The 69,197-nt window shown below is 51.4% G+C and overlaps 2 protein-coding genes across 7 annotated transcripts in view; one reads left to right on the top strand and one right to left on the bottom strand.

Moving 5' to 3' along the window:
- Positions 1-9,249: 9,249 nt before the first annotated feature.
- LOC119112643 (protein glass) lies at positions 9,250-29,108 on the bottom strand. 3 transcript variants are annotated; one of them, XM_037236879.1, is made up of 9 exons: positions 28,959-29,108; positions 27,742-27,830; positions 16,950-17,038; positions 16,408-16,560; positions 16,063-16,151; positions 13,172-13,402; positions 12,001-12,109; positions 10,988-11,124; positions 9,250-10,408 (listed from the first exon to the last, which is right to left on the bottom strand). In XM_037236879.1, the coding sequence occupies exons 1-9, from the start codon at positions 29,030-29,032 to the stop codon at positions 10,243-10,245; spliced, it is 1,137 nt and encodes a 378-aa protein (XP_037092774.1). In that variant the 5' UTR covers positions 29,033-29,108; the 3' UTR covers positions 9,250-10,242. The 3 variants fall into 3 exon arrangements, with proteins under 3 accessions (XP_037092774.1, XP_037092775.1, XP_037092776.1); XM_037236880.1 differs by having other exon boundaries at positions 16,408-16,557; XM_037236881.1 differs by lacking the exons at positions 27,742-27,830; positions 28,959-29,108 and adding an exon at positions 18,935-19,010.
- Positions 29,109-58,297: 29,189 nt separating this feature from the next.
- LOC119112299 (uncharacterized) overlaps positions 58,298-69,197 on the top strand; it is a 16,066-nt gene continuing 5,166 nt past the window's right edge. The window contains exons 1-7 of one of the 4 annotated variants that reach the window (XM_037236412.1): positions 58,298-58,339; positions 58,663-58,812; positions 64,988-65,067; positions 65,530-65,646; positions 66,224-66,355; positions 67,854-67,968; positions 68,991-69,086. In XM_037236412.1, coding sequence (XP_037092307.1) covers positions 58,674-58,812; positions 64,988-65,067; positions 65,530-65,646; positions 66,224-66,355; positions 67,854-67,968; positions 68,991-69,086 — 679 coding nt within the window. In that variant the 5' untranslated portion in view covers positions 58,298-58,339; positions 58,663-58,673. Of the gene's footprint in view, positions 58,340-58,425; positions 58,813-64,987; positions 65,068-65,529; positions 65,647-66,223; positions 66,356-67,853; positions 67,969-68,990; positions 69,087-69,197 lie in introns of those variants that run through there. The other 3 variants (XM_037236414.1, XM_037236411.1, XM_037236413.1) reach the window with 3 other exon arrangements.

Raw genomic sequence — 69,197 nt, 5'->3', positions numbered from 1 at the left:
TGGTATAGCTTTTATCTAGCTGTACCCCAAAAAGGGCGCTGAGCAACATGTTTAGTGCGATGAATGTTGGAAAGTTAACGACGCACTGGGCTGGTGAGCAATGGTTTTTGCAAAGAAATCAAGCAGTGAGCTCAACCCATTGGCCCAGAAGCAGAAAATACCATTAATCCTTTGTTTTACACCGAGTTCCCGAAAGGTACTAGGTTGTTGTTGAATATGTGGGTTCGTAGTTCGCGGTGTTAACTGAGCTGTTACCAAAAACACACATCCTATCCAGGTTTTTCTCGCATTCCTTGCATCATAGACCCGTAACTGGGCCTGTGCCTTCTTTTATGGGAAAGTTGCCGTGTGTATTTTTGCAGCCTTGGTGAGAGCGGTGCTACCTGGGGAAACTTAGCCGGAAACATATCCTCCTCTCTCTTGAGATGCGACTCTGCGTTAAGCAGATGGGCAAGGCTTAGGGACAACAAATACACTTGAATTTTCCTACTAGCTGTAGAATGATATGTATCCTTTTTCCTACAGGATATAAAGGATAAGAGGCAACGAAAACCGTGCTATTTTGCCTTGCGATATGAATGCTCAAAAAGGGAGGCGAGCATGTATTACGAAAGCCACAGCAAATAGGGCCATTGCATTGCACGTTCCAATGATACAGGTACAGTTACATAGAAAAAGGGTCTAAAACGGATAGAAATGTCTTTCCTCCAAGAAATAAACGGCACTTATCACTAACATGTGACTGACATGAACTTCGGAAATATTTCATTGATCACGAGTCGTCACGGTCAGAATCTTTATGTTTTCACACCATATGACCTATTATGTAAGCAAAGTTGTCCAAAATTTCAGCACTGTGTTCAAAGACATTCTGTTGGATTCCGCAAGGGCCTTAGGGGGATCGTCTGGGGCGCTCTCCCTCAAGAGTTTTGAGAAACCATTCATAAGGCACTACGCTGTCAAAAGGGCTCTCACCTTTAGCTGTTTAGTTAACACGTGGGGAACGAAACATGGACAAGTTTTAGGTTGAAAACATCGAAGCTCAACGCTCACCTTTTTTACATTTGGACTCAGTAAGCCTTCAAGCGCAGCGGCGACTACAATGAGACAGCGCTATGGCGACATCAGTATGGTAGACAGGTGGCGCTTGTCGTTGTATCGCTTTGCCTGTATCTGTGACGTCGAGTCGCACCCGCAGGCGGACAGCCCGCAGTCGGTGCAGCCGCCGGCCTCCGTCATCATCTGCTCCTCGAACGATACTATCCACATCTGGAACCTCGGCCCCAGCATGCCCACAACGCTGTCTACAAGCGCAACAGTTACAGCAATATGATCCTCTGCGTGCCCTGTGCATCAGTCCGTCACTGCAGTGCAGCAAGCACGTAGACCAGGGCTCACGTGATAGCAGCGAAAATACGCACCCCCAGCATCACTGCACGAACGGCGTGCGTTGCATCAAAATATCACCCGACGGCAAACAGCTGGCCTCGGGACACCAGCTAGCAAACATCATGCCGGTATTTACCACCCCTTTCGATGCTTCAAAATTAGACGTTTCGCTCATGGGTCATCGGAAGAATGAACAGTCACGTGATGCCGACCCCTTTCAGTTATACGTAAGTCGCACCGTCGGCTCCGGCCTGGAACGAACAGTTCAGGCGCGGCGGCGTCTAGCGGGCGCCTGGCGGCCGCAGCTGGAACTATTCCTGTGATGATCGCATTTTGAGGCGGGTCGACTGCACTGGTCGTAAGGCGCCCAGAACGGTTGTTTTGAGGTGGCCCAAGATGCCGGCCGAGCGGGCCGGTACTGCTGTAGGTGGTGGATGGGGACAATAGGAAGAGGAGTCAAAATATGGCTTTGATAGGCTTCCACCAATCCTCGTCTTGTTTAGTGTTGCTCTGCAGATGATGAATATGACATCATCTTGGAGCGTTAAGATCTCCATCCCAATCATGTCAGCGTGGTGGCTTATCCTTAGTAGAACACCATGATGGTAAGAGCTGTCCGGAACACTACTCGCAAATGCCAGTACGCAGACAGTCACGTCGAATGATTGGCTTTCGAGCAGGCAATCCGCAAGCTTGCTCTTACCACCAACCTCACTCCTTGGGCATTCTACGACAAATCGACAAGTGCCTTACACCCCCATCCTTCGGATTTTGATTCCATCATGTCAAAGGGTTGTCAGCGCTGAAGTCGCAGGTGACATTTGTAAGTCTCTCGGTTGCACTGTTTCGGAATTATAGCCTTCGGAAATTTCGAGTTGCGTAGCTGCAGAGCTATATTCTGTGGCACTTTTTTTCCTTTTTTGAAAGATAAGCTGGCAAGCCTACGTGTTGAAATGATAAAAAGTCCCGAATATTTGTATGTCTGTTTCGAAATCGTCATTGCAAAATAAATAATAATCAGGGCATTGGGAATTTTTGCAAGGCGCGAAGAACAATTTTCCTATTTGATACTGATATTTTTGTCATCAGTATGTGAAAGCGCGTGGCATATTCCTCAAAATCAAAACTAAAAAGGTGGTTATGTGCATGGAAATATATGGTCCATGCACCGACGAATCATGTGCAGCGCACGGAGACTGGGCGCGGCGCACCGCTGCAGCCGGCTGCCCCCCCCCCCCCCCCTCCCCTTCGAGCGTACTGTCGGGGGCCCGGGTAATTGGAACAGGGGGAGGGGAAGGGGAGGTGAGTGCGTACTGTGAAGGTGGTTTGGTCTCTTGTTCATGTGGGGCGGCGACTTTTCGGACAAAGGCCCAATGATAGAGCCTGGGGCAGTGCCTGTTGTGCGGGTGAAGCGCGGTTGTGATGCTAGTTGCTTGCAACAGTGAAACGCTGAGACAACCCAGCTGTGCCGATGTATTTGGGAAGCACGAAACGATTGCTCACTGAGATTTAAAAGGAGTTTGCCGCATTCCTTTGTGCTCACTTATTCAGATCAGACACGCCCTTTGTGATCGATGATGCCAGTTCTCTCGAACTCATGAATAGCTTAGAATTTCGATCGGAAGTTGCCTATCCTGCCGGACAAATCTCATTGTACTCCCTGCCCACTCACCACCAGGAAAGTGATGTATTTCATTTGCCTTGCTTTGTCCAACGGGTGTGTTCCATAATGTTTGCAGCACACTTATTTGTCAAAATGCTGGCGCAATGAATGCCACAAAAGCTTGAAGCACTCCGTTCAGGGAAAAATAGTTGCAAACATGAGGCTATTGTCCCGCGCACGCTACGTCCCGATTGGTAGCAGCGGCACTTACGCGGTTTGCGCGCGCTGTCATCACCGGAAAGCGAAGCTAATAATTGGATCTTTGGCCTGCGAGATGTCGCTTACAAGGGCCTACTAAGACACGCCGTTTGGGATGTCCATAAGAAGTCCTACATGATACAGGACTGTGATAATTTTCCGCGCTGAAGAGGGTGTGCGATCGTTTTTGATTAACGCTATCAAAGCGCAAGTAGAGGAAATTTTCGATCCGGTCAATAGAATCAGATTTAGCAGATTTGGCAGGCTCCTTATTCCTCGGAGAAAATAGGATAATGGAAGGATAGATGTGTTGATATTTCGGCAACGTGCCATTATCAAAACAATAGCAAAAGTAAAAGAGAAGTGCAGAAGTGAAGAAATCAACGTGCAATGCAAGTGCAGAAGTGACTTCTGTTATTGTTTGAATGAAGGCATGTTGACGAAATATCTACACATCTATGTCTCCATTCTCCTGGTTGTTCTCCGAGGATTAAGGCTTTTACTACTGTCTTGTCTATGTGAATGATGTTCCTCGCACATGCACTTGATAACGTACGTAACAGGTTCAGTTATTCGAACATTTACTTTCATGAGGTCGTGAAGTGCTATTGACATTGCGTTGCCACATCCCATGGGAAGAACTCTTGTGACGGAGCTGGAGGACCATGAAAAGGGCTGCTGCCAGTGCCAGCCTGTGGGGCCGTCTTTCCGAGAATACGCGCTCTGCTGAGAAGCTATGCCAGCTCTTGCAGGGCAAGGCTAATTTGCAGACGGTCCGTTTCTTCGTACTAAAAGGAGAAGCGCTTAGGCAGAGGATCAGCTTAGCATCAGCCTGGCTTCGGCCAAAACTGTCAAAGGGACACTGAAGATCCACAGAGTAACCCCAGTCAGTGCTCAGACTGTCATTGTCCATGTGTTACATACATGCGTTGGAAGGGGGAAACAGCGGTCGCCTGATTCGAAGAGCTTTGATAAGTTAGCGTGAGTTAGGCTGAGTCACAGGCGCACAAGTCGACTTCTGCGTGCATGCGAGCCATCGCATTGTTAAGCCGACAGCCGACGGCGAATGACGCGCATGAGGCAGTCACTTATTGCGATATTGTTTCTAAACCTTTCTAGGCTGATTGCCACCTTTTTACTTTTGGCAACTTGCGTTCAAAGTACGCTCTTTCACATGCAAATGAGAAAAGGCTCCTCATCGTGTAAGAAAATGATTCTGCATGTACTGCAAAGGTTAATAACGCCAAATGCGTTGCAAATGTTAATACTGACTATTTATTGTGGAACGATGAATCCAACCACGACACACACATAGTCTGGAAGCTTTTGCATCTTTTTGGCATGCAGGTTCATACGCTTTCCTTTCATCGTAGTGAAAAAATCACCGCCTGACGTAGTTCTTCAACCACAAAACACGAAAATGCCGGAGGCTGTAACTCCGAAACCGCTCAACTGAGGGAGCTGAAAATGTCAGGCGTCTTCACTGGCGTTGGCAACCCTTGCAACCCTTATTTATAAAAATCCGAGAGATGAGGGTGCAAAATTGAAACTTTGATTTGTCGTTTTGTCGTTTGTTGCAGAACCCGATGATCAAGCAGTTTGTACGCAATCATATACAAGTGTGTACAATTATGCAGCAATTATATGTTGCCTAACAATTTATGTAGCACACCTTGTAGAGTCTACACTTGTTTGCTGAAAATCACGTGGGCCTGCAGTTAGTAAGTGCAATGATATTAAGTTGTCAGTAATATGCCTTCTACGGTGTGGGACGGGGAAGGTGTTAACAGACGTGACTGCCATCACTCACTGCGTTGGAATGTACCCCTTTCAGGTGGTAACAGACGTGACCGCTATCACTCACTGCGTTGGAATGTACCCCTTTCAGAGGTGGTAACAGACGTGACTGCTATCACTCACTGCGTTGGAATGTACCCCTTTCAGAGGTGGTAACAGACGTGACTGCTATCACTCACTGCGTTGGAATGTACCCCCTTTCAGAGGTGGTAACAGACGTGACTGCTATCACTCACTGCGTTGGAATGTACCCCTTTCAGGTGGTAACAGACGTGACCGCTATCACTCACTGCGTTGGAATGTACCCCTTTCAGAGGTGGTAACAGACGTGACTGCTATCACTCACTGCGTTGGAATGTACCCCTTTCAGAGGTGGTAACAGACGTGACTGCTATCACTCACTGCGTTGGAATGTACCCCTTTCAGGTGGTAACAGACGTGACCGCTATCACTCACTGCGTTGGAATGTACCCCTTTCAGAGGTGGTAACAGACGTGACTGCTATCACTCACTGCGTTGGAATGTACCCCTTTCAGAGGTGGTAACAGACGTGACTGCTATCACTCACTGCGTTGGAATGTACCCCTTTCAGAGGTGGTAACAGACGTGACCGCTATCACTCACTGCGTTGGAATGTACCCCTTTCAGAGGTGGTAACAGACGTGACTGCTATCACTCACTACCTTGGAATGTATCCCTTTCATGGGTTTAGCAGGAGTTTAGAGCTGCATGAGTTTAGAGATGTACTCATGTTTAGTGTTAACGCACAAATTCAGAAATTGCAGCACTAGAATGTCGCCTGACTTCGGCACTGCCAAGGCCAGGCAGCTTTAATCGTCCAAGTGGAAAGTGGATTAGCTTCGGTTTTTAGTGACTTAACAAACGCATTGGGAAAAACGCAAATATGTTAGGTGAATATTGGTCACAACAAACTGAGCTCCTCGGCTTTCCAGTTATTACCACGCGATTTGTCTCAGTTGAGGCATGTCACATGTCATATTTGGGGCCGTTTCAGAAAATGTTGCCTTTGGCTATTTTAGGTGTCTTACTGACGCATGTACGGGTCGGCCAATATTCGCATCGCTTAATGAGTGGTATGGCGGATCCGTGGACTGCGCGCCACTGTGTGATAGCGCGCACTGCACTATTCAACTTACCCTTTTGCCGGTATGATGGTCTGTTTTGTCTTCTATTAGCATCACGTAGTCTCATCAAGCATATCAGTGTGGAGAGCAGGGCAGAAAAGACCTTTCAAAGCCATGTCAAATGTGCTGTTGAAATTCAAAGCATGTGACCTTCAAACGGTCCAGTCCGGTCCCAAATCTTTAAGTTTGATCTAGCTTGATCTTGAACGACCTGATCTTTCAAAAGCCAGCCGAACAATATCAATGCGCTTAAGGGTGATGCAGGTATTTAAAAAGCAGTTTAGAAATCGCCTTGGGAGTGCATGTCCTGCGAGAAATGAGCGTTCTTTGGCGCCCTTCAGTAAAATGTCACTGACATGGCCCCGAGATAGAGGCAACAAACCGTGATTCCGAGATCGGAAACTTCTAACTGCACACATTGTAACCAAAAGATGTTAAATCAGGGATTCGAAGTCTTGGCCTAATGCTCGAAACCGCTTAAACGTTGCTCCTATGGCAACACATGGAAACAATGTGGCCAGAACGAGTTTTGGCACCTCTACTTTTCGCGTTCGTTTGCCCACCGCTGACAATATCGTCAATTTGGAGCTTCACCGGACTTCGCTTGAGTGTGCAGAACTTTTCGTTCCTCTTCCCTTGTACTTGGTTCCATTTCCTTGATAAAAGGGTTTACATGGTACAAGTGATCATCAGACGAAGCTATCCACGACGGGTGCGTTTTTTTTTTTTGCTTCCTATCGTTTCCGATACCGGCGCCGTCGAGGTGCAGCCTTCTGTCCCAGCAGAGCAATATATTTTCAGTGGGCTACACTGGCGCGGAGTTATTGATTTAATTAGGACTGGGCTGTTGACAGGAAGCCCGCAGAGTGCTGGCGAAGCCCTAGTTCTGGGGCCGTGGCTACCTGTGATACGATTAACTGGCGCGCGAGCGCCGGCGGGCAAGATGGCCGTCGCGACGAAAACGACGGGCAAACCAGACTGGGGAGTCGGCCAGACGCCCAGTTCCGTTTGGAAAATGTGCTGAAATTTGGCTTTGCGCCGAACATATTCTGGGCGTGGACTACGTCTGATGTGGCTTCCAGACAGAAGCGAATGCTTGTTGATACGGAAGGGTTGACAATGAGCTTTACGTAATGACATTTTAAAGAAAATTGTGACTTGCCTACCTCTGCGTAAAATGACTTAACGGGCATGCCAAGTGGTCATAGATGTTCTCACGGTCCTTCGGTGTCCAATGACCCATGTGGGATGGCGCCCCGGCGATCTTATTTGGTGGATGAGGGTCCCAGTGTTGATGTGACGGCCGTTATCTTGAGCCGCTCGGACCCGCCAAAACCACAGCACCATCTTATGGTCGCTGCTCATCATGCCAGCCGCTCGATCTGAGGGTCCCAGTGTTGATGTGACGGCGGTTATCTCTAGATACTCGGACCCGCCAAAACCACGGCACCGTCTCGTGGTCCCTGCTCGTCATGCCAGCCGCTCGACCTGAGAAGTATGACCGTTCATGGAGCTAGACGGGCAAGTCACCAACGCAGCGGTAAAAGGTCGACTGAAACTCTTATAAAGCCAGTGGACACCTTCATGGTCCGAAGAATGACACTGCATTAAATACGCTAAATTGCCAGGAGGCTTGGCAAATTGTAGTCTAGGATCACCTATGAAACATGTCGCCGTGCTCCTGACGCCTAAAGCCACGGAAATGACGCCGACAAAGCTAGGTCCTGAACCTCTCTGAGCGTAGGGCTCCAAAAAGCTCATGAAATGACCGGAGACTCCGGAGACGGGACGTCGGCCTGCGAACTTTCAAACGTCCGGAGAAGTGTCTTGGGTGCCTCAAATCAAGTTGTGTCTCCCTTGCCACGGAGAGGATGGCGAGTTAAAGTATTGTAAGCCATCACAAATTTTCCCCCAGACGGTGCGGATTTTTTTCAACACGGAAAACACCACGCCTAGTCCTTGTCATTGAGGCTTAACGACACACTCAGCTGTATAAGCTATATGGCGTCGCCTGTCTCTCATCCAGGCAAAAAGGACGAGCTCAACGGGAATCGAACGCCGTACAAATGCTTTCTCAGATGCGCAGCTTCACCACTATTTTACCCGCTCCCTTAACCCAAGACGATGTTTGAGCATGAACGCGCGAGACAATTAACGACACGGCGGAATGACGTTAAACGCGGTAATGAGTAGAGGGTCTGCCAAATCATCTGTGGCATCCATGCTTGTCATTTCTTTCTCATCCCGGCTGGCGGGTTCCCATACGCTGAACTTCGTCGAAAACATTACATCAAAGCTACCTAAAATGCAGGATGCATCCGAGTCACAAGGTAGAATGACATGGCACACACTCCGTCACCCACTCCATCACCTGAGAAAGCTCTAATTGACAAATTTTATGTCCAGAACAAAGTGTGATGATTTGCATAAGATGTGGCCTTTACACCCGCGACACCTATGTTGTTTGACGCTGGTATCTGGGGTTTGTTTACATTGGGTCGCGGCTGATTCTTGGCATCTTCGGAATGGAGGACCAAACATCAGCAGACCCAGACCTGTCTTAATCCACGCTGCCGACGCCATCCCGCCCCAGCTCGGTTCGCAGCGGCTCCCCCTAATTGCGCAACTAAATATTTCTGCAGCTGCCTCGACTCCCATAAAGAAAGTCAAATGCGAGATATGCTCGTGTGACATATTTCTGTCTATCGGTTTGCCTCCACTCTTCCCTTTCAGGTGAGCTGTCCTTGAAGACAGCACTGGAGCGCCGTCAGCGCCCAGTCCACACATGGTTTCAATGCCATGGGTCGACTTTCTGCTTCGAGTCACGCATGCTGATGGTGAACAAGCTTTTCACTATTTTATTCGCCGTTGTCAAAGGAAATGTTCCACAGTTGACGACATTTCAGTAAGCATCATATATGATTCTCACTTGGCATGATGCTCACTTATAACTATTGCTCTACTTTTGGTGGAAAAGGCAACACAGTTTCTCTGTTTAGTAAAGACGCATCTGAATACGTCACTGTTTGATTACGTCACCGTGCTTTGCACATCAGTAATTGAGAGCCAGTTGACGGCCGTTGACGTCACGAAGATACAAATGGCTTAGCCTCTGGTCTAATCATCGGGTCACCACATCAGGTCACGCTCGACATGTGACGACGTATATTACACTAATCAAGGACACGCACATACACACACATGCACACACGCACACTAGCTGGACGTCAATACATCCGAGACGCGCGGTTTCTCGCGGCGCAGTGGTTTGGTAAAGGTAAAGCGGCCCGCTTTCGAGCGACTAGACGTGGTAATGTTGAGCGTTTCACCGGATCGGATCGGATCGGATCGGATCGGATCGGGCGGCCGGGATCGGATCCGCCGGGCCGAGTCAGACGACGTGGCGTCTCTGGCCCGCACCGGTCGGCGCGGGACCGGCGGCCACGCCCAGTATCACAGCACGGCCGGACCTGCGGGAGTGCCTTCGACTAGACGAGCACTCCGGACAGCGGCCCAGTGCTCGCGCCTGAGAGCACTCCGGACAGCGGCCCAGTGGCCGCGCTTCAGAGCCGGACTGCAGGGGTAGCCCCCGCAAAGCTCCGGCGGCACCATGCACGGTCCACCCATGAGCCCTCCTGCCGGCGCGCGCTTGCTCGGGACCAGCGGCGGCTCCTGAGCGGCCATGTGCGGCACACGGGCCCTCCTGCCGAGGAGCTCTCACTCCGGAGCAGCGACTGTTCCTGAGCGACCACGAGCGGCCCACGAGCCCTCCTGCCGAGGCGCGCTCGCTCAGGAGCAACGGCTGCTCCCCAGCGAGCACGCGACCACGACAGACAGTCGTTGACGGCCGCGCGGCGGTAAATCGAGCCGCCGGGTGACGCCTGTCAGAAGATGGCCGCCCGTCGCCGTTCGCTACTGTCGGAGCGCGCCGACCCTCCCCCGATGCGGTTACACCGCCGCTGAGCTGCCAGGTCGGCCGGCAGTCAGTCCGTGCGGGGCGTGGGAGGGCGCGACCCGCGAGCCGACGCGTGACAGGGCCCGTCCTCGCCGTCAACAGACGCTGGACGCGTGCACGCGCATGTGCCGGTTCAGGTTGCCCGACTGCGAGAAGCGCAGCATGCAGATGCGGCACTGGTACGGCTTCTCGCCGCTATGTATCCGCATGTGCTTGGTGAGCGTTGACGAGTCGCTAAACGACTTCTTGCAGAGGCGACATCTGGAACGGGGTGTGACGGTCACCAACGAGAACTTGCCTACGAGTCATCTCCACGCGGGAGGAACCAGACTGTGCTGAAGTGTGGCACGCTGGTCTGTTCTCGCTGGCTGGTTCGATCCAGCCTGCGGATCGCTTTGCGGCCGGAATAATGATTTTTATACACATGATGTGTAGTGTGTTTTGTTTTTGTTCCAGGCGCAACAAAGCGTCATGTGGTTGTAATTCCACCGCAATGTTTGATGACTGCTCGACCGACATTCATCAGAGCAGGATCCAGGAGCGGAGTTGTTAACTTTGCAAGGCTTTGGTCCCGGCATGGGTGCTGTGGGTGACGTGTGCGTTCGGCCGGGCAGTCGTAATTTCCTTATGGCCACGTTTTATCTGTCAGCTGAAGTCAAAACGTAAGCATAGCGACATCTCAACTTCTCGGCGTTGGTTGGGCTGAGAAGTTGCTTCGACAATGGCAATTTGCTGTTTTTATAGGAAGAACAAAAGTTGAAAATTTTTGTGCGCCACAATTCCTTAAAAACGCGCCTCCTGCTGGAAGCCAGCTTGTTAGCGCTGCAGTGACCGACGCACCTGTACGGCCTGTCCCCAGAGTGAGTCCTCATGTGGGTGGTGACGGACGAGGACTGGCTGAAGCGTCTGTCGCAGATCGGACAGCAGAACGGTTTCTCGCCAGAGTGGGTCCGCACGTGCGCCGTCAGGTTCGCCGCCTGGGAGCACAGCAGCTAACATCAACACAAGGCAGCAGTCAGCAGCGGTAGTAGAAAGGTCCGACGCATTAGATATCAAACACAAATGAATAAATAAATAAATGTGTACCATATATAATAAAGTCATACTATTCGCATGCTCATGATATTAAATTGCATACGGATATAATACTAATAGGCTTTATGGGTACATAACATTGATAAAATCAAATACGGCTGCATAACATTTCAAAATTGGCCTAAAATATTCCTAAGATAAACAAATACAACATTACAGACGTGAACTGCGTAATAACAACGAATACAAGTGCGCTTGTGCGCTGCAATGCGTGATATGTGTGCATTAGTTAGTTGAATTTCAGCGGCAAAAACACAATTAAGTTATTATTGCTTGCATAATGTTACACTGATGGGAATGAAACATTCGCAGCATTTTGTTGTGCTGGGACATTAGAGAGCAGCATAAGCCTGATACTATACAGCACAAAAATTACGAAATTTCCTTAAACATTGAAAGCGGCGCACTACAGTTTGCCACTGGTAGAAGACGAGCGCAAGAGTACCACCTTAGCCTTACAAGCTTGAAATATCGTGACTTACCAGCCCCAAAAATGCATTCAAATTGCGGCAGGAGACACAAAAAAACTATGCCTGATGAAGAGTACGAATACGAAATGCAAACGCATACCAAGATGAATACAAAGTACGAAGAGTATACGAAGAGTGTCCCGGTGCGTCGAAACCTCCCCTCCCGACCCTCCGCAAGCTACGCGCATCAATCATCCAAAACTTCAAAAGCTTCCCGACAACAGGAAGCCATCAACAGGTGCGTGAGCATGCCATAAGTGTCCTCGACACCGGTGAGGGCTCTCCTACCTGTGAGAATGACTTGTTGCACTCATGGCATTTGTAGGGCCTCTCGCCGCTGTGGGTGCGCATGTGGGTCTTGAGCGTGCTGGGTCGAGCGTAGGCCTTACCGCATACCCTGCGGAGCGACGCGGGGCTTTGACATGGGTTCAGAGTGACACAGAGGACAGCAAATGTGGTGGGTAGCGGCGCAAGCACATGGCCTCCATGGCCACGTACCTCCCCCGTTCAAATTTATTTCATGCATTAATAGGTGTGCGAATGAATGCTAATATTGCGGGGCGCCAAACTGGATTTTAAGTGCAGAGCTTTGAGTTGACCCCCTTCCAATCGCGAAATTCTGCATGCGACACGGTTACGCCTTGGTGATAGGACATGGTTCAGACTAGAAATAAAGATGAACCAACGACCAGTGGTGAAGTCAAGGACGCCTCTGGGACAATACCCACCCCCCCCCCTCCCCTTCCGGGGGTGGCGGGGACACCTGGGCCAAATGCACAAACACTTTTTGGCAATACGCATGTTGGGGAGCTGCTGACACACAAGAACGGGCTCTCGGGGCATTAGACTGGGATCCTGAGTCTAAAAGAGTCCCCAATGCGAATTGGGTCCCTATAGCGGCTAAGTGGCCCCATTAGCTGAAATGCTCTCTGATGACCCGACCTGGCCCGCTCCTGAGTAGACTCCTGCTTACGCCACTGCCAATGACGACCGCCGCCTCTTAGGCTTTACTCTCCTCCAGCAAGGTGCGGCTGCCTATGCCAAATATTTGTGTCAAACTGTTGAGACTTCTTGAAAATGGCACCCGCTCTGTCCATTTTCCAACCCTGCAATGCTGTTGGTGGCCATCAATTCAACCAAAAGGAACTCATCCTGTTTTATGATGCAAGGTTGCTGCTTACCCGAGAGGAGCAAAGTAACCCCAATGGATATGGCAATGACCACGGGAACCACAACCTCTACACGGCCAAGTTCCCAGCACCAATTAATTCCCCGGGGCGCCAATTAGCTACAAGCGCTGCGTTGAGCAAACAGTTGAGGGAAATTCAATCGCGGTGCTTCCTAAAAAGCTCTAGTAACGATGCGGTAACTGCGCATAAACGAGCTAAACAAAATGGCTGCTTTCCTGGCGGGTGATCAGGTTGCCGTAGGGCGATCGGAGCAGCGGGTCGGACCCCACCTGCAGATATTGGTCTTGTCGAGCTGGCCGAGCGCCGGCGACTCGGTCTTGCAGACGTACAGCAGCGACTCGTCCAGGTGGGAGCCGTAGCTGGCGCCGTCGACGCGCCGCAGACTGCGGAAGGAGGCGGCCAGCTGCTGGCTACGCTCGGCGTGGGTCCAGCTGGCCTCCGGCCGCAGGTCGGCCGTGAAGGCGTAGCTGGCCGACGTGCTGTACGGCACGGCCGACGAACTGACGACGACATCAGCGCGGATGGTCAACGGCAGGGCGGTGAAACCTTCAAGGAGTTTGGGGTGTGGGGAAGTTAAACGTAGTTTTTGCCCCTTCTGGCAACGTCGTGGGGCTCATGTTAACTTTTTCATTAGGTGGAGGAGGGCTGTCCCTTCCACACTCGCTCATGGCTTCCAACCAGCCGTTCATATTCAACGGTAGCAATCAAGGGCACCACTCAAGGTCACAGACCACACTTCGGTCACGGTCCAGGTCACAGCACCAGTCAAGACAGCGGTCACGGGAAATGACACGATTCGCATCACCACGCCTGTCTGGGTCACGCCAGCCGTCACAATGCAGTCGCAGCTCGGGTGGCGCATCGTCCATGGCCAAGCATGCTGTCACAGCCAGGTTAAGGGTACTGCCGCATCAGGGCTCAGGACTGCCACAGGACTGCTACAGGACTGCCACAGCACGGCTCAGGACTGCCACAGGACTACAACAGTACTGCCACATCACGGCTCAGTACTGCTACGGGACTACCACATCATGGCTCAGCACTGCTACAGGACTGCCACATCACAGCTCAGGACTGCCACAGGACTGCCACATCACGGCTCAGGACTGCCACAGGACTGCTACATCACGGCTCAGGACTGCCACAGGACTGCCACATCACAGCTCAGGACTGCCACATCACGGCTCAGGACTGCCACAGGACTGCCACATCACGGATCAGGACTGCCACAGGACTGCCACATCACGGATCAGGACTGCCACAGGACTGCTACAGGACTGCCACATCACGGCTCAGGACTGCCACAAGACTGCCACAATACTTTCACATCACGGCTCAGGCTCAAGTCCGCCTCCCGAGCTCAACGGGTCGGAGCGCCCCTCTCCCATTCTGCACGTGACGGAGTGGGTGAGTTCAAGCTGCTCCAGAGCCCACCACTTGTCCCTGACAAGGATGGCTTGCGACTGTTGGCAGTGATCGCTCAAGGTCAGATAACGTCAGGGGGCGGGGCAGACCGTGCAGCACGTGCAGCTTTCTTTCTTCTTTTGTGACATGTTTAACTCTCACCATAAAAGCCTGCTGTTGAACTGGAATTTCTCCGCAAGATGGTGGGGTCGGGGTTCACTCAGTAAGCACTGCTTGTCGCGAACTCTGTTCCAGAAATGCATCCGATGAAAATTATCGGACTAAGTTTATAAAAATCAGAACAAAACAGGTGCCCCTAATTCAGGGTGTGACGCGCGCAGCTGACCCGCCATAGGCCCACTGGCTGCGGTTGCGCTTGCATCACGCTCCAGACAACGGCCACATTTATATATGCTCGGCTTGAATTTCCGTTAGATTGATAACAGTGTGGCTGAAATCGCGGACGACCCACCGCCTGGGACAGATCCGCAGCCCGCCCGGAACTGCACTAGGTCCGGTCCCAGTTGGGACGCGTGTGCCCTCGAACCCCTGCGGCGCGCGCGACACCGGCTGTGCAAACTGAAACGCGAAAAGCAACAAATGGTGTTCCGGGCACGATCTCTGATGCGATGACGCCTCTTTCGTAAGGACAATTCTGTGATGCAATCACACGCAACGTGTTGTGTGAGTTGGTCCTTCCTCAACCGTTTTATCTGTGAGGTGCACATGTGCGGAGACGGTCGCATCTAATAATGACGTGGCATACGCCTCTCCCCGCAGGCGTGCAGTTTTATCTCGCGTAGACACCTCAGCGGTAGGAAACGTGCATCGTTGAAGCCACTGACTATTGTAGTTACTTCGCTTGACAAACGACACGGTGTTGGCGCAGCAACACTGTGACGTCCGTTTGACTTATGAGTGTAACGGAATAAACTGTGTAAAATAGACGTGATCCAAAATTCTGCAGGACGAGTATTGGTAAGAAGTAACAAGTGTTGAGTTTTACCATACCAGTTCCCCAGCTCAGTTGCAACGTGTGCGCACAGCCTCAAAGCTGATGACATGGGGCAGCCAATGTTCGCGTCCAGTTCCGACATCAGGACAAGCACATGTCGGCGGCTCCGACGCGCCGGGGAACATAAGCCGACCGATGACTCGCCACAGGGAGCCGGCGGGAAGCCCCTGGTGTGCACCCGTGGACCGCCGACGCTACCGCACACGGCTCTGACCCGCCCCCGGCCGCCGCCGGCCCAGCCCGCCAGGCCGACAGGGTGCAGCCAGTAATGCGGCCGCGCGCGGCTCTGACCCGTTCCCAGCTGCCACCGGCCCGGCCCGCCAGGCCTACAGGGCGTAGCCCGTAACGCGGCCGCGCACTGAACAAACGGCGCACCCGGCACTGGGCAAGATCCGCGCAGTCATTAACGCTCTTACCCCGAGCAGACAAGGCGCATGTTGAATGCTGCACTGGTGATTCCAAGACCACCTAATGATGAAAATGGGCAGGACTGCTGAGTTCGGATCCCGCACAGGCATTCGTTTGTTCATTTGTCAAGTGCCTTTCGGAGCAGATTTCGAAGCGTGATGGGCACGTTGCGATTGGTCGTTGGATACGAAACAATACACTGCACTGATGTACGTCATGGTCATGACTTGACTGAAGGAAATTACATTGGGGCGTGTAGGGAAGGCAAAATAAGTCATGTGATCCGTTCAGAATGCATCCGTGCACAGGCGCACCAGCGACGTGGCTGCTCACCTGGCCGACATGGAGAGAGGGCTGACTAGGGGCGGCTGGGGGCTGAACATGCCGGACGGGTACTGGGGCGGACTGCCACTCCACGGCAGCTGCGGAACAAAGCGGCACGCGTCACCTTCACACCGCCATCTCCAGACTCAGTCCGTGCCGCAGGTCTCAGCGCACGTGTGTTCCGGCACCCATCGCTCTACGCTCACCGCTCACCGTGCTATCGAGACCGGTGATTGGCACGCGGAACAGTCTTGTCGAACAGTATCCTTTTCACGATCACATATCACGTCATCCCGCGTGCCTTCAACGCGTGGTCCATGAGGACAAGCATGTCAAGCGCGTTCACGCTGTCACCTGGTGCGCGAAGGACTCGTCCGGCAGCTGGTATCCGGACGACACGCCGATGTTCATGTTCATGCTGACGTTGACGGACATGCTGGGGAACATCTGGGAGCCGGCGGGCTCGGCTGTGTGGTGCCCTCCGGCCGGCAGCAGACCAGTCAGCTGCTGCGGGGATGCGGCTCCGTCAGAGGCAGCACCCCAGAGAGAGGGGGAGCAGGCCGAGTCAGTGGAGAAGGCAGCAGGCCGGTCAGGTGCTGCGGGGATGCGGCTCCGTCAAAGGCAGCACCCCAGGGAGAGAGGAAGCAGGCCGAGTCAGTGGAGACGGCAGCAGACCGGTCAGCTGCTGCGGGGAGGGGGGCGGGGGATGCGGATTCGTCAGAGGCAGCACCCGAGCGAGAGGGGGAGAACGGGCTGACCGTCGGCCAGTAGAGAAGGGACGACCGAATCGCTTCACGATGTATGTCACTGAATGATTGATTGCAATAGGTAAACATCCATCATTATAGCTCATCTGACAGTTAGATTGGCTTCGCCCACCCAGCGCCCCTGCTCACCTGGCTCGACTGATTTCCGAAACTGTAGGTGTTTGCTGATAGGGCGTTCTGGTGCACAAGATGTCCAGACGAGCTGGGCGACAAGGTTCCTGGAAAGGGATAACCCTATGTCAGAAAGTCCGTTAGTCCATGATGCCGAGTCCGACCACCGCAGAGTTGTGAGCGGTCAGCTACCATATCAACAAAAATCAAGGCCGAACGCGGCATGGAACTTGGTGGGGCTCAGACTCCTTGTACTACGCCAAAACTAGTAATCGCCTGATAACCAAATAATAAATAGTCAAGTATTGTTTTTTGTCACCGTTTTAAATGACCTGTTGCCTAGCCTTGGACGTATGCATGGAGCATGATGTGAAACATCCTGATGACACAGATGGCTTGTTTCCACAATAGCTGGCCATGCGAATACTGATCCTTGTCGCATACGTTAGGGTTTGCACGAGATATGCGACGGAAAGGCTTTGTCTGTTCAAGCGTTTTGTGATCTTCTAAAGGAGGAGAGTTGCAAAAGGGAGCTTCACGAACATTGTGATGGGGAGGCTGACCCAAAAGACAGTTTTTCCAGAAGTTTTATGCGTGCATCATCGTTGTGATTAATTCCAAGCTTTTGGAAATATTTACACGGTGTGAGGCTTGCAAGAATTGGGGCCACTGTTGCTTAAAGAAAACTTGTGTCATCAGGAAGTATTTCAGCAAAATGAACCGTCATGAAAATCACCACAAGTCTCCGTACACCGCACTGCTGCATTGTGCATCCATCGGGTAAAAAGGGAAAATAACCACTGGACACATCACGACAGCCACTAAGCAACCTATCCAAGTATAAACCCAACTTGTCATGGAGCGATCTAGCCCAGCGTCAGTTAAATATGAGCTTCAGTCTTCGACAGATTCACTGCCTTAACAGTCATTAGCCACGTTTTCAAAACATTCACCATCCTTTATTAACAATCTAGTTCAGCCCGGCCTACATCTATTTGCTTCATGGGTGCATAGGAGCTCTGTAGATTTTACGAGTCACCCTACACATTAACAGCCAGGTGCTCTCATGGACATAAAGCACGATGCGCATGCATCCTCGCCCGCTGCGCAGCGCTTGCTCCGCAACCCTCATGCGCAAGCACGAATGATAAGAATGGCAGCACGCGGCAGAGACCGACACCGTCCATCATCGCAATTCCAATTCCAAGCGCTTCAGCCACGCGTCGAAGAGCATACATCAGCACGGATGTACGCCCATTTGAAGATCACCATCCAGGCAAGTGATGATTAGAATAATGCCAGCCAGGCGACGAAGATCGGAAGAGCACGATCCAAGCAGGTGATACCACACCAAGCAGACGACAATCAGAGAAGTGACAGCCAGGCGACGAGCATCGGAAGAGCACGATCCAAGCAGGTGATACCACACCAAGCAGAAGACAATCAGAGGAGTGCCAGCCAGGCGACGAGCATCGGAAGAGCACGATCCAAGCGGATGGTAACCACACCAAGCAGACGACAATCAAAGGAGTGTCAGCCAGGCGACGAGCATCGGAAGAGCACGATCCAAGCAGGTGATACCACACCAAGCAGACGACAATCAGAGAAGTGACAGCCAGGCGACGAGCATCGGAAGAGCACGATCCAAGCAGGTGATACCACACCAAGCAGAAGACAATCAGAGGAGTGCCAGCCAGGCGACGAGCATCGGAAGAGCACGATCCAAGCAGGTGATACCACACCAAGCAGAAGACAATCAGAGGAGTGCCAGCCAGGCGACGAGCATCGGAAGAGCACGATCCAAGCGGATGGTAACCACACCAAGCAGACGACAATCAAAGGAGTGTCAGCCAGGCGACGAGCATCGGAAGAGCACGATCCAAGCGGATGGTAACCACACGAGCGCTGGCTCAGCGGGCGGACGTCAGAGAGGCTCGATCTGAGCGGACGGCGGCGGACGGAGTTCGGGCCAGGCGCGTGCGCCGTGGACTGGGCTCGGTTACCGTGCTGGCAGTGCTTGCGCTCCACCTCCGGGTGCAGCAGCGCCCAGCGGGCGGCGGCCGGCCGGTGCAGACGGCTCTCCTCGCGCCCGCAGCAGGCCGCCGCGCCTGCTGGCCGGCCGTCCGCGCCCGGACGCACCGAGGCCGGTCAGGTGTGCAGGCCGACAGCAAATCACGGGGGCAAATGTTCACTGAATGTGCGACTTACTATTCGGTCCCCTTGGAGACAAAATGAGGCCTCCTCACAGACTGGGGAGGGGATGGGGCTCCTGAGCGTTACTTTTCAAAGAGCTTGCTGAGTTTGGACGGGAAGAGGGCAAATGAACTCTCACAGCAACCTATTTCTACTCCTCCTACTCATACCACAACTCGTAAATAAATTCGGCACATATATATATATATATATATATATATATATATATATATATCTCTCTCTCTCTCTCTCTCTCTCTCTCTCTCTCTCTCTCTCTCTCTCTCTCTCTCTCTCTCTCTCTCTCTCTCTCTCTCTCTCTCGTCCCATGCCTGCCGGCAAGGGACAACGGCCTTCCTCCCGCGCTTCCTGCCCCTGTTCCCACCTCCCTTCCTTCCCTGCCTCCTGCGCCGCCCCGACTCCACACACAAAAAACCATGCCTTTTGTTTTCATTCGTCTGCACGGGGGCCTCTCCTAACATGTAAAATAAGTCTCAACCCGCACGGTGAGGTGGAGGGTGTGATGGAAAGCACCCGGACTCCGTCTGGACAGAGTTGGGTCACAGTGCGCACGACGAGGCTGTGGAGCTGATGGGTAACGTCCTCTTCAGCGATCTGCTCATCCGTAGGGGGGGGGGGGGAGGGGTCGTCCGCGCAGGCTCTGGAGAGAGCGTCTGGTATGCCGTGGTGCTTGCCGGACTGCCAGGCTGTGGCGAAGCTGTACGCGAGGAGCTTCATGCGCAGACAACGCGGCCGCGGGGTGTCGATCGCCGGCAGGGGTCTCTGATTGAGGATGTGCACCAGTGCACGGTGGTCTTTGAGAACATCGAAGGACGAGAGACCAGCAGGAAGTAGACAACACTCTTGGACGGCGCACGTCATGCCGAGCAGCTCGAGCTCGATGACGGCGTAGCGGGATTCCGCGACCGGGCTGAATCGAAAGCCGCGCCGAACCAGCCACCGTTGTTCGCCATGACGTTGCAGCAGAGTGTACCCCAGGCCGTGCAGTCGAGAGCAGTCGGCCTGCAGGGCGGTGGGCCGTTGCAGGTCGAAGAACGCGAGTACCGGAGGTGAAATGAGCGTCTTTTTTCTCGGTTTCGAAGGGTCGGGAGCGGGTCTCAGTCCACATCCACGTGTTCCGGGGCTCCGGCGGTGGAAGCGGGCTCCGCAGGGTCGGGAGCGAGTCTCAGTCCACATCCACGCGCTCCGTGGCTCCGGCGGTGGGAGCAGGCCCCGCAGGGTCGAGAGCGAGTCTCAGTCCGCATCCACGTGTTCCGGGGCTCCGGCGGTGGGAGCAGGCTCCGCAGGGTCGGGAGCGAGTCTCAGTCCACATCCACGTGTTCCGGGGCTCCGGCGGTGGGAGCAGGCTCCGCAGGGTCGGGAGCGAGTCTCAGTCTGCATCCACGTGTTCCGGGGCTCCGGCGGTGGGAGCAGGCTCCGCAACGGCGCGGCTGCCAGTGCAGCATCTGACGAGACAGCGCCCAGCTGATTCACCAGTCCCATGAAGCTGCGCAGGCCGGTGATGTTGCCCAGTGTGGGTAACTTAACACTGGGCTTGACCTTCCGGTGGTGGACTGTACAGCGGTCAGCGGTCACGTCGTAGTGACAGTAACTGACGGATGGCCCGGCGAAGAGCAGCTTGCCGGGGTGCAGCGTGGTGCCTGCTGCGTCACACCGCTTCAAGACGCGAATGACGTGCTCCTGGTCACGGCGGCCGAGTGGCACCTGGAAGAAGCCAGACCGGGCTTCGAGATCAGATCAAGCAGATCGAGCTTCATGAAGTGGCGCGCACCGACCCCGATGCTGGGGACCCTGTCTTGCGGTGTGCGCACCGGCCGGTCGCCCCACCAAGCGGTCTTGTTCAGCCGGGTCAGGTCCACGGTCAGGCGGGCTGACGATCCCTTCCTGCCGGCAGGATCGGCTCGCTCCGCCACCGGAACGATGGGATGACACCATCTGGTGAGGAAGTCGGCAGGAGCGATGGCACCCCGCTCTAGGAGTTCATCCAACTGCCGGCTGATGTCATCCAACCACGCGAACGGGATAGGTTGCGCTGCCACGAATGGATGCGGACGAGCGTCGTCCGTCAGTGGGATGCGTACCGGGACACTAGGCCTCTCACCAAGTGGCGAGGCCGTGCTGGCATCGCACGGGAAGGCCCCCTTGAGTACCGCCAGGTGAGCTGCCTGTTCCTTCCGTAAGGGCTCCGCGAGAGCCCGCTCCCAGTTAGGGAACGGCTCACGTGCGAAACCGACGGGGGTCAGAAGACCGATCCCGTGCGTGTTCTGTTAGCTCGTGCATCATATGCGTGGGAGGCGTGCGGCACCACCCACTGCGTGCCCGGCGAGGTGCTGCCGGCCGTCGGCCGTGGCATCGCATCCCGCTGGACGATACTGACGTCACACCTGGGCTAGCGGCGAAGGGGCTGGCCGCGCAGGGGCGGTAGCGGCGGAGCTGGTGGCGACGCTCACGACCCAGACAGGGAAGTCCGGCGACGGTGTACCGAGGGTGATGGGCTCATGCCATGAGAGCAGAGCGCTGTCGATTCCCTGCATGACAGATACAGTCACGGCAGCTGTGTTCGCGCTTGAGGCCACGTCACATGTGATCGTCTCGCAGCAGTTGAGCTCGCGTCCATCGGCTGCGTACAGTTTATTTACGGGCGAAGACAGACCGTCGACGTCGCTGTGCAAGGCTCCAGCCGGGAGCAACGCTCGCGCACGTCTCCGCGCCGGCGTCAGGTATCCAGAGGGCTGAGCCGGTCCCACCACGATGCAGCGCTGATAGCCGGACCTGGGCAGCGCGTCAAGACACCAGGCTGCAAACTTGGACGTCGGCCACGTCCGCGCGAGGCTGGCTCAAGCCTCGGCCAAGGCGGTGAGGCCGGAGGCGTTCGCGCACCCACAGCACTGCACGCTGGCGACGCATGCCCTGGGGTGACCGCGACGACCGCACCGGCGGTGGTTGGTTGACCGTGCGGACAGGCCCGCTCGTCGGCGTGCGGGCGTCGACCGCGTGCGGCACCCCTGTCCGGAGTCGGGGGCGGGTCTCGCCGACGAGAGCCCGAGCGGCCGGAGTCGGATCGGCGGGCACTAGCGCTCCTGTTCCGGCGATAGGCGGACGCAGGGTGGACGCGGCCACTGATCATGACGGCAGAGTTCTGGCGGGCGTTTTCCCAGGACTCACGCAGGCTGGCACCCTTCTTCAGCCTGGGGGGCGGACGTCGCCGTCGTTCCCAGCCGTTTCATGCAGCTGGGGGCTGCTGGACCGGAGGCGGTGCCGGGGCGTCCGTGTGGCCAGCATCGAAGTCTGAAACGTGAGACTGTCTGGCCTTGCCGGCTGATTCGGCCAGCGCCACTAGTGGCTCCCCCCCCCCCGTTGCTCTGAGGCCCTGGTTTGGTCTTGCAGCAGTCTGTCAGACAGGAGAGGGTCTGGGCGAGGGCGTGCGGATCCATGGCGATGGATCCTGCCGGCTGCGCTATCTTGCAGTAGTCACTGCTGGCTCCGAAACTACACTACAAATAGGGACGTATGGAAAACGGTGCCTCTCCATTCTGCGAAGGCTCTGATGCGACTCTTGGCCAGCCGCGTGGAGACGCCGTCTGACGTGCCAACAAAGGGCCTGCCTGTTTTGCGCCGGCGTATCATCGAAGAGCTTCCCTTCGGCGTCATGCCCACGGTTTAAGGCCCGGCCATACCGAATGCCATATGCCACCAATGGTAATGGAAATGTTCTAGCATGCATCTGTCGCCAGGCAGTTGTGCTAGTTTTAACATTGGTGCGCGGGGACATCCGGAGAATCGAAAAGATGGTCCATCAACCAACGCGTGTCAGCAACTAGCACGATTCGTCCATATACTTCCACGTCATCTGATGTGTGCTATCTCGACGTCCCGTCACGTTAATGACCAATAACCAGTCCCGGAGCCCCTCTCTTCGGCCCGTCCCCACCCTTGGCAGCACCCTCTCGCAGTGTCCCTCTCCCTGTCGGAGCCCTACCCTCCAGCATTGCTCCGCCCTCCGCCGGTGCCCCATTCCCCACAAGTGTCCCATCCCCAGGCGCTCCCTCACCGTTAAGCGATGATTCCCATCCTCCGGGTAGACCCCACCCTCCGGCGAGGCCCCACCCTCCGGCGAGGCCTCCCCCCGTCCGTCGGCCGCGTGACGCCCACCCAATGGTCACTGGCCAGCCCGTCCGGCATGCCATGTCTAGGTCCGCCCACTGTCGGGGTGTGGCTGCCAGCTCATCCCCGCGGCTTGCCTTGGCATTCTTCGAAAAAGAAACAGGTGAAGTTGTTTTAACAGAGTGATGTCCTCTTTGGAGATTAACACAAAAATCGCCCTCAAAACAGCTTCCGCCAGTCGGGCAAACAGTTGTGAGGTGAAGCTATTTTGATAGGTTGGGGAAATATAATGGTTTAGTGATGATTTGGTTAGTCACGAATTATATAAGAAACGCTTGTGGGGGGCCTAGAACCTTTCAAGGGATAGAGGAGGCCTGTTTCTGAGACGAATGCGTGTCGAGCAGGGAAGAATGATCGTCGCCGAACAAGACAGGAATGTGAGTAGGTGCTGGTGCGACGCTGTTTATAGTAGGAGGGGCATGGGGGGTTAACTTATAACTTATTTAGGTTAGAATTTGAAGTTCCTGCGTCATGACCTTTGGGTCAAATAAATTCAAAAAGGTCAAATTCCAGGTTAGTTCCCCACGTACCCCCAAAACCTAGATATCTGTTGTACGCAAAAGGTTACATGCTCGTTTAAGATCTGTGAACTGGTTCGACCACTTGTAGGGCATGTTGACCAAAATCATATAAAACTGCTTGAGTTTTGCATTTGAATGAATGACAAAGATTATGCCAGGCATTATGTTCTTAAAAGGCAGAAGTGTTGACCAAGTGTCACTTTAGATCATTAGCCTATTATGACCTATACAAAATCCATGGAAGATATACCATGCAGTGACTGTTATCAATAAATTCGAAATGAGCACCATAAATTGCCCTATACGGCAATCCATGAAGTAATAAAACAGACTGGCTTTGACTTTGCTCTTACCTTCATACCCAACCTTTGGTCAATTCAATTTGTTCATTTTATTGTTGTGTTGCCTCAGAAAGTATCTCAGAAGTGTGTGGCTTTGTTAAACACTTCGTTATTCCATCAGATCGAACAATTCCCTAGAAGTTGACTTTGCTGAATCCATGGTCTAACTTTGACATGTCGTTGATCAGTAACTTCACAAGGTGTATCTTAACTTTTTATACCAAAAGATTTAATATCTAATTGTCTATAGTTGTACAAAATTTGGTGTGGCTACGCCGCGCCGGTCGGAAGTCATTCCGTAAAACCTTCGGGGCATCAATTTGACCCCACCCGAGCGCATGGTAAAATCAGGGGCAGGTCATGAGGTCAAGCTCAAAAGACAGAGCGAGTTGACATGAACAAGCAAGTAGAAGGCGTCATGCTTGAAAAGTGATTAGTAGATAAACGCATCAAAAAATGAGGACGCCAAAGCCGATTTTGAAGTCATTCCATTCCGAGCGCCTCCATAGCATTATCATTCTCTTCACGAACGTACCTAACGCAGCTGCCTAAGCGTGCAGTACAACTTGGATCTTTGTATAAGATAGCACTCCCACTTGGAATTGCACATCTCTGTTCACTATGCTTCAAATGACATCACGTACCAGAGTTACTATGCTAAACAAGAGACTCTGGGGTCTCGAAACCTTTTCAATTATTTCAAGATTTATGACGAATAACCTCAAACCAGCTTTGCGATAGTCCCAGGCGAGCCAAAAATGCCAACAATTGACAGGTTACCCAGTCGCTCACTGAAACATGCATTCAGAACAAGTCCTCAATCCTATCAGAAATTGGACCTAGCCGGTGGTCTGAAGGGCGTGGCTTGTTGCGTCGTTACGCATTTATGAATCCGCTCATTCGATAACGCGAATTATATCAATGTTACGCATCAGAAAGGTGATACAGACTCTTCTTCTCCACTGTTGGATTCTGTTTGTTACCCTCCATTGGGGCTTACCTGTTAACAACATTGTGGATGTGCTCCTGTAACAGCAATGTCGCCATTTCGAGACCCGAATAAGATAAAGCCGCGCTTGTCAGTCAAGCATTTTGAGCCTCAGTGAGATGATACTTGGTGTCAATCGCATGGCTTGGGACAAATCAAGTGAAAGAGCAGGGAACTAGCAAAACGTCCAAACTCGCAGCGTCCAGTCCTCCTATCATCCAAAATCGCATCATCCAGTGTTCATCGCATTCAAAATGCGTCCAATACCGGCCCATTGGCGGAGTTCATAGCATCCAAGCTCGCAACGACCGAAATCACAAAAACCAATGTAAAATGCATCCAGCGATCACGATATCCAATGAACAAGCTTTGATTAACACTTCTTCAACTTTTGGACGTCGTGAACGTTGAATGTTATGAATATTATTTCCCCTGTCCAGGTGCATTGGACGATTTCCGGATGTTATGAAGGCTGAATGCAACGTTTTGTTTTGTTTTTCGCTGGATGCGTCGACGTTTTCATCGTGGGACGTTTTGAGCTCCGAATGTTTCAATGCGTATCCAGAGTTCAAGAGCATTCAATACAGTTTATACTTCTCCGACAATAAGTAAAGCTGCTATATCGACGGTTGTTCATGTCATGACGGTCTGCTACGTGATGCCTCCCAGCAAACTAGCTGACTTGCAAACAGTCCGGTTCAAGGATCGTACAGGTTCGGCAATTGCGGCGGATATCGTCAAGAATCGGAGAAGAGAGACAACGCGACCTTTACCCGGGCTCCTTCCATGCAACGACTTTGGTTTATGAAGCATTATTCCATAGAAGTGGATGGCTAATTCTCTCCACCCTTCGGGCTCATGCCCCTTCACCTCCGCTTTCCTGGTTAGCTCAGGCCGGGTCGGAGATGACGATGGCTGACATTTCGTCCCCATGTCTCCCCACTTGCGCCACCCCAAGTGGCCCAGGCCGGATCGGAGATGAAGATGGCTAACACCTCGGCCCCATGCGTCCCCGCCTCCGCCACCCCAGTGAGCACAGGTCAGGTCGCCCATAGTTCAGGATAAAGGTATGCACCACAAGCTGCCTGGCAGAGGACGCGCGACCTGAAGCCGCTTGTTTAGACTTGACACATTTCTTCAAGATCTTTGGGCGATCTCTACAGCCACTGAGTGCCGTCGGTGATTTGTATATTTGTTTCAGTTTTCAGCCTAGTGGTAAGCGCTTAATTTTCTTTGTATTGGGATATACATCAGCCTTCTCGGCACGTTAACACCATTCTAAAACTATACAATAACTCAAAAGGGGAGCTCATCGACTTAGACCCCGTGTCTTACTTCGATATACACCCAGGTGAGCTTAAGGTCAGTCACTGTGGCTAATCGAGCGAGCCAGGGAGCCGGGGTGGATGAAGCCAAATTGGGCGGCAGGGGAGCGGGGGGGGGGGGGGCAAGTCTGGTTCTGGTGACAGCACAGGACGTCACCAAATGGTGTCACTCGCGTTAGACCTTGAGCTTGCATCCCCCCCCCCCCATAGTGATGCAAAATAACGAATAAACATCACAGCCCGCTGGAGCTGAGCTGAGCCTGACCCCAGCAGCGCCGCCAGCCTGTGAACGCGACCGCCGTCGGCGTGTGCTGCCGCCGCCCGCAGGTGTTGTGTGACCGCAGCATCGCGGCGCGGCGCTGCCTGCTCTGACGCGGCGCATCTGGGATATTCCCGCTCCCGGTTCCCAGTGATCACGCGCGCGCCGCGTGCTCCGCGTGGCGGCGGCTGCTGCGAGCACGACCCGTGAACCGGTGAGTTGGCCCGCCCCCTGCACCAGTGCGGCCAAGCCGCTGTTTTTCACCGTCTTGCCCAATGCGAGCGCTCAAGCGTTGATGTTACGTTCTGTACTAATGGTGCCCGTTAATGGTTTGCCACAGTCACGGAAATATCATCCCTCGATCTGGCCACAAGTGCACGATGACATGTACGGAGCTGACTGAGCTGGAACCATTATGAATTCAGAGTTTGTATGCGGAGTTATTGACACGCAATATATCAGGAGGTGCTGGTTACACGACACTACCGTTTTAGCTATTTGACGGTCCTCAAATTTAGACAAACATTGGCTATTTAGACGGTACTCGACGTTTGAAGCTGGGCTATGTTCACGGGGCACGAGGCACTCGTGATCCGTGAACACAGCTTGGAAACTCGAGTGCTGACAATATGATCAATGTTTGCACAATAATGCTGTTTAACCAGTACCTCTTGGTATATTGAAGTTCGATAGCTTAGGATACGAACTTTCAGCTCATGACAGTGAAGAACCGGGGGCTCAAGGTTCCATCCGTTTATAAAATAGAACTTGAAATTGCATTGTAGCGATGTAGCGGAAACATCGTTTTAATTTTCTTTAGTACCAGACAGCGTGCACCTTTAAAGAGCACTGTTAAGTTGTATTCAGCGGTTACATACCAGTGTCAGTAAACAGACCCCTAAACTCGGTGCTTCCCCTCGTCAAAATGTCCCTGCCTATGTCTGGGTGACGTCCGCGGCACCGTGAGACACCGTTCAGGAATGCGGCACACACGCACTCACCGGCGCCGGCGCCGTGGTGCTTCATGGGGAAGAAGAAGTCGTTCATCTCCTGCGTCGGAGATCTCTCTCGCATCGGCGGACTGAAGCCCCTGCAACAAAACACGCCACGTGTCGGACTTCTCGCGCGCCACCGACCAGCTCATCGGCTACGCTTCGTAAAACGAACAGAACAATGCAGTAATTAAAACTCAATAGCATGTTACATCGCACACCTTACACACCTTACACGTTTGTCATTAAAAGTATGAACTGTTTTTAGATCAGTAGGGGTAATCTCTGTCACCGCCAGTAGGTGCTGCCCTGTAGTTTGGGTCCTGAGATGGGTGTGTCCCGCCACCCTCACCTGCTGACTTGTCCCGAGCACTCCGCGTAAGAATACCTTACATCACACGCCCACATAAAGTGGGTGGGGCGCCAGCGATATGTACCCGGCACTTATCAAAGCTACTGCATCGGACGTAACTTTAAAAAAAAAACTGATGAGAACCGCACAGCCAGCACGTCAGCAGCCCGTCCACGGAGTCACGTGTCGGGTACGCATATGCAATTAAAATGAAGGGGTTCAAGGTCTACGCGGGAAAGATATGCGATGCGAGCACGCCGAGTGAAAAGGTGACATTGATGGTCAGTACTCGGTTCTGAACATGCAGTGTCGACACGGATGGACGCACCGGATTATGTCGATCAATGAGTTGGCGGTTTATTATCACAACGCGGATCAGTGTTGATAAACATACGGCCAAGGACGTGATTTAGACCAGTTTAGGCCTTAAAACCTAAATGCATTGCTCTTTTTTAACACGTATGAGAAAATATAGGCAAATCTGCAGATCGGTTCTGGAAGCAGGTCAGGGCATTCGCTTCTCGCCCATTCCTCCCTACTGACACCGCAACACTAATGACTCTTGCACACATCACGGGTGTAGATTAGCATGCAATGCCTAGTGACACCACTGCCATACGCTGCGAGAGCGCTGCCCGATGAGCAGCGCTGATAATGAACAACGTACAATGCTGGTGCATATCAGCAAGCGACATCGTTACTGCTTACACACATACTACAACCTTAACCAGTACGTAGCGTAAACAGGCATGCCATTAAATGTCTCTACGATCATGGTGGTGATGGTGGAGGGGGGGGGGGGGCCGGGACAGGCCCGCCCGCTCCACCTCGCCCCACCCCGTCCCGCCCCGCCTCGCCCCGGCCGGGGCCTCACCTCTGGTTGCTGATGGTGTAGACGTGCGGTAGCGGCTCGAAGTCTAGCGCGTTGAACGACAGCCCGTTGATCATGGGGTCGGGCGTGTGGCAGGTCTGCAGCGGCGGGTCGGGCCCGAGGCTGGCCGCCGGCGGCAGCGTGCCTGGCAGCGGCCCCGGCTCCGGCGACGGCGTGTACTGGTAGCGGGGCGGCGTCAGCGGCTGCCAGGCGGCCGGCTCGCAGCCGAAGTTGGGGTTGTTCGGCACGTAACTGTCCATCTCCGCCAGCGCCTGCAAGATTTATAGGACGCCTTACAACGCTGCCGCCGCCCGGAAAGCCGATACGACGCGGCCGCTTCATCAGTGCCGTGTAATTAGCGCCTATTTGGGAAGCCGGCGGCAAGCAAATTGGTTGCCAGACGACTGGGATGGAATCAGTGGTCACCATGGCGACGGAGGCTGGAGCATGGCGGCGGCGACCAACCAGCAGCCGGCGCGCGCCGGGGGAGGGGCCCGGGGAAGTGGTTTGACGGCCTCATCTTCTGCGCTCGGTGCGCTTGTCTGGCTGTACCGGTACTGGAGGTGGAGCTGGCGGCAGTGGCAACTGCATTCTCGGCATTCAGACCCCTAACCCCGGAGATTGCTGTTGCGTTTGTAAGCGCTGGTCGGATGGTGCGTGTGAGGTTTTGCAAGGGCGAGACGGTAGCTCGGCGTCCGCGGCCGCACATTCACGGGGCTTCATCTGCTTTCGCGTCCGACAATCGCGGGCATATTGCTCATGAATATCGCTGTCGCATTGTGAGTTTCTGAACGCCTTAGTCTCTAAACACTTCAGGTTGTGCAAACACTGCATAAAACTGCGCTACCAGTGTTCAAGGCGAAACAAAGATAGGGACGATAACACTTTAGGGATCCTTATCTTATATTGCGTAACAATGACGTTTGCCATATGAATAGCTCCCAATAAATGATTTCAGAATCCAAAGGGTCCCTCGGCAGAATCACAAAATAGTTATTTGATCCCAAATGATGCTCCGCCAAAATTCAAGTAAAAATCAAAGCCTTAGAAATATATCATGTTCATACAAAAAACACGTTCGGAATTCGGGAAATCGTTCAACGAAACATTTAAAACTATTCCTGGATCTTAAAAATTCGGTGTCCAGGAACGAAGAGTCTAACTCCTACCATACATTTCTGAGGCATTATGTGTTGGTTGATGCGGTTATTTAGCTTAAGCCCGGCACTTTGAGGTGGTCTAAGCCGGCTGTTTTTTTGCCAGGTTATACGTGAAACGTGCTGACTACACAATTTTCTCATGACACGTGTTTTAAGAAACACCTCTGTGGTTTTCAAAATTAATTTAAATCATGTAGACTGACATGGTTCGAGCTAGTAAGCACGTGACCGTGGGTGAAAGTTTCAATACGTTGGGAGGACTGAGCCCTCTATCAACATTTCTGGACTTTGACGCGGAATCCGTGTGCATGCAATCCATCCAATCCAAGGTGGAAAAATTACTTCAAATCCAAAAAGTTTCTATCGTTTCAAAGAACGTCCACTGCATATCCCGATGCACAAGCAACCCTGAGATGCGCGGTAAGCAACGGGCAGGTTTGTATATAAGTGAAACGGCTAAATCAGAAGCAGCAACGTTTGTGGTATCCACATACAAATTTAAACGAAGAAAAGAAATGCTACAGACAATTTATTGGATTATTTTTGGACAATTCGATTTGCTTTAAATGGTGATCCACATTTGGACGGGGTTTGTTCTGAACGTGCCATCTTGAAGAGCATTCGTTGCAGTCCGCAGCCCCGTCCTTTTTAAGACCTAAACCTTTTTAGTTCTTAAGCTACATGCCCGCGAAGATGTGCAGACTTTTTCGGGAAGGCTATTTCAAGGTCACCCAGTCAGTCATCCATGACGCCATAATGAGGTCATTAAAATCCGGCTATTCCGTTAGCCACGCGGCGAACAAAAGCGATATAATTGTCGAGTCGTTCACATCTGGCCTTCGTGAGCACGATGTCCTGATATGACGGCCAGAAATTGTCTCTCAATCAATATTTTGCAAGGTACGATGACGTATTCAATCACGCATTGTGGAACATGTTTACGAAACAGAGAAACTGTGTTGTCTAGAGCAGTCGTCTCCACCTAGAAGTGTACGAATGTTGTGAAGTGCGCATATTTCATCAAATCTCATGTTTGCTTCAATATCTTCAAATGTAATCATTCCTTTTCAAGGGAGTTTCCCACCTTTGCGGCATATTACAAAAGATTCTTTAGTGAAATCTCAGCACCAGTTAGTTTACCAATAGCACTGAGTTTTGCCACAGCAGCATCACTGAGACATATTAAGGATATCAATTGTAACTATTTTCGAGTCGTGCAAATTACGCTGTCCAATGTTTTTTTTTAACAAGGCTGCACTTCTTCCCTGCAGTCGTAACCGCCATCGTCATGACAACCTCCTTGCACACCTCTACTGTTGCAAATAAAAGAAGGTATGTAATGTTTGTTTGCCCCAGCGACAATGATCTGATACCGAGAAGCGCCTGGTATGAACTTTAAACCAGTGCGTCACTTTGGGCCATGTGATGTTCCCATTCCTTAAACCAAGGTACGCCTCGAATAGAGCCACCGTGGTAAGCGCGATAGGAGAGAAATCAAAGTCATAGCATAACGAATTGACGAATTCGCGGCATAATAAGTTCTTTTTAAAAACTTTTCAAGCAAGGTTTCATGCTTTCGTAGCATTTGTTACACTAGCATTTTAGCACCTTGGTGTTTTGGCACCAAACATTACAGAACACACACACTGGAAAGAGCAAGACAAATGAAATGCATTACTTTCATAGTGGTGAGCAGGGAGTCAAATGAAATTTCTCCCTCGGGGTCAGCTGCTTCAAGTCAAAATTCTAAGCTATTCGGAAGGATTTAGAAAAAACTGGTATCACTAAGCAAATCGCAAGCATTTGATGTAGCAATAAGTGGAAAGTACCAAAGCGGTGATGCTCTCTTTAAAACATTTCCATGAACCAAACGCTTATTATCACCTCTTGAAAAAGTTTGTGGTGTGCCGAAGCAAGCGTTTTGGCGACCCTCCACCGAAGGAGCATACCCAGGCCATGGTGGAAGGGGGGGGGGGGAGGGGCATTGTAATGCCCATGAAATTTCGTCCTCTCGGAAAGGAATATTTGGGACTCGTTGTTGTGTCCCTGGAATTTGATATCTCCTGAAAGTTAAGGCTTGGAGGGTTCCAAAATACAGGTTCCGGAGCCTCTTCGTCATGACGTTTTGTCACCCTTGGGGAAGCCCAAACCTTATGGCTGACTCGAGAGGTTACCGGTGAAAGCAATGTAATGACTGTGCATTGCCGGGTAGCATCTTGCGACGGCCCAAAAATGACCGGGTGGAGTTATTTCACTGATTTCCGAAAATGTTAAGTGTTAAGAATTCAATTATCACCTGTAAGTTGCACACCACTCCGATCCTATAACACAGCCCTACCTTGCCCGTTAAATGACCCGATCTGCTGGCCGGACTTGGCTCCCAAGCATTGACCACAGAGACTCCCTTAAGACTGGTGCTCCCCAGAGCGAGCTGGCGCGCGTCGCCAGCCCACGGACAGAGCCATGCCTGTGTGTGTGTGTGGCGGCCCAGACGCCTGAGCTGGGTCAGCCACACCTCAGGTAATCCGTGCGTGCAATTGTCAGCAGCTGCTGGCAGGGTTGGCGCGGCTCAGCGCCCGCCGGCAGCTGCTGGCAGGGCTGGCGCAGCTCAGCGCCCACCAGCAGCTGCCCGCCAGGGCTGACGCAGCTCAGCGCCCACCAGCAGCTGCCCGCCAGGGCTGACGCAGCTCAGCGCCCGCCGGCAGCTCAGCCTCCCCCATGGCCCCTTCGCCTGGCCATTCCACTCCAGCAGCCTGCCGTCGTCCCGCTGATCGGGCACTCCCACACCTGCTGTCGTCCCGCTGATCGGGCACTCCCACACCTGCTGTCGTCCCGCTGACCGGGCACTCCCACACCTGCTGTCGTCGCGCTGATCGGGCACTCCCACACCTGCCGTCGTCCCGCTGATCGAGCACGCCCACACCTGCTGTTGTCCCGCTGATCGGGCACTCCCACACCTGCTGTCGTCCCGCTGACCAGTCTTTTCCACACCCGCTCACAACACACGCGCTTTTATCGGCTTTGGTCCGATAACCGTCAGTTGCAGGGGAAACTGTTCAAATCCTGAACCCAATCAACCGTATGCAACCAAGAAATTCAGATCAACAACAATTCTGGTCAGTAGTAGCGAAACCAAACGTTTGTGTCAGGTCAGGTCTTTCAAAATGGCCCGTAAGTTTGGATACGGCGGCGTTTTTACGTCGTCGTCACGTATGAATTTGCTGTTTACATTCGGAAATTTGGTCCCATGGGCCAAATAATAAAAAAACTGCCACCGTCAAATAACGAACAGGTATCTGATTACGAAACAAAACTGCTTCGAGGATAAAATCTACCGACTAAGTGTATAGACTCGACCACACATGATTAGCTTTGCTTCTGTTTACCTTGGGTTGCGTGCAGTTCAGGTTTGGTATCAAATTAGGCCCTTGCCTAATAATGCGCGCATGAAAAAGTCTTTTGAACACCAAAGGTGACCGTGCGGGTCACGTGCAATGGGTAATATATAGTTAATTCCCAGCCGCCTTAACCAAATTGCAAACTGGATGTAAATGGCGGGGGGGGGGGGCTTGGTCATGCCTAACAGTCGGACCTCCTCCCCACATATTTACCTTGGGCGGGGGGGGGGAGCTCGGTCATACCTGAGAGTCTAACCTCCTCCCGACACATTTATCTTGGAGGGGGGGGGGGGGGGCTCTGTCATGCCTGAGAATGTGAACTCCCCACACATTTACCTTTAGGGGGAAGGCTCGGTCATGCCTAAAAGTTTGACTTCCTCCTCACACATATTTACGTTGAAGGGGAGTGATTCTCAGCCGTGGCTGAGGGTCTGAGTCCCTCCCCACACATTTACCCTGTGAAGAGAGGCCTTGTTGCCAACATGTATTGAGGCAGATAAAGATAACTGCCCTCAAGTAGACCAATCTCATTCATCCTTCAACCCGTACAATCTCATTTTTACAGCCTTGTGCTATATCAGTTACTTACATCAACTTGCCACTTTTCATTGTCTTGGTTTCAAATCGAGAGCCAATAAATAGCCATGGCACCGTCGCAACCAATAGAATAGCACATGGCCCATGTCAGCTTCGCGCGTTTCGGGCAATGCCGACAGCGAATCGCTTTGAGCCAACCTTCTCTTCGAGCTCAAGCGCGTTCTGACCGCAAGGAAACGTCTGTTCCGCCGATCTTGAGTGCGATCAAAAACTGCCACATTTAATAGTATGTAGCCACAAACATCCCTCTGTATTCCGTGCATTCTTGCAAAGAAAGACAAAAATGCTGCAAACGCATTTGTTTTTTTTGTTGAAATACTTATGGGTATTCTCTCTTTGCAAATTGTGCTCAAGACGATTTTGTTACATCTGAGCCTAGCACGTTGACAACTGAAGCTTTCCTGACATCGTCAGTTCTCACAGGCGAGAACGATGTTCTCCTATTTGATAACAGGGGGACGCGTCCCCCGTCCCACCTTTAGCGACGCCCATGCGCGGGCAGTTGCAAGGTGCCCAACAAGTCGAGCTGTTTACAAACTAACGCGACACTATGCGAACTGCTTGTCAAATTGCGTATCTGTATTCTACCTGACCTTTAAAATCATTCTTTAAACTCCAAAAGCCTATGACTAATATTTATTCTACCCGTTGCATCTTTGGCTCAAATTTTTCGTTTCTTCCTCGTGACAGGAACAAACACACCTTATTTCATCGCTTATTTGGCGCATGGTCGTTACGTGCGTGCGACAAATATGCGCTGTATAGTATGAAAAAACATTAGAAAGTCTATGTAGAGCTAAGCTAAGCCTTAAATTTCGCCTTGAAAGTGCATTATATTCTAGGTCTCATTTTAGAGCTAGGGAGAGGCATGCCATAGCAATCAGTGTTGGTACATTATTGGTAACCAAGGACACATGAAACCCGGGCGGCGGCAAATCATTGTAATGATATTATACAGCTGTGTCAACAGCCTGTTAAGATCGGCGTAAAATTTGGTCGAGGCATCTACACGGCAAAAGACCGGAAGAAGAGAATATCAACTTTGGTTCCTCTAACCGTACAACATACGAGCAAAACGCGTGGATAACTAATTAACTATGAAAAGGTTAAAAATGCACGCACAAATGCGCATTTTATAGTATTCAAGTGTGAGCAAATATCTATTGGCATACTAAAAGATATAATATTTTATAGCACTGAATCTTATTATTTCCACAGCTCATTGATATTATATCTGACCTAAAAAAGCGGAGAGATTTGGCTTCAGCAGACAAAAATTCTGGGGTACGTGTCCGACAAGATATAGAGGCTAAGGGCAGAGATAGGCATGCTTCGTGGTAAATGTGCAAGTGAGCATTTGCCAACGATTCAAATTGTTACAAAGCAAAGGAGATTAAAGTTACGGCTGAGCTTAATTCTAGTGCAGTTATGTTCAAAGGCAGAATACATACAGACACACTACGGCACACATTTATCTTAAGATTTATAAGATGGGTAAAATTTCGAACTTTAAAGCTACGCACTGTTTTCCGTCCAGATGGTATAGAAGTTGGAACACCGGTCTCTGAGCGCAGCCAATGGCAGGCAGGGTGAAGTCAATACGCATAAGTGATGTCAGATGTGACTGATTTCAAGCGTTTTTCTAAACTACTACTGCTTTGCATGTGGGAACTGTAAGCAAAAATCGGTCGAATTATTTCTGAGTAAAAATATAGATTTCTTAAGTGTTAAATGCTTTTTTAAGTTACTAGATTTACATTTGTCCACCTATATCGCTGTCATAAGTTTTGAAAGCGCTGAAAGTTCGTTTCTGAGCTGTCCAAATGCAACGGTGAGCATTTCTTAAATTACCCCCCATTATGCGGAATATAAAATTACTTTAGGTCCTGATTCTAGACCAGAAAATTAGAGACGAGCAAACCGATCGTCTTCCTGTTAAAATCCGATCGCTAAGGGTTTCTAGACAGTTTACTTACATTCAGGCAGGACAAAATGATTTCCCTCAAGTTAAAGTTGTGTACTCAATGCTCTTCAAAACCAATCATCAGCGCAGTAATTCTTCAGTACTGGAGTGTCCACAGGGCAATCATTAGAACACTGTGTGTGCAATCTTAAAATGTCTAATTGAACATAGGGAGCTCCAAATGAGGAATCCATGAGTTGCACAGAGTTTGCAACTTCAAAATCGGAGATTACGAAATTAGTTTGTGTGACATAAAAGAGCACCCTGAGACGTATGCAGTTTCCACGGCGCTTGGCCATGCTACAGGGAGACATGACGTTTTTACCAACTTCTATGCTCAGCAAAATTAAAAGGACATAAAGAAAATTGGGAGACGTTGGAGAGAATACAAACTTATCACGACTTTAATTTGTCATTAGTCGCCCGACTTACTTATTTCTAATGACTTGGCTTATATCTGTCAGACATACGTTTCGTGTTTAATTGAATTAAATTTCGTGTTTCGTGATGAGTTCATAGACATCTAGAAGTTTTTCGCAAATCATATTTGCATGAAATGCGCCACAATCACATAGATCTTCGCATTTTTTGCGGCAATTCTCAAGAGCCTTATATTTCTCCATATACTTGTCGATGGAAATGTGAATAATTGGCAGAAAGAGGTACGTTGTAAATGTGTTATATAATACGTTGTAGTTAATAATAGCTGGGATATAGCACGGCATTTCGATGAAATTGTGGTAATATGGTGCAAAACGACCGGATAAATAATTATTCACCATCAAATACACGGCACGTCAGCTCATGCAGCTCAAGTCAGTCAGCACGTTATTGATTAATGTGTTTTAGGTACTCGGTTGCTTAAGATAAAGTCTACCCGCAATACTAATCATCTTCTTAGCATTTTGGTTTGAGTTGGCTCAATGAATAGCTCTGTGCTATTGTAGTGAGTTGCGTGCCCTGGCATGACCTATTTCTAAAATGACGCATTGAAATGCAATGTTTGCCTTCGGGAACAGATGTCATCAAATATTGCCGAAATGTGAAACCATTCTTGATATCGTGGGGTTTGCTATGTCTTATGTACGGGCTAATGTGCTTTATATATTTGTCATTTATGACTTACCATAATTTGAAAATTTACGTGAGTTATTCAGTGCAGCTGCGAGGATTACTACACATGCATAGAAGTAGTACTGTAGGCCTCATTCACGATAAATGATGGCTTAGTTAAAATTAAAGGGCATATCTACATGTAATTCAGACTACAAGCCTTTGACAAAACATCGATGAACGGTGAATAGCCGAATTCACCGCCTATCGGCGTTTCGACAAAGGCTTGTAGCTAAAATATACCAATATGCCTCTATTTTTACCTATTCATTGTTCAACAAGGAATTAGGCCAATAGAACAGCTCTCAATTCGAAGACTTGTTTGCTCATTTCATTGGGGGCGTGGAATGCTATTCTCAAATGGCATAGATGGATTCTCGATTTTGCTCTTGGGAGGAAAGCTCAGAATAATCATTTGCCAGGAATTTGAGTCGCCTCTGCAGCCTCTTTGTCCTCAGTTATCATTTGTTTGGAGCTAGGTACGCTCACGTGTGGTGCTCCTTACAAAGCTGAGATTCTTCCTTATCCACATGACATCTGCTAAGCTCCGACTCTAATTTGTGGGATATGCCAAGCCATACTGTTTTTTCTGGATCTTATAAGCGAACATTGCCGCTTCCGTGGTCTACAGAAACGGTGGTGGACTCGCGATCCAGCGGCACTGGGTACGAGCTCCAGAGCGGGCGCATTGTTTAGCCTGACTGAAATTGAAAGGTTAGCTGGCAACTGGCCAACGGGGGTTAACCTGGGCCGGGGTGGCCGTGCCGCAGCATTGTACCGCATGTGAAACATTCCGCGTTCCTGTCTGGCGAAAGAGCGGAGGCCAAATTATCCGTTAAACTGAACGGCACGGCTTGGGTGTTGGGTTCAGGGTGCACGCTACAAGTTATGCTTAGCAGCTACTCTGATCCCAAAGTCACCGATGCAAGACCATCCCAAGAACGTTATGCAAAAAACATCACGTGTTAAAACATGTACTTGGCTTATAATACACTCGAATGTCGTTGTGAAGTTGTATTTTGTTCCTATGCTTTAATTTAACCTTAACAAAGTAGAAAATATTGCAGAACACAATATTCTAAACTTAATTGCGTTTTAACAAATTTCTGGTCTCCGAACTACGTCACTCAGGCTTATCACAAAAAAACATCCATTACCACCTAAAGGATTACATTTCTTCGATAAGAAGTTGACCCCGCTGCACACCGGATGGCCATGTCGTGGTCATGCGTAGAACTCTAGAAAGTGTTTTATTCGACTAAAAGACTTCTATTATCCCATCGTTAGACCAGTTGGTCAGGACACAGCGACCACACAACAAGCCTTACTTGATGCAGCCCTGATTCCAATGCCGCTCGGACAAGCAGTTGATGGGAGCACCTTCTCGTAAGTATAAAAACTAAATGCTCACAATGAACTGCCCATGTAGACAACCTTATTCAGAATCGGCATAGCAGCAGCCGAACCGGCACGGCACCGCGGAGCAAGCAGCCTGTCCAGCGGCAGCAACAGCCAAACCGACACAGCACCGCGTAGCAAGCAGACTGTCCAGCGGCAGCAATAGTCAAACCGGCACAGCACCGCGTAGCAAGCAGACTGTCCAGCGGCAGCAGCAGCCCATCCGGCACAGCGCCGCGGAGCAAGCAGCCTGCCCAAAGACAGCAGCAGCCCAACCGACACAGCGCCGCGGAGCAAGCAGCCTGCCCAACGACAGCAGCAGCCCAACCGACACAGCACCGCGGAGCAGGCAGCCTGCCCAACGACAGCAGCAGCCCAACCGGCACAACACCGCGGAGATGGCAGCCTATCCAGCGGCAGCAGTAGCCTGCCCGACGGTAGCAGCAGCCGAGCCGGCACAGCGCCGCGGAGGAGGCAGCCTGTCCATCGGCAGCAGCAGCCTGCCCAACGGTAGCAGCAGCCGAGCCGGCACAGCGCCGCGGAGCAAGCAGCCTGCCCAACGACAGCAGCATCCCAACCGGCACAGCGCCGCGGAGGTGGCAGCCTGTCCATCGGCAGCAGCAGCCTGCCCAACGGTAGCAGCAGCCGAGCCGGCACAGCGCCGCGGAGGAGGCAGCATATTCAGCGGCAGCTGCAGCCTGTCCAGCGGCAGCAGCAGCCGGCAGTGCTGAGACCACCCAGAGAGCCGCTGAGCAGACCAGCGCTGGGCCGGGGCGATGCCGCGGCTGGGCCACGACCGAGTCATGAGCGGGTCATCGTCCGCCGACGCCGCAGCACCGGCTGGGGCGGTGCCACGGCCAGCACGGGGCGGCGTCTGTCGTAACGACACCGAGGGACGTCTCCAGGGCCGGCGCGGAGCGGCCGGTCGCGAGCGCGCGGCGGCCCCACGCAGCCGCCGCCGACCCGGGCGCGCATCACGGTCCGGGGGCAGCCTCGGGGGCCGGCAGCCGCGGCGACCCCACGCAGCCGCCGCCGGCTCGGGCGGGCATCACGGTCCGGGGCAGCCTCGGGGGCCAGCAGCCACCGCCGGCCCCACGCAGCCGCCGCCGACCCGGGGGCAGCCGCCGTCGAGCCGGCAGCCGTGGCGGCCCCACACAGCCGTCGCCGACCCGGGCGCGCATCACGGTCCAGGGGCAGCCGCCGTCGGGCCGGCAGCCGCGGCGGCCCCGCGCAGCCGCCGCCGGCTCGGGCGCGCAACGGTCCAGGGGTAGCCTCGGGGGCCGGCAGCCACCTCCAGCCCGACGAAAACAGCCGTACAGCTCGCCAGCGGAGTCCACGACGCGCGGAGGCGACCATGCCGCCCGCATGTGCATTAGGTTTGCTCTGGTAGCCCGACCAAGGAAGCTGTCGTTCACCTTGCACGCGGCTAGGTGTTGATCCCCAGATGCGGTCTGTCGAGTCACGGGTCGCCAGGATCGCACCGATGACCGAGTATGGCTACGCTAAGTGACACTAGCATACGCTGGGTTTCAGGCTGCTGCTATTCGCGCGGTGCGTTGTAGTTGTGAATTGAAATGCCTGACACGCAACATCGACAACACGATGACATCAGGAAATTTGCTGGATGCGGTCGATTCTGTTCACGTAATTTCAGCTACTCCATTCCAGATAACGGTACAAAATTATAAGATGGATTGCACATTCGCACAACAGGTGCGTATCACATTTTTCATGTCACTGTCACGGATAATTGCGTCAAGCTTCTTGTTATCATAAGCCGGCTTGATTCGTCGAATGCTGTCAATGTAACCAGTGTTTGTACTAAAACGCCGTTTAAGCGGCACCTCCTGGTATATTGAAGGTCAATAACTCAGCATAAGGTCAATAACTCAGCATAAGGCTTTTGAACTCGTAGTTGCGGTTATGGTTGTTTCCATGCTCAGTTCATTCATTTTACACCAATATGATGCATGTAGGAACATTTATTATCAGTACCAGTCATTTATTATAACGAATTTGAAAGCAAACATGCTTGTAGCAATGCGTTCCAGCGCAATTTCAAAGCAATATTCATCTGAATCATCAACAAACACAAGATAATGTTGTACAGAGTCACGTCACATTTAAAGTCAGAACAATGCAAGCAACGTTCAACGCAGTCAAGACAATAGGTAGTCTTGGGGTGGATGGTTTCTAGATTAAGAGAACTGTCTGATGGAACAAGCTGGTTACTTTGAGGACTATGTTAAAAAGCCCAATCCATGCCTCCGAAGAGAATGACACCCTGGCCAAGCAAGCTCCTTTTTGATGCTTCGTTTTTAAGGTGGACATTCCCTGTACTCCGTATCATGTCTATAATTCAACGCTTAACTTTAGAAACGGTGTTATGTATCGCGATTTAGTTAGGTCTACTAAGCACCGCTTCGACTTTACCAAAAATCTAGTCTGTTTGAAGCTGCGTAGACATATTGTTAAGTGCCTGACCGGACCGATATTGTAAGCCTATTGGTGGCCTGAGCATCTTGCTAACAGACGTACGTCTCGTATGGCCCCTAGCATATAACGCACGTCTCGGGCAAATTAATTCTTCACTCTGGGAAAAGAACCAAGGCCCAAAGGACGCTAAGTTTTCCAATATGTCTTTTCGGATACCAAGACAGACATGCGGAGAAAGTAAACGGTAATTGGTTGACAAAGGCTCCTCCTCTCTCTTGTAATTAACATTTTCGTTGGTCTATATCCCTCCGCACGCGCCGTGTTAGTGTATCTCTTGGTGCAATTGCTCAAATTAGCCCTAGCAGGCGGGGACATTTGCTGGACAAAGACGCATGTCACAGCAGCAGAAGCGTCAATGAGGGCGGGTTTGCGCGTCTTATCTCTTACATACAGAAACTGGCATCAGCCTAGCACACAGAGGTGGTTCCCAGCCGGCAAATCACCTTCCACGTTTGTTAACCCACAGGGCAGAGCTTGGCGCGTTCCACAACTGAAGGCGCTACGGCTGCGGCGACGGCAGAGCCGACGTAGCCGCCACTCACCTGGAGCTCGTCCAGGCCGTCCGGGCGGGGCTCCACCTTGGCGGCGCGCGCGCTGGCCGCGAGGGCCCGCCGTCCAGGACAGCAGCGGCGCCGTGCCGGGCCGAGAGGCGATGTGCTCGGCGCGGCCCTCTCCAGCCAGCCGGGAGGGTCAGCGTCAGCTGGACGGGCCGCCGCGCTCTGCGCCCGGCCCCGCAGGTGTCACCTTACCCCGGCCGAGCGCTAATAGGATCGCGGCCGGCGCCCGGCGCGACGCACAGGTGACGTCAGTGGGCCGCCTCCGGCCCCGCCGGCCCCGACGCACCCCTGTTTGTCTTTCTGATTGTCTGAATGGTTGCGGAGAGCTGCCGGTGCCGCTGGTTCGGGATGCCGCTCCAGAGGAAGGGTTCGTCAGGTGGCGGCGGTGGCTGAGTGATTAGCGTGGTAATCGGCGCGGGTGGGAGCGGCAGCCGCAGCGGAACGACCGGGCCCGGCCGGGCTCCACGGCCTTTGTAACGCTCGGGGATAGGCAGTGATGGGTACACGCGTAATTGGTTGAATGGGTGCACCTGTGGCCGTGCTTTGTCAGCTGGGCTGGCGGTGGAACTGGATAGTCAGCGAGGTCTGATATTCAGGCTCCACATGAGCGATAATCCCGCATTTGTCTGTACGATTGCCGACGGCTTATTCCGTCCAGGCTTTTTGGATATGTGACATCCGTGCGTAGCTATCCATGAAGTGCGTGGGTAGTTGTGTGTCCTGTCCAAGAAAAGACTGCCCTGTCTTTTCTTGTTCAAGAGGTGGATACGGAGCATCGGCGTAGAGATAGACGAAAAATGCAATACTACTGGTACTTGCACAAACACAAATGTGATAGTAATTTGATCACTGAATACTGAATAAAAGTATGGTTGGACATTTCTGGGTGATCGCTTCGCTGTTTCTTAGTCAGTGTGGCATTTTGTGTATACATGCAACTCACCATTTTTGGAGCCGGAGCCATAGATGCGAGAACCACCGCACCGTGCCAGGGGGGGGGGGGGGGGGGGAGTTTGGGGCTGAAGTCGCTTGCGCGTCGAAAAATAATTCCGCATCAGGCCTATAGCCATAAAAAGGCAATCTAAATGCATCAGACCCTCAGATCGTGAACAGCTTCGCGCTCCTCTGGCCGAAACCCTAAGTTGCTACTCGCTTTGATTATTTCCAGCCGTCTACAGAACACTTCAACAACCGGATGATCCCATTGCTTTACTGTGAACGCTTCAAGGCTTATGCTTCAAGATACTAAGCATGTTCTTTTGCAAGGTCTGTTTCTTTGAGACCCAAACAATAAAATGTATGTGAGCTGCAGAAAGTTGTCTGCTTTGTTTTCTGATACTGTGTGAAACAACAATATCGTAAAATAATGCAAAATAGCATACAGCATCATCTAAAAAATTAAGCAGTCCTAAAAATACGGGTCACTTTACTGATATTTGCCATAGTACTAATGACATAGCTACAATCGTATGTATCAAGAAACAGCATGCGCAAATTTGCATATCGAAGTAGATTCGTTGCAAACGATAGTGAATCAATAGAAATATTCCAGATAAAAAATGCCTATGCAAAAAGTTATCTACAAGGAATTGTGCATGCTAGGTTCTGCAAAGACATAGTTTTCTGTCACGAAGGCCTCCGTACCAACTTCTGCGTCTGCGAAGATTTGCGCTTACAAACATTTGCTCATGGAGGAATGCAAAACAAAGGCAGCCTATCCCAAAATAATCAATAGTAGCTCCCAGATCCCGACACACGGTTCAGCGCCAAAGGCTGCTCGGAGCGCAGACGGCTAAGGCGAGTGGTCTCGATAACACCCTCCGAGGATAAGGTCAGACATACTCTTACCAATGACGTCAGTGAAGTCCTTCAGGTTCTCATACCCTAACACCCAATACATGACATCGCACCAAGGGCTGCCAGAAACACACACGGCGAAGCCGAAACATTTTTATGGCACGCATCGAGTATAAAGTTATAAAGTGGTTGGCCGCTCGATATCGGGAATATGGGAACAGCGACACACTGGAGTCCTCTTTACAGATCAGTGCTTAAACCAAACGTATTGCTGTTCCAAGAATGAACAAGGCTGCGTTGGAGACTTGCGCAGTCCAAAGTCTTCCAGGAAATACAATGCAAAGAATTGTGCGTGAATGACACGATTGAGGGATATTACTGATTGCGCATGCAAAGACATGCGACACGAAAAATGATGCGTGCGAAGAAGTGCGACATGAAAAGTCCATGTGTAGAGAGTTACGGTATGAGGAGATGTGCGTGCAAATAAACATTGTGCCATAATACTATATTTGAGGTCACGCGTTACCACGGGTTTTACGTCCGCGCCAATAGGTTTACGAAGATCTGCGTTTGTGAACACCTGCGTACGAAGGAATGTTATACGAAGAGTCGCGGTATGAAGCTTTGCGTAAGGACCATGGGATTTTGCGTAATAGCAAATGCGATATGAATAAGTGCGATGCAAAGTTTCGTCCTGAAACCTCGTGCCATGCATCGCCTCCAGCTGCCGCCGGCCAGCCCTGGCGCATACGCTGGCCCGCATGACACCGGGCGGCAGACACAGCTACCGTCCAAGCGGCAGCGATCAGGTGAGCCTTGCTAGCCCGCGCAATTTGCAAGTACCACGGACGGCAATACCATCCGGCGGCGTATTGACGTATTGTATTGGTGTATTAGCGTTACTCTCACACCACTTTCGACATCGCCCCGCAGAGCACATCACTGCATGCTGTGCATGACATCGCTGCATGCTGCGCATATCCTCAGCTTGCTGCCCGGCCCGGAAGCAGAGGCAGCAGGGCTCGGGAAGTTTGGAAGACAGCGGGATACTGAACAAAGCGAAAGCTCCAGGGACAAAAGTGCCATAGTGTACAGGAATATCACAGCAAATATAGTACTTGATCACCTCCTTATTCTCGCACACATGACCAAAAATCATAACTGATTGTTACTCCATCGACAGCTCAAAGTTTCACGATGACTTAAAAAACAGTCTTGAATACTAAAAAAACAGAAAATAAAGGATGCTTCTGCGTAATACGCACCTAGACCGACTGTCGACCTTCCTCACCGAGGGTCCCGTCTCATCGTGGGGCTGACATGATTAAACGGCACCGGCTGCTGATGTGGTTAAAACAAAAAGAACACTTAAAGCTAATTTTCTTATGAGAACACTGAAACCTCCGCGTGCTCTTTCATGGAGTTGGACACAGACACACGACAGATACTTGAAAACAAGCACAAACACAGACGTCACTAACATAGGTAGAGATCCTCGCGTCTGAGATGATCATTGGTAACTAAAAACGTCTGGTTTCCAAATTGGTAAAGGTCACGTGCGACGTAAAGCTAATAAGAGTTTTGAGGATGGTCAACGATCAGGCTTTAGTTAGTTACTACAGGACCGTCCCAGCATAACCATATTTCCATAAGATAGCAAAAAGCATGACCTTTTAGCATCGCTCATTACGGTGACTGCATCCAGGACGCCATCAGCCAGTAACGATCATCGTCGAACCGCTCACGCACACACAACGCTGAGCGACCTCTCACGTATGATAAGACAGTCAGACGAACACGGTATGCGCCCAGAATGGTTACAGCAGACCATCTTGTTTGTAACAGCTGAAAAGTCGCAAATTATCCACTCCCATTCTGTCGCGTCTGTCAGATGAGCCGACCACCCAGCCCACGGCCGTATTTCTTTTACGGTTGTTGCACCGTGCTGGCGCACGTCGTGCTTTCGTCCCGCCTCGGCCCTGGCGACAGCGTGATGATGCCGCGGCATGGGACATGCGTTTTTATGAAGCGTGTTTTTACTTACTTTAGCAGATGGGGTGGACTTCACGAGCAGCAAAAAATACGCCTGATGCCTTAATATCATGGATCAACCTGTTACTACGACAGATTGTCATGCCCGCATAAACGTTGTTCCAGGATCAGCAACGAATGTTTAATGCAGCCTATAACTACGTCAATAGGTGGCTCGTCGCTCGTGTGCTTTTACTCGATTCTCATGTTTGCCTTGCGCAAGAACATTGTATGCACGGGACAGGCTGCAGGGGGCTTCCCAATTATGGAACTGACGTAGAAATTATTGATGTTGGAATAAGCCACCTGTTCGAGTTGCACAAAGTTTCTTAATTTAACTACTTACGGCCCTATAGGTACCACCTACCCATGACACAAATGATGCTTCTGGACTTTGCTAGAGTGGGCTAGATAGCGTGAGCGAGATAGATGGCTTTACTATCCTCCGTGTTGTTGTACTTTGTATGGAGCACATTTTTCAGAACTTGTATAGTTAATTTTGCAAGGCTGTTCATGCAGCCACCATTCAACAATCATTGTATAAGAGCACTTGTAAGACTAAACAAGACTATTACAAGAATATTACAAGACTATACAAGACTATATTACAAGACTATTACAAGACTATTCCTGTAACCACAATTTAACGATAATTATATAAAAGCTATTATTTTAACTAGCACCATCCCTCGCGTAATGCCAGCAGACAACGTCAGTCAATATTCACTCTTGACGGGAATAACCGTGAGCTGCCGGGCTCGTTTCTCTGGCCTCTCGTGATACGGGGGGCCGGATCCTAACTCGTGCTAGTGGCATACGGGAGAGTTTGATGACAGCGCGTCGGGGGCCTTATTCCGCCCACACCGATCTGACGCCTATGGCGTCTGCTTTACAATAGGTGCTGACGCGTGTTCGTGCATGCCGCCTCTAAACACCAGACCGATGCGCACGCGGTTGAGGACAAACTCGGCGTACAATACCAATCCTCCCCGGGGAGCGGATGCCAGTCCGGCTCAGAGCCGCGCCCGAGCCGGCACCCCCCGCCAATCGATGGCCGGCTGTCGCCGCGTGGCCGCGCCGCGCCGCGCCGCGCCGCGTTGCGCGCCCGGCCGCGTCCGCACAACAGCACCCACCGCCGGATTATCTCACCTGCGGCTCATTTGCGGCGCGTCCGGCGGGCGCGCGCCGCCGCCGCCGCCGCCGCCGCTCCGGTTTCATGTCCGGTGCCCGCGTGTCCGGCGGCCCGCTGGTCACCTGGCGCACGCCGACTCCGGTTACCTGCCCCCGCCGCCGCCGACGCCGATGCTGGCGTCCTGGTGGCGGGGGTAGGCCGTCAGCACGGTGCCTGCGAGCTCGCAGGGCGATGGCCGAGCTTCACGGCCATGTGCCCGACGCATGCTCGTCTATGTTGCAGACAGCTTGACCAGGTGAATGCGGTGTATTTTGAGAGATCCAAAAACTATACGTGCGAAAAATGCATAGATCAGACTGGAATAAAAGACATTTAGGCTACCTGGCGCTCTGTCATGAATGCAACGACGGCTTTTGATCAAAAACTTATGTTCATAGAACACGATTTGACTCGAACATATGACAGGATGTTGAAAACTTACATTAGCATTGACGGACCACGTGGATGGTAATTACTAAAAGTTACATAGACCTGGCAAAAGTCGTGGTTCATACCGGGTCCTGTCTTAAGGCATAGCGGATATGTCGGGGTCGTTCCGACAGCTCTGTTCGGTCGAAGACACCGCCTTGTAACTCCTGGACCATAATGGCCCCCGAGAATTTAGACGCACGAGGCAAGCGAGGCAAAGCAGTTACTTGACTTTATCAAGTGCCCAAAGCTAAGACGGATAGATCTTTACTCTCAACCAATGACTTTTCAATCATGCCTCGTTTTACCTGAACTTATCTGCCCGCCTCTTGCGAGAGAGCTTAATTTCAACAGGTGGGGGACCCTTACTCCTGACTCCCTCCCGCCGTCAGTCCAGCAGGCACCATTCAAGGGGCAGGGGCACTAGAGGCACGTACGCGCCCCTTATGAAAATTAAGAGTTTAAGGTGTGGAGCTTCTCCTGGATGGAGATTAACTACCACACGTCTATGCTGGTCTCCCTTGCGAAGCGCTACCCAAATGTTTTAAGACGCGGCCTTGATACAGAAGCGTCCGTACGCGTGAGAGTTGCGGCCAAGGCTCCTGCATGCTTCAATAAATCACTTTGGTATGAGGGCCGTTCCACTCCAAGTCAACGAGTCGAGTTCATATCACCATATCAGGCCTGAACAAAACTTGCTCTTCAGAGTTTCTGTGACCCTATCACAATCTTGAAGCTGTTAGAGCTCTGCGCCGAGCCGTTTTCCCATGGACGATGACGTCAGAAAAGGACTTTTGACGACAATGCGCGAAGTTAATGATGGTAACCATGGGACCATTGCCCATTTTTCAACCAGGTAACTATATCATGTAGGTAATGCAATGTTCAAAATGGTGCTCAAATGTTCAAAAGACAAGTTGAATTATTGACATCATAATTTGATTATTATGCTTTATTAACACGCAAGCCAAATTTCCCCAATTAAGGGGAGTGTTCCGCATTTCAATGGGTTTCCCAATTGAAATAGCCATTTAGAAGACCATTCGGTGAAGCTCACAGCCCTGCCCTTCTTAACAACAAGACCTCTAGTTTCTGAGCTTCACGCCCGCGAAGATGAGACTAAGGGGGGGGGGGAGGATTTCAAGGTCACCCAGGCATCAACAACGGAATAATAACGTCATTCAAATCCTGCCATTTCATTGGCCATGCGGCCATTAAGGCTAAACAAATATAATTGTCGAGTCGTTTATGTCTGGCGTTCGTGAGCGAGATTTCCAGATGTAACGGTCATCAACTGGCTCTCAATCAATGTTGTGCAAGGTACGACCACGTAATCAAACAATGGCGCATCGACGAGCATATTTGCTAAACAGAGAATTGCACTGTCTAGAGGAGTTTTTCCATTTAAAAGTGTACCAAAAGAAATAACTTAGCTTATTTCGCCGTATCTGATGGTTACTTCAATATCATTCAATGCGGAACATTCCCCCCCCCCCCCCCCCCCCGGTGGAGTTTAGAACTTTTGTCTGTTGACTCCCATATGGAGCTGTTTGTAAACCTAAACGCACGTTTTTCGATCGTATTGAGAAAAGCACTCACCACCAATAGCTCCGGCTCATCTGATTATTCTATGAAATGATCCGCTAATTATTGATTCTCGTAGAACAGACATTTCATAGCTTGATTCATCTGCTTACAGACAGCTGTTTCCCACAAGTTAAGGTTGCGGAGTTAATAACGTTCAGACTGTAAAAGCAGTTGATTTTGTGCGGCAAATTCAACGTAGCACACAGATCCAAACATCATAGGTAGTCATACTGATGCACAGTGCACGCCTGCTACGTCACAAGCACAGGAGCGAAAACAGCGCCTTGAAGCCATCGATCGCACAGTTCCATCATGCTTCCCTCGGGTGTAAATAAAACCGCGTCGCTTCTCCTCCCCGATTGAAGCAGAGGCGACCTCCGCGAAACCGCGTCTCCTCTCCTTCCCGACCAAAGCAGCAGCGGCCTACGCCGTCAGTACCGCTGAGTGCTCGGCAGCCTGCGTGCGGCCGGCATACGGCTTCACTTGTAGCGACTGGAAGCCCGGGCGCCTGACTGCCTGCTCCGACAGGCCCCTGGTCGGCGGAGGCTCCAGGTGCCATCTCGCTCGCAGCCGATCATCTCCTAGTAGGTTTGAGCGGCTGGCTGCCTGCCCCGACATGCCTCTGGTCAGGCTCCCGGTCCCTCGTCGCTCCTAGCCGACCATCTCCTGGTAGGTCTGAGCGGCTGGCTGCCTGCCCCGACATGCCTCTGGTCAGGCTCCCGGTCCCTCGTCGCTCCCAGCTGATCATCTCCTGGTAGCCATAGGCTGGGGAGGTGTGGAAGCTGGAACCGGCGGATTTCCTCCTGATCTCAGTCGCGAACCTGTAGAAATGTCAACATGTGTTGCCCAGCTCATTCATGAAGATCCAGCACTCAGCAGTCATTACTAGCATGGTCTCTAAGCAGCACCAGACGGGAGAACACAAACGATCATTTCTCTAGATCATGCTCCGCACGACACCCCGCGGATGGGCTGGGGGCCGACGTCGGTCCCGAGCACCGCGGCAGATGTCAAGTTTACTAGTGCCGTAGCTGTGCCGGCTGTGACCAGCCACGTGGGGCGTCCTGTCGCACGATTAACGTCGTCAGATCTCGCAATGTCCTAAGTGACACTTTGGACAAGTCGATTCTCAACAGACGCGCGGCCAGCGTGGAACACCTGCTAACACAAAACAGTATTGCGTGCAAGAACAACCAGATCCGTGATTGGAGCTTTAAACGGGCGTCGAATGGCTGTGATCATTTTGCGCTCACAATGAAATGTGAAATGCTCAGTGGGGCCAGTAACCTGTCATATGTTGCAGGTTGGAAATGAATTACATCAACGGAAAATTAAGCAGCATACTCAAAATTTAGCTGTCGCTGAATGTAGTCAATTTATTCATGCCTTTATTCATTTCTTGTATTTTTTTTCCTTTTTGTGAGGCAGCCAACAACAAATCGTTAAAACCGAGATTTCAACTCAAGGCACAAGCAGGTTAAATTCGACTAAAAATGATGAATGTTTTTCAAATAACTCTTACCAGGTATGGCTGAGCGGTCCAACCGCCACGCCGGCCACCGGAGCAGCTCCTCGCTGGGCGGCAGTGACCAGATCATACAGCAGCCGCAGGCCGTCACACCTTAGCGGCCTGACGTTCGCCGCCACGCCGGCCTCCGGAGCAGCTCCTCGCTGGGCGGCAGTGACCAGATCATACAGCAGCCGCTGGTCGTCGCCCAGGGATCTGCCAGCACGTCTTCGGTCAGGTTCCATACACATCCCTCTACCGCGGTAGTGCGGCGGCTGTCGAGGCAGCGCATCGCCTCGAGAGTCGCCACAGGACGCGTTTTGACGGGCCCTGCCGCCACCTTTCCAAGGGGGCCGGTTAAAGAATAAAGATTGGCAGTGGCGTCCTCGTAGCAAAACCCCTCGCGGAGGATGACCTCAGTGACGTTTAACTGGCACACAAATCGCAGGACCGGCCACCGTTAAGTCACTTCAAATAGTCTCAAAAACGCTCCACGCCCATCCGCATTTACCGATGCCCGCACTAAGAGTTAGAGCTCGCGAGACCACCAGTAATTCGTGATCATAATCATAGCTTGATAGGTCGATCATTGATAACGTAACCGATGTTTACTCTATTATGCACTTGACCCACTCCTTCTGGTATGCTCGATGTGGATGACTGCCAGCACAAAAACTTTGAACTCATAATGCCTGAAAACCAGAAGCTTACCGCCTTGCTTGCTTACATTATTTTTTTGTTTGTTGGTGGAGCTGTGTTTCAGACAATAGTAAAGCGGTGGTTAATACCAGTGATGTCTTTGCTTCATTAATCACTAAGCGATTGCATGTGTTACATTGACTCATTTACTTCTGCAAAGCCTGGCTTCGTCGCTGAGTAAATACCACATGGATATCTGATACACTGCACACCCAGTAATGCCTGTGAAAAGAGCCAACTAACATCCAAAGCAAGCGCCACGGGAACTGTTCCAGAATCAAACACAAAAATGCCACACGGGGCGATTATCCATTGCACTCCTGTCGCACCACATACCAGTACAGCCGCCCATGTCTCACCGCCTCCGCCGGCGCCCTCGCCACAGGGCCGCTGTGGCGGGGGAGGCGTGGCGCCCGTCGCCGCCGGGCGCCCGCACGTGCGACGCTGCCGGCCGCGGCCCGCGGCGGCCGGGCCCGCCGTCGGCACGCGTCGACAGCGTCGCCACCGACGCTAATCGGCCGGCGCGGGTCCGGTTTCAGGCCGGGCCGCCGGCCGCGGACGCCTTCAAAAGGCCCCGCCCGTCCGCCGTCGGCGGTCGACCCCGCCGATCAGCTGATTGCCGGGGAGATGCGGATAATAGAGGGGCATGATCTGAGGGAGGCCGCTGTCGCTGCGCCGCTGGCCTGAAGTGGAGAGTAAAGCAGATCATGGGCGGAACCGGTGGCTGCGCAGGCGGCGAGAACGCTCGTCATAACATGCTCAGCAGCTTATCGATATTTATGACGACGCACTGCACAGTTATGCATTGCTTTGTACACATATGCTAAACAAACCCATCAAAACCAAATTACAGCAAATGCACATAAACAGATTTCGAGCTGATCACCGTTGTATGCATTCAAAAGGGTTAACAAAAGGACGTTTGAACTGGCTCACACTGTCTTTCCGTCCACCACGTAAATGAGGTTTTTGATGTATCTAATTTCGGTCACTATTGCTTTTGATTTACTCGGCGTTTGCTTCCAACGAATATTTTATCTTTACAACAGGACCGCTGGTAAAATGTCAACTGATGGGCCCCTTAACCCACCAACAGGGAAATTTCGCCCGCCAGTTGCATTTCACAGATCGGAAGGCTTTATCGTCTTATCCACATCCAAGACAGACAACCATTCTGAATTATGTCCCGCCAGCATGCGTCGCTGAGGAACCTAAGATATGAACAAGAGAAAATCGCGTCCGTAATATGCTCTTCACTGCGATGAAATCATTAGTGAAACATTCCAACAAAGCATGGTTTTGTCTAGGCGTTGCAGCAATTTGGTCGGGTGTGGGTAGCCCATGCATATATATATATATATATATATATATATATATATTGTTGGTTGTACACCACGTGAAATTCCTCTTTTCTGACCTTCTTGGTCTTTCGATCAAGATTTCCTGCGGTGCGTTGGTCGTTTTTGGTGCATCGATACAGAATGTTTCATCGACGGTTTGGTCAGTTTCATGCTTATCTTCAAATTAATTATTACGCTTAAGACATGCAGCCACAACAGTAGATGCTCAAATTTTCGGTGTCATCATGTTCCAACAAAATTCACGGTCGAGTAATTTGAAAAAAAAACACTTGCATGCTACACATTTTCATTCAGACACACTTCTAATGGTTCAAATCGTACATTTTCACCAATCAAGTCAAAAGGTTACTTGTCCGTTAGGTATCAGTCGCATGTCGTAGAGTGGTAGGTGTGAGATTTTGCTTTGTATGTTGATGATGGGTGCCATGTCTCCGATGTATAATGTTTCAAGTGTGGCGAGGCGTCTGTGGTCTGCGTAGGTAGTGTTCATGGCTGATGCATTTCCGGCGAGTGGGGTATTGTGGTGTGTATGTGCATGTGTTGTCAGTGCCCCCTCCTGCAAGTGCATAGTTAAACGTCGGCTGGGACTTGTTGCAATTAGTTCAACGTAGTTTACTTTGCGGGTTTCACAGTTGCTGGCAGTACACTGGCAACAGTGAACTAGATTGGTCTGTTTCAACTTGTCTTTGTTTGGTTGAGGTTATTTTTATCCACAGGGAAGATGTTTTGGAACTTCGTAGCATATATTAAATCTTAGCTTTTTCGTTGATTAGTGGGAGCGCAGTGTTTGAGGGCAATGCCACGCAATACTTTCAGATTGTTTTTTCAAGATATATTCATAGCAGCTTTGTAAAAAGCTTCAGCGTTTTATGACGATCACGACGGGCATTATTTTGTCTTTCATTTTTGGGGGAGTGATCTTCCAAGGATTTCGTGATATGGTCAAAGTCATTGTTTGTAAAACCGTTGCTGATGAGCATCGGACGCAACCGGTCTAGGCCTCCATGGAAACACTCCGCCCACTGCCATGCGGTTCCTTTTAAGTTTGTGTGTGTTAACATAAACTTTGGTTGCATTCTGTCTCGATACATACGTATCTGTATCACAAAATAAGAGAGCCATTTCTTTTTTATTTTCATAAGCACCAACTTACTGCAAGTTTGACTTGGCTGGGGTGTATTCTTGTTTAAAAGTTGGTGCAATGAAATCTATACCGAATCTCTGTATGTAGTGGACAAAGCTAAGCTGGGGATCATTGATAACAGCCGGCTGGCGTTATATAGTTGTATTACCATTGTGATTGTTCTATTTATGTTTTTAAGGTGTTTTATCGATCTTTTTTTATTTTTCTAGCATTTTTCTCATTCTCTTCTATTTTTCTTTTATTTTTATTATTCTCCTCTATTTTTTTACATTCCTCTATTATCATCTACACGGGAAACAGATTGTGTCAAGATGAAGCGTAATTCCAAATCAAGTGCTAAATGCATGCTTTGCATGCAACATCACGATGTCAATGCATTGCATGGCATTGCAATGCATGCAATTGCCAATACATACCATGCATTCGCCGCAACATCACTCGTCGGCTTCTGGACGCCACCGGTGTTGTTTTGCCGCCGGCTGTGTCTGAACAGTTACCACGCCTGCCTTTTCGGAGAGCGACTAGTTCTGCGAATGGGCTATTTCTCTTTGAGTGCCACTTTGCTGTCTTCTCTTTCATCTCAAGCTTCCCTGCTCTCTACATGCAGAACAATGCCATAGACACCATTAGCTCAGACGCAGTTTGTAAGACGACATTTTTTGTGGTATTTCCAGGCAGCATCGTTTGCAAGGTCAATAGGAACTTGAAGAACAACGCTACCTGACACCCTCTATGTGTCAAGAGAACGCATTCGCCGCAGCAGCATGCTGAGCATCGGGTATATCGTTATGTTGTAGACGTTTATGGACCGCATGTTTCACACGAACGTATACATTATGACATGTATTGATGTCGTTCAGGTATAGATAACTTAATCTAAGAGCGATATGATCTGATAAGATTCGCGATGCACGCATTGATCATTTGCATTGCCAATGCCGTCTTTTCACGCACTATCTCGAAAGGCACTGTCACGTGTTGGAGTTGGCTTCGCGTGTTTTTAGAGCTATCGTCGTGCACAATCCATTATAAAGTGCCCTAAAGGCTTCTGTGTTATGCACAATGCACGATTGTTTGTGTGATTAATGAGAGCTTAATATAAAGGCGAAAGAGCGTCACAGAAAGAGGTGTGCCAATATTAATTTCAAGCCTTTCCATGCGTCTCCAGAGCATTCTTGGAAAGTCGGGGTGCCATGACACCCACAGAACCCCTTCCTTTCTACGCCTCTGCCATAATGCGACCTGAAACAAGTTGGTATGTGATATGTCAGCCTTCTGTCGGCAGCCATATGTCAGCCACATGTCAGCCTTGTGGCAGCAGCTGAACATTTATCTAAAGAAGGGCACCTACGTCAACCCAATAAGATTGTAGCGTGGTTCTCGCCCACATGATGCTGTGGAACCTCACTTTAGTACGTTGTGCACCTTCAACGCGTGGAAAGTAAATTTTGGATATACAGGATCAAAAGTAACCTTTATTTTAGGTCAACAGATAATATCCGTACCGGAGAGCTCGACGCAGCCCATAAGGCAACGGAAGGAGCTCGAATCCCTACGCTGGTGGCGCCGCCTGCGGTCACAGGTCCTCAGCCTGTGGCGCTACCTGTACTCGTCCGGGATAGCCAGCTCTCCTCAAGCGTGAGTAGCGTATGCTACGCGGGAAGTACAAGCCTAATGTAAAAGCGCACCCCAGGCTGCTCCAGGTTGAGTCGCTGATCTCAAATTTATGCTTTTTCGGTCCATTTAGTCGCAGAATCATTTTCGTCAGGAGCAGCGCCACGGATTTTGAGTCGGGGGGGGGGGGGGGGCAGGATTCACAGGGGGCCTCCTGGACACAGTGGGGCCTCCTCACAGCGGGCGTCCTGGGCAGTGTCATTTCCGAGAAGGAAGGTACGGAGGGCATATGCTTCTGAATCAAACTGCTCCACGCATCATATCCGAGAAAAAACGCTGAAAATTTAAAAAAAAATAACTGAAAATCAGGCCCCCAACAGAATGGGGGCTACTTATGATCCAGAAAATGGCTTCAGTAAGCTAAAACAGGGCCGCCTGGTGCAAACAGGGGCCTCGTAAGACAGAAAGGAACATTTCCGACTCACGGGGGGGGGGGGATTTCCAAAAAAACAGGGCATCTTGATTCAGAACTGCAGCCCTCTGGCGCATGAAGTGGCCCCCCTGAATATAGAGGGCGCCTTCTAACCGTGGGCGGTGTCTCCTAGTTTGTAATGAGGCCTCCAAAACCGGCAAAAAGGCTTTCTTTACACATCATTGGTCCCTCTGATCTAGAGCATGGGCTACCTTGTTCATGGAGGTGGTCTCATGATCTGCAAAGCAGGCCTCTTGATGTAGGAAAGGTCTTTTGAGCCCAATTTATCGCGCTTTAGCTCAGTTATGGGGGCTTCCTTGATCTGAGTTTTGGCGATCTAGGGGTAGTTACAATACCCTTAACTAAGGAAAAAGGGGTTTCTCCACGATTTTTTTTGGGGGGGGGGCAAAAAAATACTCTTGTCCCACTGATTGCTGGGAGGTGGGTATCTATGCTGCTGTATGCTCTATCCCCTTTGCTGCACCGGCCCTGTTTTCTATATCGACAGTCCTAGAGGTCAAGAAGCGGAGTCTCACCAAGTGTCAGTGGTGCTGCTCCTTGTTGCATCCTTTTCTGGAAGGTGCTGTGACGACTTGAGCGCAATGCAGCGTTTGCAAATGCTGAGCATTACTCCGCTGTAGCTACATTCATTGTCGAAAGGTTCTGAGACGGACCTCAGCTGTTCGTATATTTGTCGGCGTGTTAAGAACAATTTCAGTTGTTATATTCGGAAGTCAGGTGTTTGGAGGAGATCAAGAGGGACTTCGACGCCCTAGATGTAATCAACACAACTTGAACCAGAATTTTAGGTCGTTCAGAGGACAAGTCTTTTTGTGAAATGGCACCCAAATCCAGATCCTGGGTGAAATGCACTGCCCATTCCCATTAACTTAAAAAAGACTGGAAATCGATTGGCTCGAACAAGCTGTTCAGTTATTTTTTCATCTTTCCAATTTGCAATAGCCGTTTTTTACCACGATAGCGCGTGACTTTTGCGGACTGCTACATTTGGAAACACAAATGTTGTTATCACATGCCAAAGCTTCTAGACGCATTTTAATCCTGTGTTGAAGCAGATTTGTGTTGCGCGGTATTGTAGTTCATCGACTCTCGAAGTTTTATGTGCACTTGCTTTTCACTACGTTAAGTTACGATTGCTTACATTTTAGGCATTTTGATTTAGGCCAACACGCCGCATAAAAGCGGCATTCTTCTTGCACTATAAATATTGCAATTTACCCAACTGTTTTTTGGCTCAATATATATATATATATATATATATATATATATATATATATATAGTGAAACATACATCACCTTGTCATTTTATAGCCAATTATGCTGTGAATTGCGATATCGGCTTCTACCCAGCCACTATAGACAGGGATGTATATACATTCGAAAGCAAATGCTCAGACACACGCATTCAAACGTGGCTTGTGTGTAAGTTGAACACAGTGATGCTAAGTTGCCCGGTCAGCAAAAACGATAGCTTTAAGGTTTTTACGTTAAAACTACTTCAGCGAACGATATACCATTTAGACATGCTATACTTCCGAAAATACATATTTACTACAATACCTAAAAGTGCCGATTCCATTGCGCGTGACATTCGGGGTGGATCACGGCGCAGAGCCTATTAAAAACGCCTCGGAAGCCGGCGCACGTGGTCTTCTTTGGCATGCGGCCACATGTTAGAAACGGATGTTAACAGCCTCTTGTACGCTTTTCAGCTGTACTGTTTGGTTGTAAACCATGGCGCTCATTCAGCAAGGCATGCGGCAGCAGCGGCAGCGTAGCTCCCGACTGGTGTGCTGGGGTGGTGGCTACACCGTTCTTCTGACTACCCCCCTCCCCCCGCAGCTCCCGATAGACGTGCTGGGGTGGTAGCTGCGCCCACCGTTCTCCCTACTCCCCCCCCCCCCCCCCACAGCTTCCGATCCCTCTCCGCAGCTCCCGACCGGCGTGCTGGGGTGGTGGCTGCACCGTTCTCCCGACTCCCTCCCCCCCGCAGCTCCTGACAGGCGTGCTGGGATGGTGGCTGCACCGTTCTCCCGACTCCCCTCTCCCCGCAGCTCTTGATTGGCGTGCGGGGGCAGTGGCTGCACCGTTCTCCTGACTCCTCCCTCCCCCCCGCAGCCTCCGGCCGGCGTGCTGGGGGTGATGGCTGCACCGTTCTCCCGATTCCCCCCCCCCCCGCAAGCCCCGACTGGCGCGCGGGGGCGGTGGCTGAATCGTTCTCCTTTTTCTCCCCCCTCCTCAGCCATGGGAGACGTGAGACCACCGACAAGCTCGTCACCCGTGATCTCGAAAGGAGGCGGAGAATAGTGCTGGGCTCATTAGGGGATGATGGATCCCAGTCATCTATGGACGTGGAGACCCAGAAATCTTGTCCTGGCTCATGGCGCTGGTTCTTCCAGGCACACCGGGAAGTGAACAAGTTTGAAAAGTCACCTTTGGATATGGCTTTGAATATGAAACATCTGCATATGTATTGAAGCCGTAAACCGAGGGGTGATTTAGCTGCAAGTTCACAACCTATGGGGAAACGCTTTAGGTACCGACATTGTACCGCCCGCGTGTTCCACAGTCGTTCGCAGGACACGGGCAGGCACTCCCCGGTCTAGTCTCGACGGACGGCTCCATTGTGCCGGCCGAAGAGCGTGGGCCGCCCCCGGACCGCACTGCCGCAGTGGTGGCGGGGGCGGCCGACTGGGCCTGGCTCCGCTGTCCCACTGGTGGCCCGGCCATCGACCGACGACCGCGCGGGGCGCGCACCCCGCTCCCAGGATCGATTTTCCGGCCGGTCGGCGGCGGCGGCGGCGGCGGCGCCGGCGGCGTGTCGGGGACGCCGTCGAGCGACCGGCCGCGGCGGTGGACTGACGAGGTAAGTAACGCCAAGCGGGCGGTGGACGGCGCTCAGCTGCGCGTGTGTCGCTGCCGTGCTGCTGGCGGGTTAGCCCGGCAGTCGTGCGCCCGGTGACATCGGCGCGCCGCCGGCCGTGAGCGGGTTCGGTGCAGCGTGCGCGCAAGCCGCGTCCAAGCCAGCGACTGGACGGTGCACACGGCTGCGGGGAAGTGGGGCGCGTGTGTCCGGTTCCCCGGGCAACGCAGCGGTCAACGGACCGCACCCCGGGCCGTTGACAGCGACGCTGGTCCACTGTCGTGCCGCCAGCACGACCGACCGTGCCGGCATGGCCATCGTTTCAGAGGGCGGCGCCATGCCGACTAAGCTGGGAGACCAGGCCACGACGCCCACCACCAAGCGGAAGAACGCCTCACTCGGCTTCTTCTCCAACATCTTCAAGCGGAAGCGGGAGGAGCCGGACCCGGCACAGGTGGTGCACTCTGCCGGTGAAGGTGAGTGCGTCGAGGCGCGCCGGTGCGGTGACGCAGCGCCGGGCCATCCGTTTCGGCGAGTGCACATAGATCCGGGTTATCGAACGTCGACGTATCCGCGGACCGCGCATGCCGTGATGTGTTTGCTGCGTTCTGCGTTCCCCGTAAGCTGGTACTAGTCTTTTGCTGTTTGAAACTTATCAGTTGTCTCAAACGTTGTTTGACGATCATTTGCTTGCAATGTCCATATTTTAGTCGTTGACAGTCTGTGTTTCATGGATGCAAAATTGTTTATCTGTGAAGCGATTATTGAAATCGGACAAATGGTTGTAGCATGGTACTGTCTTGAATGCCTTGCTGGTAAGTAGCTCACTTACAAATCCGGCGATTGGTCTTCTGTTACGATACTTTTTAACAGGACCTCGGTTGGAGTTGGTGACCTCAACGCACCCATATATATTCCCACAATAAATTCCACACGCCATAGGTTTTCTCAAAATTTAATCCCGTATCATGCGCTGTAGCAACGCTGAACCTTGCAGTACTATAGATCATATAATGGTCTATGTTGGGATCCCAAAAATATGCATACATTCCAAGGCCACTGGTCCGTAGATGGATGAAAGTGAGTCATGATTGCCAGAAATGAACATTCTTAGGCCAACTTTCAACCCGATGCAAGGACGGATTCTTTCACGAAGTCATGCAACTTTTGGGCGGCTTCTTAGACAATAGGTTAATTGAAACTCGGATAACAAGAAATGGCAATACCCTTGGTTCAGTTATAAATGTCAGATCAAGGCAACAAACGAACAGCTTTTTTACTAAAAATTGCTTTATCTGAGAGTTTTTATGTTTATTCATAATTCTTTGATCACGAGGACATCGTCAGATGTCTCGCTCTGACTTAACGAGGGCCAGGGAGGTGCATGACCCGCAATGCTCTCATCTACCTATGGCGGTGAAGAGCTTGCCGCTTATGGATGTTTCTTGACGCTGATCTTAAATCCAAGTATTAGCGTGATTTCAATGTAGGATTTGTCAGTTTGACCCCTTTAAGGTTGGATACAGTCAACGGTCTGGGATGACTGTGAATGGACTTTGTTTAAAAAAAAGACGTATAAGTTTCCGGTGGTTGTGTGAGGAGGTATGAGGGCAATTATCACAGTGACTTTGATCATACTTACCCAAGCTGTGAGGTATAACATGTGCATAAAGATTTGTACAATAGACATGCAATAACCTTATATATATATATATATATATATATATATATATATATATATATATATATATATATGTGTGTGTGTGTGTGTGTATGTGTGTGTGTGTGTGTGTGTGTGTGTGTGTGTGTGTGTGTGTGTGTGTGTGTGTGTGTGTGTGTGCGTGTGTGTGTGTGTGTGTGTGTGTGTGTGTGTGTGTGTGTGTGTGTGTGTGTGTGTGTGTGTGTGTGTGTGTGTGTGTGTGTGTGTGTGTGTGTGTGTGTGTGTGTGTGTGTGTGTGTGTGTGTGTGTCTAACACACAAAATGCAGCAAAGTACGCTGAACGAACATCATTTGATGCGGTTAAAGGCACTTGTAACGCCAACGTATGTGGTAGACACAAGCAACTATGCTGCAGATTCAACAAAATGTACATCATTTGACCTTAGTTGACCTTTGATTGCTCATGACCTAAAGATGCAAAGATTGCTCGTAGATGTTTGAAAGCCGCATACTAAGACAAGCGAAGTATCATAGAGTGCTGCCTGCCCTGTAAAGCGCGTACCTCTAGCTCTGTTGTTTTCGGAGAACCTCAAGAGAATTTAACGAATCCCACATCCAAGCGTTTTGCATTGACCGCCCACCCGCGCAAGTGTCAACGCTTGCCATCATGTGTCGTCAAGTTACAGGCGCAAGCGCTTGAAGGCATCTCGAAGCTGCAGGAATGCATTCTCGGCTTTACGCTGCCCTTTAGATGTCATCTGTCACAAAAACAGCGAAAACGGCGGCGCATGTAAGAACCGCGGGGCTAGAATGCATTATCCGGCATTACCTCTTGCAATATATTGATCTGACAATCAGTCGATCTGACAATAAAGTAATTTGCCAAAAAGATTTTAACGTTAACTTGCATTAACGTTATTAAGATGGTAGCTTGCATTAAAATTCTGGCTGCACGTAATGCAGCACGGTATGCTTATAAGTCCCGCCACCTGAGCATTATCACTAATTAACTACAGACGAGCCGCATATAAGCCCTCCGGGTACCCGCCCAGGGGATATACGAGCCAAATCGGCCTGTTTCTCTGCCGACCGGCGCTTCACATCGCTGGCAGAACTTAAGGTAATTCATGTGAAAGCCCGGCCTACCCCTTTGTTCTACGCTCATAGTACATGGAAGGTTTCCTTTTGAACGCTCATGAAACAATTACATGATGAAAAGTCGTGCAAACATTCCAAGAGTCATGTGTATCACACGGCCGGTAAGCACATTTTATGATGTAGTTTAAAATGAGCCGCAATATCTACTTTTAGGATAAACAAATATTGACAGTGTATGTTGGTCAGCTGCAAAGGGTTTTAAGCACACCGACAACCTGTATTCAGAGGCTGTGGCGTATGAAAGGCCCAATGATCAAATGCTTAGGTATTAACAAGGATGTGAGTGGGTCGTAGTTATCACTCATAGTTGAGATGTTCATTATAAGCGCATCCTGTGTCATCAAACAGGATTGTGTGTAATTTTTACATTACCGGTTTGATATTGTTATTAACAGTTATGAACACAAATGTCGACAATCATAGCAATCATGATCAATAATGATAGTTAAACTCCGTTACGGTTTACATGGAAACTCACTAAGCAAAAAAGTAGCTACCTGGATTGACATAAGCCTCATCAGACGAGGGCCACAAGCCTGTAAGCACCTCCAATGTCATGCATTACCGGGTATCTCCTCCCTGCGGTGCTGTAGCATCGTGCTGAGCTGCGGAACTGGTGCATAACATTGCGACTAAGCGGCGACGGCCACCAAACAGCGTGGGTCACTGCGGTGTTCGTACCGTCCACCGTTCTGTCCCTCCACCAAACATTCCTGAATGGCCAAACATCATATAACTTGCATCGAGCGATGACCCCTGCCGTTGTCATTTTATGGTTGCCTGTCGTTTCGAGCATTCCAGGACGCCGTCAGGAGCAAAACTCTACGTATTTTAGGAGCACGTGGCCGCCTGAAGGGGGTCACGAATGTCAGCAGTCGGCTAGGTGCGTCAAGGGAAGAGCCTCTGCAAATCGCTACCACACGGCTACATTTTCAGCGTGGAGGAACTTAAAGCATGATTAATATGCCCTGCGGATACGCACCTTTCTACTCACGCTTAGTGCTTACAACGGACGGAGCCAACCGGCATTAATTCGGTCATTCGTATTCGTGGACGATTGACGCCGCTGGCCTATATCGCATTCACATCATGGCGGTCACGTTAACTCCCATAATGTTCTACATTGGTCATTTAGGCATGTCTGTCACGAACAGCGGCCCACTTACGTCAGTGGTGGACAGGCTGTACCAAGAATGTGCTGTCGCCCAGTTGAGTGTTTATGGCACATACTGGGACAGAACGTTTGCTTTGTACCACATGTACCCTGTGCCAGCGCCAAAGGCTGGAATGGTGTCAAGACTGCCTTTACTATTATCCAATGAGCTTGCCAAGTTTGCCGGACGGAGCTCAGTAACAGCCGGGGTAGCTTGTAGTTGGCGTAGGCGATGGTCTCGGACGAGTCCCTCCGATTTTGTGCCCCAAACTACGTTCAGTAACCGTTTTAGGTAGCCTAAAAACAGCAAGGGTCACCAGAACAACGCCAACAGACTACTAATGGCTGATTTTTTGCAGTCCCAACGTTTTGGTTTTGAATGCTACTGAAAACAAGTTCAAGGCTGTTCCGTGTGTACGAAAAATCAGGCAGAGAGCTCGGCAGGTCCTGGATTGCACGTTAGAGACCTAGGATCTGTTTTATGGTATCTTTACGTAGACTTTTTAAGCGCGTTGAGCACACCTCAGAAACATGTGGCAGGATGCAAACGCGAGGTGCATGGCACATAACAAAATTAAGTGGGACTAAAACACAGTAAAGGAGTTGGAACGACCTAAAATAAAGTTGTTTTTGCGTTAAGTATGCAGCAAAGAGGGCCGGTATTTCGCTGATTTATCAAGTACCGGAAGTTCTGGGAAAAAGGCCGCATTTTCTCTTGGAATGGCGATCCTCTTAGGGATTACAATACAATCTACATGACATGTCTGAAAGTCATCTTAACCTCAATTTGTCCATGCTTAAACCATTATCGAGAGACCCTGTCACCATACACAGTAGACGAGAGAGCAAAGATAATGAAATGGTACCTCGAAAGAAAATCAGTCGTCATGACTGGAAGAAAAAAGATCGCATTACAAGAAAGCAAAAAGAAAAAAACACAGACGCTCAGACAAAGTTGGTGGTTTAAAACACAAGAAACACTATCAATAAATGCAATTCAGCGTCACGTGCAAACCTTTACCAAAAAGTGTAGTCTTGAAAACCTGGTAAGTAAAGTCAGCCCTAGGAAAGGAGCCAAAATAACTCTGGTGGAGATTGTAAAAGCAAGACAGGTCTCGCTGCGAAGCACCTATAGATTAATCCAGCAGGAATAGGTTAATAGCCAGGAATAGGCTGTAACAGTGCTACGTTGTTGAGGCTGGCCGGGTCATAGCTCAGTCTTTTACCATGCAAAGTAAGATAACATTAGAAGCCCTCACCAACCGGCTATAACGCGCTCGTGTGCAGCACTGCCTCCTTCCTTCGACTGTGCGAAGTCAACTCTAGCTCCACCAACGAGATTTAGCGATGTTGCGCGCTTTCATGTAGGCGGTGAAAACAGCGAAAACCACCGTTTTGATCTACCGGGCCCCCCGGTGAGGTTCTCAAAGTACTCCCGCACAGAGAAAAGTGCACCGCGTGGCGCATAAACAGTTGTGGCGTCAGTGGCGTCTACTGGTCTCAGGACAGCGAGGGACTGTAGTGACCACAATGGCTAAACGGTACTTAGCCGTGCCTTACAAATTTTGGGCGGCTCTGCACTAAGTCTGCGGCGAAGACATGCCACGTCAGCGACTTCCGCAATATGACATGACGACACACCTGACGGTGGAACGAGATCGTGGCCCAGAGTGGTTTGGACCAAGACATATCTTATTGAAGAAGCCAGGCAACCGGCCAGTGCACTCACTCGATTTGAGTCCACGTTTCTTCTTGTGTGGGCATTTGAAGTCAGAGATGCACTCATACGGCATGAATATCTTCCTGGGCCTAAGCAATGTATAATGATGGTTGTGAAGGCCAAAAAGGCATCGACGTTTCATGCCGTTGTTTAAGCAGCGAAAGATCGGCCGGTGCAGTATCTGGAGCGAACTGGGGGCCACATGGAGCACGTGCTGCTCCGTCCAAGCTAAGAAAGACATGGTGAGCCCAGTGGTCAGATGCAAACAGCAACGAATGTTGTTTACATCGGTGCAGCATTTGTGTTACAAATCAAATCAATACCTGAACTATGAATGACTCAAACCGGTCCACTTTTCCTGGAAGGCCCTGTATTATTCGTTTTACCAGGAGTTCGCTCTTTGGTCTGGGACAATTATGCAAAACTGTTTGCCGTAGCATTAAGCTGATACAAGGAAAGCGATGCTTTTAAACAAGGTTCTCTTACATTGGTAACCTTGTGCATCATAAAAAACACTGCAAGCCTTTGGGTGTTGGCGACGTCAGCGTGAAGTTTTGTAAACGTTGCAATATTGCCAATAGTTTTCATTGGTTCGAGCGGTAAATACTCCCATTTAAATAACCGTTTTAAGTGGTTGTAGGAGCAAATAAGGTTGCAAAAAATCTAGTTTTCCCTATTACCATCTTTTTTAGTTTACCCACCCGTCATGGAAAGGTATAGCATCGGTATGCTGCGCTATAGCTGGTAGAGCTGTGTCATTTATCGCTTATGCACGATTTGTATGCGATCCCGACTGTGTCCAAAGCCCGTCTCCGCCCATCAGACAACAAAGCACCACTGGCGGCGTGTTTGCTCCCCCGACGCCCCGCCATCGCTCTGCCTCCGGACGTGTCGCTGAGCCGCCGCCTCACGGGGGCCGCTATTGAGAGGCACTGCGTCAGATCGATCGGCCTGTTTCAGAGCCGCCGTCGCCGCGCGAGGCTGGCGCGGTCAGCGATGACGCCGCACCTGGCCCGGAACCGATCGTCAACATCGAGCAGGTGCGGCGCTAAGGGCACCACCCCTGCCGCGACTGGGGGGGGGGGGGGGGCTGGCAGGTCATGGCCGGCGCCTGGCGCTATGTTGACAAGTCATGACAAACACACGGCGCATGGCTGGAGAGTCCCGGCCCGCACGTGTAGACACGGCGCCGCGCCGGGTAGCGTGATCAACACATGGCGACTGGCTGGCTGGTTATGACATGCACAATGGGCGTGACGTCACCGAAATAATGAACCCCTCAGTGTGTGCCGTTTCCCTGGCCCACCTCGGACGCGAAATACTTTTATAGCCCACCTTGGGCGGTCGTTCATTTCTACTCAGGATGACATCATATGACGTCACAAGTCCCGTGATATTTTGATATTTTAAAGAGGGTCTTTTCTTTTCATTGTAACTGCGCCCCGCGCTGTGACGACGCTAGCTCGCGCTGACCCACTAACACGCCTCCTTTAACGCGCCAGGACCTGCAGCGGCTGCAGATGTCGCGCCAGGACAACCCGTTCCTGCAGCGACTGCACAGCAGCCGAGAGGAGCTGCCAGACGAGGATCAGACCGACGACAGCCAGCTGGTGGTCCAGGTCAGTGCAGGCACGGGACCCCGTCCGGGGCCCACCGCTGGTCTGGACGCATTGTTGTATAGGACTGAGGGTCCGGCTGTTTGGTCCGCTTTTGCGCTCTTTTGGCTCGGATGGGTGATGAAAGCTCGCTTGTAGGGATCGAAGTGCCTATCAGTGCTAAAACTGTTGTCAGCGGAACAGCTGAACCTGAAATGTTGGCTTGAATGTTTATACGAATGGCAACAGGATTGCAGACGAGCAACCAGCGGTTGGTTGGTCGTCGCAGTCTGCTGCAGTGGATCGAAGGGACAGAAAACTATGGATTGAGTGCCTTTGTTAGAGCAGCGTGATGTGCGGTACCCCAAACTTCCGCTCGGCAACTTCTTTTCGTAAGATCATGTTTGCTGTTCGATGCGGTGAAATGGCCATTCTGAGACAATAGTATTGACATGGCGCCGCCATTTTGTCTGTGCACTTCACTCGGCTCAGCGCTGACCAACGATAAGGACACGCCATCGCATTCCTGGGACATCGTCACGCATACCCGCAGCGTGACGCGCCGGAGCGAGCGTGACGCCGTGACTCGCTGCGCCCGCAGGACCCGGCGTGTAACAAGGAGCTGGCGCTGGCCGAGATCCACTCGCACCTGGTTCGCAGTCCGCCGCCCATCGCCTGGCCCCGTTCGATCAAGTTCGACTTCGGCGACATACACGAGTCGGCGCGGATTGTGGTACGGGCCGACACGACGCTACGGACAGCCGCATGCTGCGCGAGGCGGGAGCTGCGGACGCTGCGCGGAGGCGGGAACTGCCGGCGGGACGCTGCGCGGGGCGGGAGCTGCGGACGCTGCGCGGGCGGAACTGGGACGCTGCGCGGGCGGGAGCTGCGGCGCGGGCGAGCGGGAGCTGCGGACGCTGCGCGGGCAGGAGCTGCGGACGCGGCGCGAGCGGGAGCTGCGGACGCTGCGCGGGCGGGAGCTGCTGACGCTGCGCGAGCGGGAGCTGCGGACGCTGCGCGGCGGGAGCTGCGGACGCTGCGCGGGCGGGAGCTGCTGACGCTGCGCGGGCGGGAGCTGCTGACGCGGCGCGAGCGGGAGCTGCGGACGCTGCGCGGGCGGGAGCTGCTGACGCGGCGCGAGCGGGGGCTGCGGACGTTGCGCGGGCGGGAGCTGCAGACACTGCGCGAGCGGGAGATGCGGATGCTGCGCGGGCGGGAGCTGCGGACGTTGCGCGGGCGGAAGGTGCGGACGCTGCGCGAGCGGGAACTGCGGACGCTGCGCGAGCGGGAGCTGGTAATGCTGTGGTTCACAGTTGAGCGGGGACTGGCCAGCGCGTACGGGTTCAAAACATTTGAGGGGAGAGGCAGCCACAATTCTGATGGGAAAATTTAATTCGGATATGTTCGACAACGCATTTAACTGGAAAGGGAGTCAAGTCCATGATATGAGTCTTTATGGCTGATGTTACATTCTGTTTTGTGTCTTATTGTAGCGCTATAACGACCTGGAAGCATAACCGTCTGGAGACCTGATGTCGTTCGGCCAACATGACGCCAAGCGTTCCCAGCCAGTTGCCGGCGAAGAAAGTTATGCCACCCTCCCGTAGCCAGTTACTGGAATGCCCATCAAAGTCCGGTTGTGGCCGATCAATATCAGGCTCATATTCTTTTATGAGCCACGCGTGCTTGTACCAGGCATCTGATATATTAGGCGGTCGCTCAGTCAGCGATTCGAAGGAATGGCACACGGCATTCAGGTAGCAGGCCAGATATAACCTCTCCAATAGGGGAGCGCATGCTTTCAATGTTCTATCTCGAGTAGTTCAGTTATTCACAACGGCATTTATACAGATAAAGATGTTGATCACTGTCATGTCCGTCTGTGCGTTTACGGTGTTGCTTAACACTAGAGCATCTAAAGCTTGCCTGAACCGTTAATTGCACTGAACATATCCAGGTGGCAGTACTGACAAATTAGGTTAAGATATTCAGGAATGATTTCATCCACCAACATCACATTTTCTTTTGTGGCTTGCGTCATGTTCCCTCTTGCCTGATAAGGCTGCATCCTCGTCCAACTCCCACTGCTTAAACGCCATCACAGAGGCGAAAGGTGATTCGGCCTTTCGATGCCGCAGCAAAAAGGCCAATGTTCGAGCACGCTCGTTGAAGTGGGCAGCCGCACTTTGCGCGCTCATGGTCCTTTGAGTGGAAACCGGACTCTGTTTCAGGAGGTCGTACCAAGATCGAACCTGCGTCCGCTCGCGTCAAAAGAGAGGGACGAGGTGATGGACCAGTGCTTGCAGGATATACTACAGACACAACGGTCGCTTCCGCTTCAAAAAGGTAACACAATTAATGACGCCAGTAAAATGGCAGTAAACCCCCTCCCCCCCCCCCCCCTCCCCTCGTCTCTTCGGGTGACGATCAACGTCAGCACCGATCCCAAACACGGCAGTGTCAGCACCGATCCCAAACACGGCTCCCCCCTCCCCCCTCCCCTCGTCTCTTCGGGTGACGATCGACGTCAGCACCGATCCCAGACACGGCAGTGTCAGCACCGATCCCAAACACGGCAGTTGTCAACGTCAGCACCGATCCCAACACGGCAGTGTCAGCACCGATCCCAAACACGGCAGTGTCAGCACCGATCCCAAACACGGCAGTTGTCTGTTTTTAACGTGTATGAGACTTAGCTGCGCGTTCAAATTGATGGGGCTCGTCACAGCCTGGCGCTCAGCCTCATTGGGTCAAGTCAAGTCCGTGTAGCTGTGGAAGCAGGATGCGTAGTGGAGCATGCCAGCGTCTACCATCGTCTTACTCCGCCGACCGACTGATTGGTGACAACCGCTGAAGATGATTATTTCAACGCGTTTGTGCCCAATTTCACCATCAGTTTCAAGTTATTTGATGTATCATTCGTGCACTCCCACGCGGCCGTTCAGATCCAGTTTAAACCACCACAATTGACATTTGGGTAAAACAAACTTCCAGGTGCCACACTGGTGATAAAGGGCAGCGCACTTGTGGGTACACTTGCGCAGCTCTTGCTTGACTACGAAGTCGTACCTAATGCGCTAAAACCACATACTGGCACTCGTTGCGATGCGTACACCGGTGGCGTGGCACCCTTTATGGGAATATAAACATTCGCCGAGATGTCCTCACACAGAATTGATTTCTAAAAGGCGTTCTTTGTAACAGTGGCAGCCGTTTTCGATGCCTTCTTTGTCCTGCGCCAGCGATAAGGGTCATGACCTTTTCCAATGGATGAATCGTCTGCGATGCGATCTTCGTCGCAGCGTTGCCTGTTGACGGAACGCCCTCTGTTGTCACAGCAGTCATTAAAGAGCTGTCCTCTGCTGCAGCATCGACAGTTGACGAGACGTTCACGGGCCGGCTAAGCCCGTGCAGAAGTCCTCCCAAAGCGCCTCCCTCAGTCCGCTGCCTCAGCCCCAGACGAGGTCGGTGTCTGTGTTGTGGGCATGGGAGGGACGGTCAGGAATGGAGTGGGGCTGGGGATACCGGAGGCAGGTACAACTGCAGTGATGTCATACTCACTTGACATAGTCCGA

This window comes from Pollicipes pollicipes, unplaced genomic scaffold, assembly GCF_011947565.3.
Source record: "Pollicipes pollicipes isolate AB1234 unplaced genomic scaffold, Ppol_2.1 Scaffold_7261;HRSCAF=8764_pilon_pilon_pilon, whole genome shotgun sequence".
NCBI lineage: Eukaryota > Metazoa > Arthropoda > Thecostraca > Pollicipedomorpha > Pollicipedidae > Pollicipes > Pollicipes pollicipes.
Note: the sequence above shows the minus strand (reverse complement) of the source record. Positions and strands in the feature narration are given on the sequence as shown.

Excerpts from the sequence above, each read along its gene's own strand:
- LOC119112643 (XM_037236879.1), bottom strand. The coding sequence starts at position 29,032 with ATGATCAACGGGCTGTCGTTCAACGCGCTAGACTTCGAGCCGCTACCG. Across the intron at positions 17,039-27,741 it reads GCACCACGGCGCCGGCGCCG|GAACCTTGTCGCCCAGCTCG; the intron begins GTGAGTGCGTGT and ends ATCCCTTTCCAG. Across the intron at positions 10,409-10,987 it reads TCTGGGGACAGGCCGTACAG|ATGTCGCCTCTGCAAGAAGT; the intron begins GTGCGTCGGTCA and ends ACCCCGTTCCAG.